This window comes from Pecten maximus, chromosome 15 (assembly GCF_902652985.1).
Source record: "Pecten maximus chromosome 15, xPecMax1.1, whole genome shotgun sequence".
NCBI classification, from domain to species: domain Eukaryota; kingdom Metazoa; phylum Mollusca; class Bivalvia; order Pectinida; family Pectinidae; genus Pecten; species Pecten maximus.
This window is the reverse complement of record NC_047029.1, coordinates 7953686-8025774: the sequence shown is the minus strand read 5'-3', so window position 1 is coordinate 8025774 and position 72089 is coordinate 7953686. Positions and strand designations below refer to the sequence as shown.

General features: G+C 35.3%; 4 protein-coding genes across 5 annotated transcripts in view; 2 read left to right on the top strand and 2 right to left on the bottom strand.

Annotated features, from left to right (window-relative positions):
• The window catches only part of LOC117343583, a 19105-nt gene extending 3281 nt beyond the window's left edge, over nucleotides 1-15824 (top strand). Inside the window, exons 2-7 of the mRNA XM_033906008.1 lie at nucleotides 3737-3824; nucleotides 4281-4414; nucleotides 11592-11682; nucleotides 11930-12093; nucleotides 13605-13731; nucleotides 14388-15824. Coding sequence (XP_033761899.1) covers nucleotides 3737-3824; nucleotides 4281-4414; nucleotides 11592-11682; nucleotides 11930-12093; nucleotides 13605-13731; nucleotides 14388-14444 — 661 coding nt within the window. The 3' untranslated portion in view covers nucleotides 14445-15824. The remainder of the gene's footprint in view (nucleotides 1-3736; nucleotides 3825-4280; nucleotides 4415-11591; nucleotides 11683-11929; nucleotides 12094-13604; nucleotides 13732-14387) is intronic.
• Nucleotides 15825-17913: 2089 nt separating this feature from the next.
• LOC117343582 (polypeptide N-acetylgalactosaminyltransferase 11-like) lies at nucleotides 17914-41413 on the bottom strand. Its single transcript, XM_033906007.1, has 13 exons — nucleotides 41356-41413; nucleotides 37736-38094; nucleotides 36760-36975; nucleotides 36000-36081; nucleotides 33562-33728; nucleotides 32906-33033; nucleotides 32265-32509; nucleotides 29200-29317; nucleotides 28533-28685; nucleotides 28021-28152; nucleotides 27366-27566; nucleotides 23437-23580; nucleotides 17914-21997 (listed from the first exon to the last, which is right to left on the bottom strand). Exons 2-13 carry the CDS (start codon nucleotides 37866-37868, stop codon nucleotides 21842-21844), a joined length of 1875 nt encoding a protein of 624 aa, XP_033761898.1. The 5' UTR covers nucleotides 37869-38094; nucleotides 41356-41413; the 3' UTR covers nucleotides 17914-21841.
• Nucleotides 41414-41503: 90 nt separating this feature from the next.
• On the top strand, nucleotides 41504-59200 carry LOC117343909 (secernin-3-like). Of its 2 annotated transcripts, XM_033906467.1 has the most exons (7): nucleotides 41504-41594; nucleotides 43085-43244; nucleotides 44374-44561; nucleotides 45230-45435; nucleotides 45963-46187; nucleotides 47411-47502; nucleotides 58158-59200. In XM_033906467.1, the coding sequence occupies exons 2-7, from the start codon at nucleotides 43098-43100 to the stop codon at nucleotides 58542-58544; spliced, it is 1245 nt and encodes a 414-aa protein (XP_033762358.1). In that variant the 5' UTR covers nucleotides 41504-41594; nucleotides 43085-43097; the 3' UTR covers nucleotides 58545-59200. The 2 variants fall into 2 exon arrangements, with proteins under 2 accessions (XP_033762358.1, XP_033762357.1); XM_033906466.1 differs by lacking the exon at nucleotides 58158-59200 and having other exon boundaries at nucleotides 47411-47942.
• LOC117343908 (sodium-dependent glucose transporter 1A-like) lies at nucleotides 51713-55589 on the bottom strand. Its single transcript, XM_033906464.1, has 3 exons — nucleotides 55352-55589; nucleotides 54329-54614; nucleotides 51713-53737 (listed from the first exon to the last, which is right to left on the bottom strand). The coding sequence occupies exons 1-3, from the start codon at nucleotides 55538-55540 to the stop codon at nucleotides 52659-52661; spliced, it is 1554 nt and encodes a 517-aa protein (XP_033762355.1). The 5' UTR covers nucleotides 55541-55589; the 3' UTR covers nucleotides 51713-52658.
• Nucleotides 59201-72089: the final 12889 nt, after the last annotated feature.

Here is a 72089-nt window from a genome sequence, read left to right as displayed (position 1 = left end):
CAGCTTTTTATTACGACCAATTAAGCGGTTGGATGGGTTGAATACCCGACATAGAATGGCCACTCGGGGCAAATTTTCATTTCAGTCAGCTTCAAGTTGAACGCTTGTAAGAACCCAATTTAGAAACTTCGGTGTGGCGATTGGACAATGTGTCAAAAGGGATTTGATTATATGTTACCTGTTATTTGGATTGTCTTGGACACGCATGGTTGATCAATGGTAGAAGGAACATTTGTTCTATTCCTACAGATTACGAGAGAACAGTTCTTCATGTCATCTGTTTCTATCCTCAACTGAAAGAGAGGGTCAGTCAGATGCACAAGAGAAACGCTTTCAATAATTTGAATATCTGTCAAGTTATAAGGGTTTCATGTACATACTACATAGTCCAAGTGTCGCCTCACTAATGTTGTGAACAGTTGTTTGAATATAGTTGGTGCTTTATGTTTTTTTCTTTTGTCTTTTTTCTTGCTTTCCTAATCCTCCATTTCATTTAGATTCTATGTCTAGAATATTCCTGGTACGTTTGCAATGAGTTTGTTTCCAAATATCGTGGCCATCCTCGGTTTCTAATTTATCTTCGTTATGACCTCTTTACTAAGTGATAATTTGCCATGGGAGTAGTTGCCTTTCTTTGGCATAAAATCTGCTGTTGCTTTGAAAATGTTCGCAAAAAAACCCAAACAAACAAACAAACTATATGCTTTCTCGATATTTTGATTTTGAAGAATGTTTCAATTTATTTTGCTTAAATCCTCTTTCATTTCTGATGCTTTCCCTTGTTATAGTTATAACCTTGGTTAGTTTTTATGTATTTCTTTCTCCGGAATGCGTATTTAAACGATATTGCATGGCCGCTGTTTCCAGTAGGACAGTTGTCCTCAGTATCAGTTATCATTTCCACTTCATTAGTAAGGACCAGGTCAAGGATATCCGCCTTATTTCCTTTTCTAAATTGTGTCCTTTCAATGACATATTGATAACGGTAGCTATCTCTGAAAAGTTCTATGAAACAATCACAATGAGTTTAGTCTTCAGATTAGTATTATACCGGGTAATGAAAGTCTCCTAATATAGGAAGACGTGGATATTGTTTGTTTGACGTGATACTGTTGATGAGTTGAAACATTTCTTCATTGTGTCCTTTCCATGACATGTTGATAACGGTAGCTATCTCTGAGAAGTTCAACAAAACAATCACACTGGGTTTTCGTCTTCAGATAAGTATTCCTCTTTATTTCCGGGTAATTAAAGTCTTCTAATGTAGGGAGATGTGAATATTGTTTGTTTGACGCGATACTGTTGATGAGTTGAAACATTTCTTCATTGTTCTCCTTATCAGAATTGGACTCCTGTATACAAATCCAATCAGACTTTTACAGCCAGGTGAATAAATGGTTGCCCAGATACTTTCCTTAAAATGATTTTCTATATTTACCTCAACAGGACGGACATCCTCCTAAGTATATACCTACACCACGATGGCGATTTGAATAATTCTTGTTCACAAACGGTTGATATCCCGGTTTGTAGAATTCAGCTTTAGTTGGTAAATATCGGGGAATCTTATGGTAGATTTCAGTGATTCCTGTTATATCGATATCTATGGGGTTTTTTGTTTTGTTTTTTTAAGGATCCTCGTTTTCAATTAGCCAAAGAAGACTGTTGGCGTTTGCACAAAAGCCGTTTAAATGTTCTTTGACTTGCTTTCTGCAGTTTTTGTTTGTTTTGATCCTGACAATTTCCCTATTCCATGGCGAGATTTTTATACGATGTACGAAACTCCAAGATTCTTCATCATTTCGTCTCTTAGCTTAGAGCGGCTTCTTCTAATCTCTCGGATTTTGTGGGATTATTGATCGACCTAGTTCTCTCATACACTTTTGTTATTGTTCTGAAGGCTTGAAATATGGTTTTCAAAAAAATAATGTTTCGAATGTTTCAGACATTCAAATGCAACTACTACTTTTGTTTTTCATTTTGTAGTTTTCTAAGCCTTACGATGATAGCTATGCTGGCTAATGCTTCATTGGTTGGCCTGCATGTTATTAGAGCTTCAGTTACTATCTTTTGATCCTTTTGCTGTCTCTCCTCTCTTTGACATTAATTTCTTATAACACAGCAGTTGTTGTTCCGTGGTTACGCTGAACGGGAGCTAATTGTACAGCTAGAGTAGAGTGTGTTACTTCCTCTTGGAAGACTTTAAGTTCCGCAAAACTGGTTTCCAAATTTTTTGTCCTTTCTTCATAGTTTGACTTGAGCTCTGCGTATTTCTTCTCGGCTATTTTTTTTCTGTTTGGAAGTGTTTTCCACTGAAACTTTACATAGAGCGCAGAACCACATTAAGTCACATTGTTTCAGAAACTCGTATTCTTTCTTCCCCTTTCCGAGACATGCGGTTCGAAGTGTTTCTGAAACCGGTCATACTCCATTATCTTAGCGTTTGGGTTGCTACCATCCTCGTCACACATCTCACAAGTCCGTGGTTCAGTCCAATAGGAGTTTGACTGCTTGGTTTAACTCACCATACGTCCTCGATAACGACTTGTGATTGGGTCGCTATTGGAAATTTTGATGGCTTTGTTTCATTGTTTCCTTGACCATTTCCGGCCGGCATGATTAGAAAATGATCGCAGCTCGCGTTGCAGCAGAAATACTACTTAAAATGAGCACAGAATTTTCTGGCTTCTAACCTAAACTTACTTACTGACATATATCACGTTTGTTTGTTATCGAAAACTATGATAAAATTACTAAAGGCGATCTGGTCTACCTGAGCTGTAAACAATAGCGACCGCTGCGATTGATGACGTCACAAGTTCTCACGCTCTCATCAGTTGCATTATTTGATTATATATGTTTTTTAAAACAAGCAGAAAGATATAACACCAAAGACAAAAATGTCCATAAAGTTGGCAACTAAAATAACTGAAAGAAAATTTGATGAAGCTCTAATTCACACGAGGTTCAAGCGAGGGTAAAACGTAAATCAATAAATAAATAAAAGATGGATTCAATTTCAAATGTGGTGAACAGAGAGAAGTGAAATTATATAATAGAAGATGTTTTACATTAAGAAGCGAAATTCTGAACCTTGAAATAGAGCAACGGGTCATACGCTTACACAGAACGCGAACAGGACTACGAACGATTATCACCATGGTCACTATTTTAAGGATAATTTCCAAAGTTCTAATAGTAGGGTTACTTCTTCTAGTATCAATTAAGTTATAATGGTGAGTGACTACTTGTAATATAAATTAAGTTCTAATAGTAGGGTCACTACTTGTAATATAAATTAAGTTCTAATAGTAGAGTCACTACTTGTAGTATAAATTAAGTTCTAATAGTAGGGTGACTTCTTGTAGTATTAATTAAATTCTAATAGAAGGGTCACTACTTGCAGTATAAATTAATCTCTAATAGTAGAGTCACTACTTGTAGTATAAATTAAGTTCTAATAGTAGGGTCATTACATGTACATTGTAGTATAAATCAAGTTCTTATAGTAGGGTGACTTCTTGTAGTATTAACTAAGTTATAATAGGAGGGTAACTACTTGTACTTTAAATTAAGTTCTAATAGCAGGGTGACTAGTTGTACTATTAACTAAGTTATAATAGCAGGGTGACTACGTGTAGTAATCAAATCATTATATGTTTATCATACTTCGGAAATAATTCAAATGCAGCACTGTATTCATGAGAAGTAAATGTTTTGCGTTTTCTGTTTCTAGGTTCCAAGATATGGCTAGCGTTGACGGCCAGATATATTCCCTCAACCTATGCTACCCATTTAATGAATTAACATGTGCAAATGCAGCAGTAAGTATGGACAATCTGATAAAGTTTTAATTCTGATTACAATAATGGAATGATCTTAGAAATATATTATATCCCAAAAAGGGATTGATATCAGAAATGTTGATATCAAATACATAATAGACTGATTTCAGAAATGTACATACAAAAATAATTGAATGATATCAGAAACATCTATACATCAATGTATATATTAAAACAATGGAATTATCTAAATATGTATATATATATATTTCATTACATATACAAATGTACATACTATATATGTTTGTGCACCTGGTTTAACCTTAATCAAATATAGGTAAAACATAACAGATTGGTCAATGTTAGATTTCCAAAGTTAATGAAAACAGAGCTGAGATAAATTAGAACGATTAACAAAACTAATGAATATGCCCTAAAAGTAAAAATCTGTGAATTGAATCATCTATATTATTTTAATTGTATTAATCATTTCAGGCGTGTCAGATACTGTCGGACGGCAGCGCCAGTTATCAGATCGGGGATGCTACTAATGTCGGTTTTGAGGTTGATACTTTAAACCAGGTCCACATTAAATACACAAATATCGACCAGGGATCTGGTCTTACGAGGTAAACATACACAAATATAGACCAGGGAACTGGTCTCACGAAGTAACGATACACAAATATAGACCAGGGAACTGGCCTCACGAGGTAACGATACCCAAATATAGACCAGAAAGCTGGTCTCACGAGGTAAGGATACACAAATATAGACCAGGGAACTGGTCTCACGAGGTAAGGATACACAAATATAGACCAGGGAACTGGTCTCACGAGGTAACGATACACAAATATAGACCAGGGAACTGGTCCTCACGAGGTAACGATACACAAATATAGACCAGGGAACTGGCCTCACGAGGTAAGGATACACAAATATAGACCAGGAAGCTGGTCTCACGAGGTAAGGATCAACAAATATACACCAGGGATCTGGTCTCACGAGGTAAACATACACAAATATAGACCAGGAAGCTGGTCTCACGAGGTAAGGATACACAAATATAGACCAGGGAACTGGTCTCACGAGGTAACGATACACAAATATAGACCAGGGAACTGGCCTCACGAGGTAAGGATACACAAATATAGACCAGGAAGCTGGTCTCACGAGGTAAGGATACACAAATATAGACCAGGGAACTGGCCTCACGAGGTAACGATACCCAAATATAGACCAGGAAGCTGGTCTCACGAGGTAAGGATACACAAATATAGACCAGGGAACTGGTCTCACGAGGTAACGATACACAAATATAGACCAGGGAACTGGTCTCACGAGGTAAACATACACAAATATAGACCAGGGAACTGGTCTCACGAGGTAAACATACACAAATATAGACCAAGGATCTGGTCTCACGAGGTAAGGATACACAAATATAGACCAGGGAACTGGTCTCACGAGGTAAGGATACACAAATATAGACCAGGGAACTGGTCTCACGAGGTAAGGATACACAAATATAGACCAGGGAACTGGTCTCACGAGGTAAGGATACACAAATATAGACCAGGGAACTGGTCTCACGAGGTAAGGACACACAAATATAGACCAGGGAACTGGCCTCACGAGGTAAGGATACACAAATATAGACCAGGAAGCTGGTCTCACGAGGTAAGGATACACAAATATAGACCAGGGAACTGGCCTCACGAGGTAACGATACCCAAATATAGACCAGGAAGCTGGTCTCACGAGGTAAGGATACACAAATATAGACCAGGAAGCTGGTCTCACGAGGTAAGGATACACAAATATAGACCAGGGAACTGGTCCCATGAGGTAAGGATGCACAAATATAGACCAGGAAGCTGGTCTCACGAGGTAAGGATACACAAATATAGACCAGGGAACTGGCCTCACGAGGTAACGATACACAAATATAGACCAGGAAGCTGGTCTCACGAGGTAAGGATACACAAATATAGACCAGGGAACTGGTCCCATGAGGTAAGGATACACAAATATAGACCAGGAAGCTGGTCTCACGAGGTAAGGATACACAAATATAGACCAGGAAACTGGCCTCACGAGGTAACGATACCCAAATATAGACCAGGGAACTGGTCTCACGAAGTAAAATACAACAAAGGTAAGCGAATGGGCAAATTTAGATCAGGAATCATGGAATCAGGAGTTTCATGAGCTAAAAAAAAGACTAGTGACATAGACCAGGAGTCGGGTCTAACGAGAGAGAAAATCTCCACAAATTTTATTTTAGAGTAGGGGTCGAGTCTAACGAAAGAAAAAAAAGCCCACATATACATAGCAGGAGTCGGGTTTAACGAGGTTAAAAATTTGTTTAAAAATTCACAAATATAGTTGATTATATAATATGTCATAAAACAATATAACGGACTTTTGACGTGATATATTACATGTACAATGGGCTATTGACGTGATATATTACATATACTATGGGCTATTGACGTGATATATTACATATACAATGGACTATTGACGTGATATATTACATGTACAATGGACTATTGACGTGATATATTACATGTAAATGGACTATTGACGTGATATATTACATGTACAATGGACTATTGACGTGATATATTACATATACAATGGACTATTGACGTGATATATTACATGTACAATGGACTATTGACGTGATATATTACATATACTATGGGCTATTGACGTGATATATTACATATACAATGGACTATTGACGTGATATATTACATGTACAATGGACTTTTGACGTGATATATTACATATACTATGGGCTATTGACGTGATATATTACGTGTACAATGGACTATTGACGTGATATATTACATATACAATGGACTATTGACGTGATACATTACATATACAATGGACTATTGACGTGATATATTACATATAAAATGGACTATTGACGTGATATATTACTAATACAATGGACTGTTGACGTGACATCTTACAGATACAATGGGCTATTGACGTGATATATTACATGTACAATGGACTATTGACGTGATATATTACTAATACAATGGACTGTTGACGTGATATATTACAGATACAATGGACTATTGACGTGATATATTACATATACAATGGACTATTGACGTGATATATTACATGTACAATGGACTATTGACATGATATATTACATATACAATGGACTATTGAAGTGATATATTACAGATACAATGGACTATTGACGTGATATATTACTAATACAATGGACTGTTGACGTGATATATTACTAATACAATGGACTGTTGACGTGATATATTACAGATACAATGGACTATTGACGTGATGTATTACAGATACAATGGACTATTGACGTGATATATTACATGTACAATGGACTATTGACGTGATATATTACATGTACAATTGACTGTTGACGTGATATATTATAGATACAATGGACTATTGACGTGATATATTACATGTACAATGGACTATTGACGTGATATATTACATGTACAATGGACTATTGACGTGATATATTACATGTACAATGGACTATTGACGTGATATATTACATGTACAATGGACTGTTGACGTGATATATTACAGATACAATGGACTATTGACGTGATATATTACATGTACAATGGACTGTTGACGTGATATATTACAGATACAATGGGCTATTGACGTGATATATTACATATACAATGGACAATTGACGTGATATATTACAAGTACAACGGACTATTGACGTGATATATTACATGTACAATGGACAATTGACGTGATATATTACAAGTACAATGGACTATTGACGTGATATATTACATGTACAATGGACTATTGACGTGATATATTACATGTACAATGGACGATTGACGTGATATATTACATATACAATGGACTATTGACGTGATATATTACATATACAATGGATTATTGACGTGATATATTACATATACAATGGACTATTGGCGTGATATATTACATATAAATTCATGACCCCATGAAATCGACCAAATCTAGATTCAATCCTTATATTTCAATTGTTTTTTTTTCGAATAAAAAAGTCGGTCTAGATATTAATATTTTGTAGCTTGTGCAAGTCTAAATGCGGAAAAGTCCGAGGAGTTCCGGATTGTACATGTCTTGTCGGTCGAGTAAAATAGTCCGCAATTTTAGGATTAAAGACAGCATTATTTTGTCAAAAAAAAGTATCTAGCATATCTGGTCTTTCATAAAATACAAGAATACATTATGAATTTGATAATTTTAATAATTAATCCATGTTTATAACAACAATGTAGAAAAAGTGAAATAGTTCCGTGGAAGGATTTTAACCATGTATTCATCCGCACTGATCAGTGTTAATCTGGTCAAATTCATGAGCAAATGAAACAGATTAAGTTTGGTAGTTTCATCGAGTCCAACTTGAGTAGAAATTGAAATATTACGTGAACAATGGACTATTGACGTGATATATTACATGTACAATGGACTATTGACGTGATATATTACATGTACAATGGACTATTGATGTGATATATTACATATACAATGGACTATTGACGTGATATAGTATATGTACAATGGACTATTGACGTGATATATTACATGTACAATGGACTATTGACGTGATATAGTACATATACAATGGACTATTGACGTGATATATTACATATACAATGGACTATTGACGTGATATATTACATATACAATGGACTATTGACGTGATATATTACATATACAATGGACTATTGACGTGATATATTACATGAACAATGGACTATTGACGTGATATATTTCATATACAATGGACTATTGACGTGATATATTACATGAACAATGGACTATTGACGTGATATATTACATATACAATGGACTATTGACGTGATATATTACATGAACAATGGACTATTGACGTGATATATTACATATACAATGGACTATTGACGTGATATATTACATGAACAATGGACTATTGACGTGATATATTACATGTACAATGGACTATTGACGTGATATATTACATATACAATGGACTATTGCCGTGATATATTACATATACAATGGACTATTGACGTGATATATTACAGATACAATGGACTGTTGACGTGATATATTACAGATACAATGGGCTATTGACGTGATATATTACATGTACAATGAACTATTGACGTGATATATTACATGTATAATTGACTATTGACTTGATATATTACATGTACAATGGACTATTGACGTGATATATTACATATACAATGGACTATTGACGTGATATATTACATGAACAATGGACTATTGACGTGATATATTACATGTACAACGGACTATTGAAGTGATATATTACATATACAATGGGCTATTGACGTGATATATTACATGTACAATGGACTATTGACGTGATATATTACATGTACAATGGACTATTGACGTGATATATTACGTGTACAATGGACTATTGACGTGATATATTACATGTACAATGGACTATTGACGTGATATATTACATGTACAATGGACTATTGACGTGATATATTACATATACAATGGACTATTGACGTGATATATTACATGTACGATGGACTATTGACGTGATATATTACATATACATTGGACTATTGACGTGATATATTACATATACAATGGACTATTGACGTGATATATTACAGATACAATGGACTATTGACGTGATATATTACATATACAATGGACTATTGACGTGATATATTACATGAACAATGGACTATTGACGTGATATATTACATATACAATGGACTATTGACGTGATATATTACATGAACAATGGACTATTGACGTGATATATTACATGTACAATAGACTATTGACGTGATATATTACATGTACAATGGACTATTGATGTGATATATTACATGTACAATAGACTATTGACGTGATATATTACATGTACAATGGACTATTTACGTGATATAGTATATGTACAATGGACTATTGACGTGATATATTACATGAACAATGGACTATTGACATGATATATTACATGAACAATGGACTATTGACGTGATATATTACATATACAATGGACTATTGACGTGATATATTACATATACAATGGACTATTGACGTGATATATTACATATACAATTGACTATTGGCGTGATATATTACTTGTACAATGGACTATTGACGTGATATATTACATGTACAATGGACTATTGACGTGATATATTACATATACAATTGACTATTGACGTGATATATTACATGTACAATGGACTATTGACGTGATATATTACATGCACAATGGATTATTGACGTGATATATTACATATACAATTGACTATTGACGTGACATTACTTGTACAATTGACTATTGACGTGACATTACTTGTACACATGGCTATTGACGTGATATATTACGTGTACAATGGACTATCCACGTGACATTACTTGTACAATTGACTATTGACGTGATATATTACATGTACAATGGACTATTGACGTGATATATTACGTGTACAATGGACTATCCACGTGACATTACTTGTACACATGGCTATTAACGTGATATATTACATATACAATAGACTATTGACGTGATATATTACATGTACAATGGACTATTGACGTGATATATTACATATACAATAGACTATTGACGTGATATATTACATATACAATAGACTATTGACGTGATATATTACATATACAATGGATTATTGACGTGATATATTACATATACAATGGACTATTGACGTGATATATTACATGTACAAAGGATTATTGACGTGATATATTACAGATACAATGGACTACTGACGTGATATATTACATGTACAATGGACTATTGACCTGATATATTACATGTACAAAGGATTATTGACGTGATATATTACATATACAATGGACTACTGACGTGATATATTACTTGTACAATTGACTATTGACGTGATACATTACGTGTACAATGGACAATTGACATGATATATTACATGTACAATGGACTATTGACGTGATATATTACATATACAATGGACTATTGACGTGATATATTACATGTACAATTGACTATTGACGTGATATATTACGTGTACAATGGACAATTGACGTGATATATTACATGAACAATGGACTATTGGCGTGATATATTACATGTACAATGGACTATTGACGTGATATATTACATGTACAATGGACTATTGACGTGATATATTACGTGTACAATGGACTATTGACGTGATATATTACGTGTACAATGGACTATCCACGTGACATTACTTGTACAATGGACTATTGACGTGATATATTACATGTACAATGGACTATTGACGTGATATATTACACGTACAATGGACTATTGACGTGATATATTACGTGTACACTGGACTATCTACGTGACATTACTTGTACAATAGACTGTTGACGTGATATATTACATGTACAATGGACTATTGACGTGATATATTACGTGTACAATGGACTATCCACGTGACATTACTTGTACACATGGCTATTGACGTGATATTACTTGTACATATGGCTATTGACGTGACATTACTTGTACATATGGCTATTGACGTGACATTACTTGTACACATGGCTATTGACGTGATATTACTTGTACACATGGCTATTGACGTGATATTACTTGTACACATGGCTATTGACGTGACATTACTTGTACACATGGCTATTGACGTGACATTACTTGTACACATGGCTATTGACGGGATATTACTTGTACACATGGCTATTGACGTGATATTACTTGTACACATGGCTATTGACGTGACATTACTTGTACACATGGCTATTGACGGGATATTTTTTCAGGACAACAGATGTGACATTGGTATGTAACCCCACGGCTGATCCCCCACTAGTATCCGCAGATGGTGAGACAGCTCCGGGATCCGTCACTTACGTAAGGCCATATTCTATAACTATACCTTACTAATTGGAACTCAATACGTAATTGAATTCCATGGTCTCGGAATAACAGTTTCTACTGAGAATATCGATCACGTGTAAAAGTGCATAAATGTTCACTTTATTCCAGTCACATCCAATTCAGTTTTTGTTTTTACAAATATGAAAAGTATAATTTTGTAAGCAGTTTATTTGTATGCTGCACTACATGTTATGATAAGTGTGACATTGTATTTACACAGTTATTTACCGCAAACTCGAAATGCGCATGTCCAGGCGGTTGTGGGGGCGGACCTCCGCCACCAGACCCTACAACCACCAAAGGCCCTGGTCCAAACCCCGGTCCACAGCCTAGCACTGGAGGATCCTCAGGTGGTATCAGTATTGGGACCATACTTGTCATTGTGTAAGTACATATATGGTAGGCTGCATGTAACTTCTAAAAGTTGGGGATTTAGCCTGCATCCGTTCGTCCGTCCAAAACCTTAGAGTGGTTTTTGTCTACGTCCATTCGTCCACACAACCTTGGGTTGTTTTGTCTGCTTGCGTGTCTGTCGACCAAACACCTTTGGTTGGATTTGGGTGCGTCCGTCAGTCCAAACCTTGGGTTGGTGTTGTGTGCGTCCGTCTGTCCTAACCTTGGGTTGGTTTTGTGTGCGTCCGTCTATCCAAACATTGGGTTAGTTTTGTGTGCGTCCGTCTATCCAAACCTTTGGTTTGTTTTGTGTGCGTCCGTCTGTCCAAACCTTTGGTTTGTTTTGTGTGCGTCCGTCTGTCCAAACCTTTGGTTTGTTTTGTGTGCGTCCGTCTGTCCAAAACCTTTGGTTGGTTTTGTGTGCGTCCGTCTATCCAAACCTTGGGTTAGTTTTGTGTGCGTCCGTCTGTCCAAACCTTTGGTTTGTTTTGTGTGCGTCCGTCTGTCCAAACCTTTGGTTTGTTTTGTGTGCGTCCGTCTGTCCAAACCTTGGATTGATTTTATGTGCGTCCGTCTGTCCAAACCTTTGGTTTGTTTTGTGTGCGTCCGTCTGTCCAAACCTTTGGTTTGTTTTGTGTGCGTCCGTCTGTCCAAAACCTTTGGTTGGTTTTGTTTGCGTCCGTCTATCCACACCTTGGGTTGGTTTTGTGTTCGTCCATCTGTCCTCACCTTGGGTTGGTGTTGTGTGCGTCTGTCTGTCAAAACCTTGGGTTGGTTTTATGAACATCCGTCTGTCCTAACATTTGGTTGGTTTTGTGTGCGTCTGTCTGTCCAAACAATGGGTTGGTTTTGTGTGCGTCCGTCTGACCGTCCCCCCTGTTGTTTAGAGGTTTTTATTTACTGATCGTTCACACGATCATCGATTAGGAAGCCACAATTTCGTAAGAATGTTTTGATATATACAAAAATTTAGATGGTCTTGTGGGTTCTAATCTATACAATGTTGCAGTGAACAACCGGAAATAGTATTCTCACTTTTAGTTAATTTAGAGCAGATTTTCAGTTTAAAATTTCGGTTAAAAGTTTGAAATGGTTCATCATCCCATAATAGTTGTTTTAGGAAGCTGATGTTTTACAAAGGTTCTTAAGGTGTTTTACATTAATGTTGCAGAGTGAAACTGGATTTTTTTCTAGATATCGTACATGTTTGGGACATATGTTTGCCAAAATTGTTAGTCAAAGTCGTCATGTTTATGTTTCGGTAAAGCTCTGAAATGACACGCCATGTATTCACTATATAATTGTGGGGTTTTTTTTTATTTGTTTTGTTTGTTTGTTTGTTCTTTTGTTTTGTTTTTTGTTTTTGTTTTTGTTTTTTTGATAATATTTTCATTTGGACTATCTCACTTTCTTTATATGTATAGGGACAGGTAGGGGATATGAACTGTTTAAGCACAAATCAGAAAGATCGTAAAAAATGCCTTTCATTATTATCATTACAGAGCTCTATCGCTAGGATTTTCGTACATGGTTGGAGGTATTTTATTTATGAAGATGGTTCGCCAAGCTCAAGGTACAGAGGTAGTACCTAATGTCTCGTTCTGGGGAAGTTTACCTGGCCTTGTCAAGGTAAGTACTAGCTGAAGCAGACAGACGTCATTCTGATCTGTCGAAAGATTGCTGTCAACAGGAAAGAATTTCTTAACCAGAAAAGGAATAACACCTAGAGAAAACAATCCTAATTATTTATTATGTGTAAGCATTTTGGAGCTGTATCTGTACTATCTACCTTACGTCGGTGTGAAGTGATGACAGTGTCTGGCCAGCCAAATTGTCCTTTACACGTGGAACAATGCTGATCCAGTAATCAACCAACTTATACAAGATATTTGTTACATAAGATGTCTTAGATATTTTGAGATATCTTATATACTTTTTTAATTTGGTCAAGTACTGAATCAACATTGCTCCATGAATGACAACTTGGCTTGCCATTAGTGTGAAAAGATGTTACATATAGTATCAAAGTATTGTTTTGTAACATTTCCTTCGGTAAGGAAAATAGAACAAGGAAATAAAAACCTAACAAAAAGAAAAAAAAATCAACATTATTTTTGCGCTAGCATGAATCTTTTTTCGAAAGCAAAAAAAATATTTTTTTCCAGATTCACCTTAAATATTTTGTCAGTCCTTCTAAAACATAATTGAACAAAACATTTTATTGAATTTATTTGCTTTTGTTCTGTAGTTTGAGGATAATTCTATTGTTTTCCGTGCTTTTTCAGGATGGTTTTGTGTTCACCATTGGGAAGTGTAAACGTGGAGGCTATAGTAAAGTGTGACGGAAATGTATCTGACTCTATCTACATGACCTCTATCTAATACCTCCATGTGTGATGTTATATACCTCAAAAACAAACAGACAAGGCTTTGTGTATAATGGGCTCATAGGTTGGTAAATAATACTCGTAGATATCATAACTGATAATATATATTTATAGATACTTGTGTATGCTTCAAATCACTACATCAATTTACAAGCACTGAAATTGTTACGGGATGCAAGTTAATTTGCTCGCAAAAAATGCACATCTCTGGAAAGATCTGAAGGAATAAAATTGTGTAATAAAGTATTGTTGTTAAGATATTTATAGAATGAGAGCATCAGCACTGACTTTAAATACGATTGAAGTTAAAATGATCACTACTTTCCGTCATTTTAGAAACATTGAAATGAAAAGGTCAAAGGTCCTACTTACACTTGTGAAATATTTAAAGTATTTACGGTATGTTTACATACAATATATATGATTCAGGAAATTGATACCAGAATATTTATCTGGACAGTGTTTTTTTGTGGACATGTGACTTTCGTAAGATATATATATGTTGTACATATTATAAATACAGTGTTTCCAGAATAGATTAATCAATGTTTGCGCCAATATGTTTAAAGTATCATACTTCTATCCTCTCGAGAAAAGAACTAATATCAATATCATTGTCAATATAAACCGCTATGCATGTGATTATTGTAAAGCTTTAAACTCGGAATGTCCATTGTTAATAAACGTTTTGTTTGTATATATAGGCAATTAATTAAAATTTTATTATAAGACCATGATTTATTATGTACATGCTATATAACAAAATAGGAAAAGGAGGTTTCCAAGCTTGACGTAACACAGGGACCTGAGGATTTGTTACAGTCTATGTCTATCTAACTAAATAGAAACAGGAGGTTTCCAGGCCTGACGTAACACAGGGACCTGAGGATTTGTTACAGTCTATGTCTATCTAACTAAATAGAAACAGGAGGTTTCCAGGCCTGACGTAACACAGGGATCTGAGGATTTGTTACAGTCTATGTCTATTTGGACTTATCATGATTACCACATTTTCAGATTCTTTTTTTTTTTATTTCATTTTTTTGTGGGGTGGGGGTTGAGAAGAGACAGAATTCGGTAAAAATGACACCCTCCGTATTAATGAACATTGAGTCGAGGGGTGTTATTATTACCAAATTTTAATCCAGAATTTTAATCATGTGCTAAACAGACTAGGGAAGATCAAAATACAAGCGGACTGTAAGAAATTCTCAGTTCCCTGTGGTAAATACAATAAAACAAATTTAGGAATGAAGAATGCACTTTTATTTTTATTTAACATTCAAAAATGTTATATATATCATGTCATAATAAAGAAGACAAATGACAATGGTACCTTTTGATAGTGTTTTTAATACTGGTGACTTCGCATGCAACAGATTTATATCTCCTAGAATATTTCGTATAATATACGGAAAGGCTACTAATTATATAGCTATCCGATTGTGACTCCCATTACAGGCATCTGCATCTGGTCAGCATTTATAGAAAAAATATATTAGCCCTTACTTTAACTACATCACCCTACAATTTGTATTTAGTAAAGTAGGGGTATGGGTTATTTTTCGGCATAGCCGTATAATATTCTTTTGGCCCCGGATATGACGCGACAGGTGGCGTTACTGGTCAAGATGAAGTATGTGATTGATCAATGTAGCGGTAAATGCAATATACAGATATGCAGTTAAAGACAAAACAAAATTAAGATTGAATGCAAGTTGAATAAGTGGATGTATCTTTTCAAATGACACATTAATAAAATCATATTCCTGATTCAAATGCAGTCTTATTATCGTCAAAAATGATTCAAACTGATGTAATTTTCTTAACCGTGCTGAAACGTATTATTACTTCGTTAATTTATTTCACCAGCATTTTTACGTTATAACCACCAGCATTAAAACTATGCCGTTTATCTTTCTTAAAAATATTTCTTGTTATTTCTATAAATACTAACAAGATGCAGACGCCTGTGCTCCCATATACAACCCCTTAGATTAGGAATGTTTTAAATGAATGTATAAAATGATTCCCAGTCAACATTTGCAGTACATGTAAATATCAACTGGTCTGTTATAGGGCAATGAATATAGGGAGCTCAGTCAACAGCAAAATATAGCTTTTATAAACATTGCACAAATTACGTTGTGAAATATAATGCTTCCTACAGGTAAAATTTGTCCCTGGCTTAATGACGCAGGGGGCTAAACAATATTAATAATGCTGGTTCAAATGGCTTTTGAAACTTATCAATAAAATATTCAAAAGTGAGACATTTTCATTGATATCATGAATTCTTCTGTGATTTTGATCCAAAATATTCAATTGGAGTTCTTATATTTGAAATATTCTGCAGATTAAACCCCACTTGCTAAAAACAGCTGTAATTGGCAAAGGAAAATTCTTTGATTGGGCTTTGTCACATTTATACATGATTTTAATGCAATGAAAAAGGAAAATGTGGCAAGCAAACTTAATATTGATTCAAGGAGCATTGTCGATCCTGTATTTACCATATTTAAGGAGCAATGTCGATCCTGTATTTCACCAAGTTAAGTAAAACATTCTATATACAATATTATATATGATATCTTATACATACATGTATATGTCATGCGAGATATCTTATATAGAATACAATCAAATTTCTTAATCAGATATCTTACATGTAGTATATAAGATATATCATAATGTTATATAAGATAACTTATAAAGCGTACACGATGTCTCGCGGTGACCGAGTGGTTAAGGTGTCCCGACACTTTAACACTAGCCCTCCACCTCTGGGTTGCGAGTTTGAAACCTAGGTGGCATGGGGCAGTTGCCAGATACTGACTGTAGGCCGGTGGTTTTTCTCTGAGTACTCCGGCTTTCCTCCACCTCCAAAACCTGGCACGTCCTTAAATTACCCTGGCTGTTAATAGGACGTTAAACAAAACAAACCAAACCAAATAGTATGCTATATATGTACATGTTAGATATTTTATATATCATTATGAAAATAAAGATCGGCATTGCTTCTCAAATAAACCTAAGTTGGCTTGCCATAAAACTCTGATATGTTATAAATAATTGATTTAAGAATCCTATCGGCACATATAATTAGATAAATACATGTACAATGTGTTCTGACAAAGAGAATTGACATCATTATCCTGGGTGCTTCGTTTCCCAAAAATTATGTATAAGGAGTATGATCTGAAAAATGAGTATGGTCTGAAAAATGAGTATGGTCTACAATTGAATCGTGAAAATGATAATTCTTGAAATGAATATATAATCATCTTAACCAGCCCTGTTGTATCAAACAAACATTTGACCAAGTTCAAATGAGTATTCACAAAACATGAAAGGCTGAACATCTAACCTCAGAACATATGGTCAGATCCTGGCTAACCATTCTAATTGAAGACTGTTACCAAAAGCCGATAACTTTAATTTACAGTCTATTGTGGACCTATCTGAGTGTACAGGGCATTTTAGTTGTTTTAGGGGGCTAAACTGACATCAGGTAAAATGACTAGAGCTTCATTGAAAGTTAATCTAACCCCATTAAACTCTAAAATGCCCTTAATCTCACAGACGATTTCAAATTCCCAAGTGCCTTAATGACCTTCTCTAGCACTTTACGGTTATAATCTACAAAGTTTCCCTACAAAAACATTGTGTTTTAATTGATACATAATGTCTAAGGAAAAAACATAACAGGTTTTTTTTTTAATTTTGAATATTATGCTTGATAAATGCAATTTTTTAATGTTGTAAATTGGTAGGTTATTATTGGTATGATATTAATGATTTGGCAGAAAACGATCGTCGATATATCCTTACAACAATATTCACCTTGAGAGCTGTTTCCCTGAAAACTGGACACATATTTTTCATGTGATATCGTAATCCCTATCACTTACATAATCACTACAGTGCATATATAGACATACTATAAACTTGAGAAAGCATTACATGCGATGATTTTGAGTTAATATCAAATGAACTGGAAGCCCTTGGATATAATAGTTTATCAATCCTAAAAAGTCTATTGTGACTGACCATGAGAACCCAAAGTAGTCCTAAAACTTTTCTCCATTTTCGTTCCATGTCTATCACGTAAAACACCTTATCACACTTTGTATAAGTACAAAATAAATTAAGATTTCAGTAAATATGAAATTATGACATTATGTTGTTTTGAATCTAGAAAATATCTGTAAGACATAAATGCCCCCGCTGCCACTTGGCACCCCGAAACCTCAGCAGTTCTAGAGATTAGCTAGTTACATTGCATTGGGACGGGGCGGGGCGGATAAAGTTAACACTTTATGCCCTCCATTTCATGGCAGGGGCATAATTAATAAATATTTTTATAATTCTTAATGACTGAAACCTTTCTGCCATCCTTACAATCCCTAGTGTAAAGTTCACAGCCAAGAGTAATATGACATTTAATGACAAGCTATCCTAACACTTATGCCAGGGGGTACCTGAACAAACATATACATCATTATGTATTTCCTTCATTAACAACAGAAAACATTGGTTAAACACCTTTAAACCCAGAATCACTGGGACAATGAGTTACCACACCACAAAGCACTTCTTATTAAAGTATACTTCTGCTTAGTTTTATTTGAGTCTGAATTGTAACCATTGAGAATGCCGATATAAAAATTCATGCCAGTTATTAACAGTCATTTTAAAATGGTAATAGAAATTCCATTCCATTTAACATTCAAACTTGATAGGGCCTATTCTGGTTTTGATTTCAAAACAGAATAACACTAAATAATCTAGTGACTCGGTGTCTATAACTGCCTAGTTTGATTAAATCAAAAGACAACATTCTCCTGTTTCAGGTAAAGATCTCCATAACCAGCTACTTCTAATCAAAGATACAATTGTAAAAATACCATGACGTCCTGTCATACACACCACAACTATCTGGTTCATGTCATAATAAAACAAAAATTGATCCTCCGTTATAAAAAGAGATGACCTCTACATAATAATGGTTTATATATAATTATTCCAATATCATTCTGATACCAGCTGTAGTCAATGAAAACAAAGAAGTACATACTAACATGTAAACAAAAAATGTAATTATAAAATGTAAACAAAAACATGAACAAATGAAAGACCTACAGAGAGATATTAGAAAAAGTACAATGAGAAAAATACAAAGTGTTTTACAAGGCTGAGCATCTCCTGTTTCACCAAAAACACTCAGCATGTAAATGTGAGTCAAATTTCAGAAATGTAGGGTTCTCAAAATGGGAACTAAGGTAGTGATAATGGTATTGATGTGCAATCCACAAATGTATTCTATATAACTCGTTTATAATGTAAATCACTTTAGTATTGTAGCACATTTATTTACATTTAATTAGAACTTGTTAATATTGATTCAAATGTATCGATATTAACAAGGGAAGGTCCTCCTGATTACATATTGTGCGAGCGAAAATATGAAAAAAGGCATATTTTTTGGAAAACCTTTTGATTTACAGTCTAGTATGAACAGGGATGTGCATACAGAGATTGGAAACTGTCTCTATCTGTTAGTAATGACGTAGCGAGATGACATCAAGTTAACTACACTACCTCATTGTGAACTACTTTTCTCCAAAATGCTCATCCAATATTTTTCATTTTTGGATTTGTAAAAAGCTGAATAAATCCCAAATTCACTGATGAAGTGCTTGAAACATATTTTGTTATAAAGCTATAAAAATTTTGCATCAAATATTGTTCATTTTTTAGCAAGTTTTCTCCAAAAGTACTCATTCGAATTTTTTCATTATTGAATCAATAAAAGCTTAATACATGTACATTGTTTGTGATCAAGTTTAATAGCAAACGATTTTGAAAAAGTTAGCTTTAATTCATTTTAATTTGACATCAATAAGCAGACCTTTGATAAAATTATCCAATTTAGCCTATATGTCTACTGGTATAGTAGTAGTGATATAGTGGTAGTCACGCCTTCACGGCTCAGTGCACAAATACAAAAGCTCACACTATGTCAGTCTCCTAACTAGGGGAGTCTCTAATCCCTCTATGTATATATGCACTGGTTTGAAAGAGTAATCGATCAACAAATCTCAAATTGTATAACAAAAAGCAAACTTAATATAAATACAACATTAAAGCAGATGTCTTTGGTCAAGGTCATTGATGCTAAGGAATACAAGTTAAATGTCATGGTGAGAAATTTTACCTTCGTAATAATATACATGTATCTAATGTACATTTACATGGCAGTGCCATGATGTAAAGAACTAGAAACATGTGTGATTTAAAGGACTGTAAATGCCATCCATAGCATGCCTGTTATGACATCATAACTGTAGCCATGGGTACGGCAACAGATCAAAGTAAAAACGGCTATATTCAATCTAAATCATCACAATGTTTGTGATATGTAACGTGAGTAATAACTAGCTTCAATATACTGCTCCACTTTAGCTGGATTGAGTGTTAAGACTTGTAAACAAGAATTACTGTGTTTCATCTGTAGTGGAGACATTGCACTCAATGTAATTTATCATGACCTGTTACAGGTGATGAATAACTTCTTTTAGAATTTGAATTAAGATCAAAATATTTCGCTCTAAAGCCAAATTCCAGAAATGAAATGCCCGGTAAGAATTTAGAATTAAATGTTAATGACTATATATGATGTGGACCTTTTTGTGGACCACACAAACAGTTTTAAAGTGATAATTGAATGTTCAAACCAGTGCTGTTCAAATCACTATTCAACCTAGTGTTCAAACCACTGTTCACATCACTGTTCAACCTATTGTTCAAACCACAAACCACTGTTAGAATCATTGCTCAAACCACTGTTGAAACAAATGTTTAAACCAATTCTAACCACTTAAAAAGTACTAATTTGCAATTCAAAACACAAAAAATTGTCAACTTTTTGCATATTTCTCCCAGTAGACTGAACATTGCAATAATACATGATATCAGTTAAGTTCCATTCTATGTCCTGAATTTTGAAAAACAAATGAGTGTTTTATAAACATGTATGAAGTCATCAAACAATGACGAGACTGAAGACATATGTAATTTCTGTGAGTCAGGAATAAAATTCACACATGTTCTGTCTAAAGATCCTTAATCTTAGAGATTCATAAATTATTACCAAATTCTAACATGCATAAGACATTCTACTTAGCAGGGTCCTATCACAGTCCACTTCTGATATCAATTTGGTAATTTTAGAAAATTGGGAAAAATAGACACCATCAGGTAGTTTGGTACCTGATCCTCTCATCAAGCCAACATACACTGAATTTAATATCTCTCTCACTTAGGAAGTTGCATACCATCCTGATAAAAATCTACTGTTTTGGCTTCATGACTGGCTTTTTGAACTGGAAGCTGAGGCTGGATGAATCATCACAGATGCTGAGGTCCAGGGCGGAACCTTTCTGGTCTGGGGAGGCTCCAAGACATTTACCAGAGGCAGGGTTATAAAACAACATCACAGACCCATTCTGAAATTTCATTGAAATACATGTAATTCTCTAACCAGACTTAACAACTACAGACATTAAGAGATTGTGTTGCTACACAAATCATATACAGTGCTAACTTGATCTATCACCATCCCATAATACCATCACCCTCGCCTACCGCCAACTAAACCCCCCCCAAAAATGGCGTTAAGAGGGTAGACTGTACATTCCCTTTCAAAAATTCTATTAAGAGGGAAAACATTATAATGGAAGAGCTTATTTATCACATGAGAAAAGGAATCAAAACAGTGCCCAAAGTCACACTGTAAACTAGGTTATTTTCGCGGGGGGTTAATTGCGCGATTTCGATATGTAAACTATATGCGTAATTTTCACAATCGATCCACCTTAGTTTGTAGTTTGAGATTATGCAAATTGATATCAAAATAATACGCGTGGGGGAAAATTTCGCGATCAAAAGGACTCCATGTAATTGGCGTAAATTTCCACGTTTACAGTATATAACTGCCCAATCCAATGTCTTAGTAATTCTGATGCACTGAACATATTACATCGCAAACATTATGGTGTGAACACAGGGCATGTCTAGTCCTATATTAAAACAAGAGCTGTTGGAGAACAGCATAGCTCTTCTCGCAAATGTTTGTCAATAAATAATTAAAATATATTTATTGGAATGGTTTCGCAAATTGCATTAATAATATTTATATTGTTTACTTGAACAGATTGTGTTTTGTGAATTCATGCAATTTTCAAAACCATACCAATTTATATATATATAAATTATTTATTGACAAACATTCGGGAGACAAGCTATAATGTTGTAGATTAAATGAATATATATTAAATACAAATGTAATTGCTTTTGGACATATTTCTCCAATTTTTTTATAAAATATTATCCTTATGAGAGTTGTCTCCCTTGAAAAATGTGGACCGGTATAAATTGTCTAATGTGAGCATTTTCACATTGTTTTATTTTCAGTTTCACCCCAAGAAGGGATAGTGTAACTCCATAGGGACTCTTTAACCAAATATCAGCACCCTAGTACAATCATAAAGTGATGTGTTATTATTAATTAATAGCTTTCAACATTTGCACAAAACTTTTAAAAATCTGTTTTTTCCCCAAAATAATCTTTCAGTTTAACTCTGGCAAGGGATAGTTTAACAACCCCCACAGGTTGTAGATCAAATGAATATATATTAAATACAAATGTAATTGCTTTTAATTACCATAAATTACTATGCCTTTCAACACTTGCACCAAAAATTTAACATTTGGAAAACCAACGCCGACGCTGGAGTGACGACATAAGCTCTCACTCTTCTTCGAAGAGACGAGCTAAAAAATAGTCAGAAATACCTATATATAATAACTTTACAAATAGTTGTTTCTGTTTATTTTTTAACATAAGATTAGACATGCCTCTGTGGTGTGAACATACAAAGCGTACCTTTTTGATGGTCCAGGATTGTGATCCTCTGTTTCCGTGACACTTCATGAGCCGAGCAAATGACCGGCCTTGAGGAACGTTCTGTACATCCAGACACAGAATATCACTCAACAACAGCTCATCATTTTGTGTTTTGTACCAGTTCTGTAACACAGCATGTACATGTCCCATCAGTATTTATATGAAAACCATCAGCTCTACACAGGGTAAGTGAATCTGAATCTTCAAGTTACAACCTGCTAACTAGGTTAATCTACTCTAATAATAGGAGTGGTATCAGAAATGGAATCTAACCTAAAGGTTTGGTTTGGTTTATTTTGTGTAACATCCTATTAACAGCCATGGTCACTTAAGGACGTGCCAGGTTTTAGAGGTGGAGGAAAGCTGGAGTACCGGGAGAAACAATAGCTGTTGGAGAACAGCATAGCTCGTCTCGCAAATGTTTGTCAATAAATAATTAAAATATATTAATTGGAATGCTTTTGCAAATTGCATTAATAATATTTATATTGTTTACATGATCAGATTATGTTTTGTGAATTTATGCAATTTTCAAAACCATACCAATTTATATATATATAAATTATTTATTGACAAACATTCGGGAGACAAGCTATGCTGTTGTAGATTAAATGAATACATTAAATACAAATGTAATTGCTTTTGGACATAGTTCTTCAATTTTTTGACAAAATATTATCCTAATGAGAGTTGTCTCCCTTGAAAAATGGGGACCGGTATAAATTGTCTAATGTGAGCATTTTCACATTGTTTTAATTTCAGTTTCACCCCAAGAAGGGATAGTGTAACTCCATATGGACTCTTTTACCAAATATCAGCACCCTAGTACAATCATAAAGTGATGTGTTAAATAGCTTTCAACATTTGCACAAATTTTTTTTAAAAATGTGTTTTTCCCCCAAAAAATTATGTCAGTTTAACTCCGGCAAGGGATAGTTTAACCCCCACAGGGAACCTAATACCATGTATTACTATGCCTTTCAACACTCACAATATAAACTTAAAACAAAGTCCAAAGATTTAAAAAAAAAAAAAACACAGATTTAAAAAGGAAAAAATCCAATTTTTTTTTAAAAGTTTTACTCCAGGAAGGGATTGTCTTACTCCATAGGGACTCTATTGCCAAATATCAGCACCCTAGTACAATTATAAAGTGATGTATTAAAACCTCTTAACACTTGCACCAAAAACTAACGCAGAAATATTCTAAGTCCAAAAATTTGAAAATTCTGGTTTTTTCACAAAAAAATCTTTTAGTTTAACTCCGGCAGGGGATAGTTTTACCCAAGAGGGAGTGTATTACCAACTATCAGCACCCTAGTACAATTATAAAGTGATGTATTTATATCTTTCAACACTTGCACCAAAAACTTAACGCAAAAAAATGCAAAAATGTTCAAAAATCAGTTTTTTTCCAAAAATCTTTTAGTTTAACTCCGGCAGGGGATAGTTTGACCCCCACAGGGACCATATTACCATTAATTACTATGCCTTTCAACACATGCACCAAATATTTAACATTTGGAAAACCAACGCCGAAGCCGACGCAGGAGTGACGACATAAGCTCTCACTCTTCTTCGAAGAGACGAGCTAAAAACCACCAACCTAAGGGCAGTACCGCAACCCAGAGGTGAAGGGCTAGTGATTAAGTGTCGAGGCACCTTAGCCTATAGTGAAAGTCTATTATGTCCTTGATAAAATTATTCTATGAAGCTGTTAAATTTCAAGAGGCTTACATTTGCAGTTGTCTCAGTCTGACCTAGTTCACAGCTATTAAATTTCACGCAATCACACCTTGTATGCATTTGTTTGTATATATATATATATATAAAGTTGTCTTCCTTCATCAATTGTGTTGCTAAGTTATATATATATATATATATATAACATAAAACAAATAAAACAAATCGCCTGAAGATGGCCAGCAAGGCCTGAAAACGTTAGCGAAAATGCTGTGTTGATTTCATTATTTCTACTATATATATATATATTTAGATAATAAATTGTTTTTATCCTTACGGACGAATTATAAAAGTAAAATAAAACAAGAGATCCCAGAGGGATCTTGGCGCCCACCATTGAATGATCTTTATAGGTTCCATGTCAGATTGATCTTTTCTCTAATTTTCCCTTCTTCTAAGTCTTACTAATCTGTGTAATTTCAGAAACAGCCCTCTAGATCTAGTACTTTTCAAACAAGGGGAACCTATATATAAAATTTAAGATTTAGCGATAATGGCTGTCTGTCGGCCATGTTGTTTTCCGATTGGTCCCAAAATGCAATACCAGGGACCAAGGGGAACCTACATATGAAATTTGAGAAAAATCCCTTCAGTACCTTCTGTACAATAGCGATAACAAACTTCAATTTTCAAAATACAAGATGGCTGCCTGTCAGCCAGGTTGTTTTCTGACTGGTCTCAAAATCCAATATGTATAACTAGACACAGAGGGCAACCTACAAATGAAATTCAGAAAGATCCTTTCAGCAATTTCTGATAAATAGCGATAACAATCTTCAATTGTCAAAATCAAAGATGGCTGCCTGTCGGCCATGTTGTTTTTCGATTGGTCTCAAAATGCAATATGCATAACAACGCACTGAGGGAAACCTACATATGAAATTTGAGAAAGATCCCTTCAGTACTTTCTGAGAAATAGCGATAACAAACTTCAATTGTCAAAATCCAAGATGACTGCCTGTCGGCCATGTTGTTTTCCGAATAGTCTCAAAATGCAATATGCATAACTAGGCACAGAGGGGAACCTACATAAGAAATTTCAGAAAGATCCCTTCAGTACTTTCTGAGAAATAGCGATAACAAACTTCAATTGTCAAAATCCAAGATGGCTGCCTGTCGGCCATGTTGTTTTCAGATTAGTCTCAAAATGCAATATGCATAACTAGGCACCGAGGGAAACCTACATATGAAATTTCAGAAAGATCCCTTCATAAGTATCTGAGAAATAGCGATAACAAACTTCAATTGTCAAAATCCAAGATGGCTGCCTGTCGGCCATGTTGTTTTCCAATTGGTCTCAAAATGCAATATGCATAACTAGGCACCAAGGGAAGCCTACATATGAAATTTGAGAAAGATCCCTTCAGTACTTTCTGAGAAATAGCGATAACAAACTTCAATTGTCAAAATCCAAGATGGCTGCCTGTCGGCCATGTTGTTTTCCGATTGGTCTCAAAATGCAATATGCATAACTAGGCACCAAGGGGAACCCACATATGAAATTTGGGAAAGATCCCTTCAGTACTTTCTGAGGATTAGCGATAACAAGAATTGTTTACGGACGGAGGGACGGACGGAGGGACGGACGGACGGAGGGACGGACGGACGACGGACCACGGACGCAGGGCGATTTGAATAGCCCACCATCTGATGATGGTGGGCTAAAAATAGAATAAAAAAACCAACTCTCGTTAAGTTTTAGAACGGAGAGTTGGTTTTTTTATTTTACTTATATATATATATATACATATCTTAACTGGGTATTTATTATTGCACTAACTTAATGACTGGAACTATAGCAGAATTAAATCCTCTGTGAATATCAACGAATATACAGTTGCAAATCATTATCATGCATGACATTTTTGTATGTGGAATTTGAAATGAAAGAAGGGAGAATTCATAGCGCTATATCAAGCTAATCAAGACACTGACCAAACTGTGACATCGAAATGGAAACAAGACAATATGAAGTAGCTATTGTCCATATTCGCATGCCTAACAGGAAAGACATTAAAAAATTATCATTAAATTCAATATCATCCACATTTTTGTTAGGAAGTCCCAATAGGTTTTTACATGTAAGACAGTTAATAACAATAGCCATCACTATGATGTGACCAACATTCACGAGATGGAGATTCCTACTGGATAACGGTCATTACCTGGTATTTGTATTGTTTACCGGAGTCCTGACAGGGGGCCAGTACAAGCATGGCTTTCTTGGTAAACACATCCGACTCGGACTGCACACACAAGCCGGAGTGAAGATGATACAGCTGCCCACGAAGTGTGGAGGATGCTTTCTCACGACGTTTGACCTTCCCCAGGGCAACGGGGGCATCTTTCTCCTCTGACGGTAATACCTTATGAAAAATGAAACACAGGAAATAACAAAATGTCTTTGGTTGAATGCTATAAATAAATGACATCACATAATTGTCTCGGTAGTGAAAATGTACAATTGAAATTCACCTCCGATATACCAAATTTAATCCAAGAGTTGATGATTTTCTTACAAGTAATATTGGCTCATAGACACATCAAATTATTGAAGTTATTTAATAAATTCTGTATCATATAATAATCAATACTCATATATGATTCTATTTATCACAAAACTCAAATATGTCTTCAAATACACAATCCAGTTACTCATTAATTAATGTAAAATGTAAAAATTATTGTACACACTTTTACTTAGTGCTTTTAGCTAACAATAACTTAAAGTATACAAACTATTGACACTCAGTCGAGGAAATTCCAACATAGCTGTAATGGATATCGGTAGGCAGAATTAATACTTGAAAGTCCACAAACCTGTTCTGGATAGATATTTTCGAGGTACCATTTAAATGATTTACATCCGAGACGTTTACGGAGTGCCAATCGGTCAGATATATCTCCATATGCCATGTTCTTGGCAGCCGGGTGGAGCTTAAAGAAGTGGTCCTGGAAAAAGTTATATTAAGTATGTAACGATATCCTCTCGGGGAATAGACATCATTTAATAATAGCATGAATGAAGTATGTATTTATTTGATCAATTTATCTATATAACTATACATTAAATTAAGATATCTGATCAAGAAAATATTGATGAAAAGGTAATTATAAAAGAAAACAATTCAAAGCTTTAAAAGCATAAATTGATTTTCAACTTTTAGCTGTGTATGGCCGCACACTTTTCATAAAACATTTCTAGCTGTCTATGTCCGGCTGTAGATGTTTTATCAAACATTTTTAGCTGTCTATGTAGGGCTGTGGATGTTTCATAAAACAATTCTAGTTGATGTTTCATGAAATCATTAAAAAAAAATTACAAGATTTACCTTGTATTCATCCATCCACACATGAGCAAGGCGTAGAGAATTTTTCATAGTTGTATCTAGACCTTTGGGTGATCCATATGGACGGCGTTTACGGAAGATATGACCCACACGGGAGCATGGTACGATTTCTAGTCTACCCCCACACTGCCAGATCTGTGCAACAGTCACCAAAAAACATATACAGGGTATACCATATTGACAGTGTTAAAAGATGATAGGGTATACCATATTGACAGTGTTAAAAGATGATATGTCCTACACGAGAGCACGGTACAATTTCTATAGCTAGTATATCCCAACACTGCCAGCTCTGTGTCTATGTGTGTATTTATACCAACAAACACTATACAGTGTATTTTTGAATTTCTAGTACATAAATTTTAATGTGACCAATTAAATGCAAAAAAATTCCTTTAGAAATGATGCATTACCCGTGCATGTATATGAATTTTGTAGTAAGTTAAACAAATATATGTCAACTTATCGACTTTTCATATAATTGCAACAAAAATTATTATAACAGTTTTATCTTGATATTGTCCATAGCTTAATGCCTATCTTACTAAATATGTTTTGTTGAAAAATAGCAGTTTACTCTGACAGTAGCAAAGTAAAGAGGATATCAGAAATGAAGGCCTAAGGTTGCGATGTAGGTAAATGGTCGTACCCTGAACGATATTTCTAGGTTTTCTCCTCCCCAAACATCCATGCCAGCATCATACTGGCCCATGTCATTGAAGTACTGCCTATCTATAGCAAACAGACCACCAGCCATAGTCGGAGACCTGAAATGTGATCAGACGTTATGTGTGGTGAAATACGTCAATTTGTTCCTTTTGTTGGACAAACCTACCACACAAAAATAATAATTTTAGGCCTATTGGCACTCCTATACATATATGAGGTCTTATTCCACATGACAGCCTGTCAAATTTTCCTGTCGTGTTAACCTCAAATATTATTGGAGTAGCCTATTGGTTGATAAGATGAGTGTTTTCACAAAGCTGACCCCTCTGCCCTAGAATAATGGGTCAAGGAAACTTTTTTTCACAAATCTGCCTGGTGTCATCCCTGAAATCTAACATCCAAATATCTTGTTTTAAGGCCTTTTGGTTATAATTGTAAGAAGACAGTGTTTTAACAAAATTGATCTCTGTGACCTTAAATATTGATCAAAGTAATTTCCTAATTCAAACTTTGTCAGGCTACATATCAGCCAAATATCTTGATTCTAGGCATTTTGTTTATTGCAATCTAGAAGAAGCTGTTTAAACTAGTAAAAAGTTGATGCTGGACAGATGACGGATGCACTGACAACTGACAGTCAACATACCAAGACATTCAGCTAGAAATTGACTTATAACTGTTCCAACATCAAATGCTTACTGTAAACATGGAAATTTACACGAGGGGTAATTTACCCTAATTATTAGTACATTTGATCGCAAAAATTCCCCCCACGCGTATTATTTTGATATAAATTTGTGTAATCTTGAACTACAAAATTAATGGTAATAGCGAAGGTGGATCGACAGCGAAAATTACCCTCACGCATATACAGTTTATATATTGAAATCGTGACATTAACTCCCCACGAAAAAAAACACATTTACAGTAATTCTTTAAATAATTCAACTTAATTTTATTTCTACATTGTACGTTTTTTCAACAGTTATATTCAAAATCTGCATTTCAATAATTTTATTCATATTGATTCGCAATATTTTATATATTGCAATTATTGTACAGTTGTACATGTCTTAGCATTTCCTGAAGTAATTCGATATTGATAAGAAAAATGAAACACAGACACATGGTTTGCGGAAAGAAGAAATACTATATACAGTGGACCCTCGATAATCCGAACACCTTCGTTCCCAGCCCAAACCGTCCGGATTACGAGTTTTCCGGACTACCGAATTTCGTCTACCAGGTCAAAAAATTGTTGTGTAAGAGTTATCTCCCTTGATTATATACAATCCGGGACGTTTTAATGACGTTTCATAAACACGTCTAATAGTCAGTCTTTTTAAAAAATAAATACACTTATGTTCTTGATATGATTCTTGTTTTCTTTTATTTTGTAGAAACTAAAAAATAAACAATGTTTTTAAAAGAACATGTGAAGTGAAAGTTGTTTTATTTATAGCGGGCATATGTGACCTACAAACAACACACATGGGTTTCGTCCCAGAGGTTCACAAACGAGTAGAAATTACATACGTTAAATACCTGAAATGAAAGACCCACTATGTACAATGTACGTTTTTTTACGTAAATTATGAACCTGAAATGAAAGACCCGGTTTTTACAACTTACCAACAGTCTGTGTTTTTGTGTTTTTTTTTACTGTAAGTTAAAAACCTGAAATAAACGAACTGCTATGTACAATGTACGTTTGTTACGTAAATCAGAAACGTGAAATGAAAGACCCACTATGTACAACTTACCATTAGTCCATGCTTTTTTATATGATTTTTACGTAAGTATGAAGATACAATGAATAAGTTGCAATGTGTAGTTTGGTATGTTCACAGTCTTTATATCAGAAGTTATCGCATCACGTTACGCCCATTTATTCTGATTGGATAATAATAATAAAAACTATTCACAATATTGTGTGTTTTTAATCGTGTAAATAAAATTCAGACATACGCCACGTAATAATTAACATTAATTAATGTAGTGAATCGTAACTCACTTTGCTGTACCAGAAACTCCAAGCTACCTATCTAAAAGTACGCGACACCAGCGAGAACTACCCAAGCTGTCCGATAATTATTAAACCCGTATTCACTTAACAATGTGACACTTACTGAAGTAAATCAGCGGTATCTGACGACTTATTAGTGTGTAATTAACCCGGTTCTTGTGATCACTGCTTAATACGTAAATGTACCATGTGTGTAATTAATAACATGCATCTTTCAATGAGTCGTCATTACACGTAACGATGTTACAAGCCGATATCCTTGTTTACCAAATACAATTGTTAGTGATGTTAATTACCGATAATAAATTTATTACATGCATTTGTGATTGATTAAGTATCGTATCACATACTGTATGTTAGTGAATTAATTATTGCTAACTACGAAATAGCACTATGTAAAATAACTATAATAGATATTGTACGTCAAGTTGATCAAAGCAAGACCAGTCTACACTATAAAACCCTTTAATACTGTAGCATTTAGGTCGATCGTAAAGAAAAGCAATGTACCGTTATAAAAACAGAGCTACATTGTAACACAGGTAAACACCCGGGGCTATGACCTGGCAGCGGTCGCTATGACTACGCACAGTGTCAAGCGATAGTCTGTACAGCTGTCGACACGGGTGACTTGCCCGACATTTTTCTCTCCTCGTGGTGAAAAAATCGTCCGGATTATCGGGGGAAATTTACTAATGAAAAGTACTTTCCGTTCCCAAAATGGGCTTCCGGAATCGGAAACCGAATTTCCGGACTGGTGAGTACAAATAACGTTACGGAAATCCGTTCCCGTGCTATTCCGTCCGGACTGCGAGTTTTCCGGACTATCGGCGTCCGGATTATCGCGGGTCCACTGTATTCATGCCTGGCAAACCGAGTCACGGTCTACATTCAAATTATTGAGAAATAAACAATGCTCAAACTTTTTGATTTAAAAACAGTGACAATTGTATTGACATATAGATGTATATAGCTTTCTAGAACAGAAAACTGCATACATTTCTGAATAATGGACTCACTCGACCGGTTTAGAGAGATAATTCTTCATTTGTTTGAGTCTGTCGGGAAGTTGGTCCCAGCGGTAGTGCAGTCCCCAGTTAAATCCTCCCTTGACGAAGGGAGAAGAGACGTACTCCATCGTGTCCGGATTGATGATGTCCATTACCGGCACTACCACATTAGACTTACTCGCCTTGATCCTCGACAGGAGAGGTTCTATCCAGTTAACATTTACCTCACAATGACTGTCTAGGAATACCAACACCTGAAATGTGTTACTTATGTTTATATACAAGGTCATCGTTTACTTTTGATATCTAAATTCAGGATCGTTTGAGATCATGAGTCAGTTATCATAAATTGTTTTCCAGACATCCTCTAAAAATGGAAGAAAATTATTTTTGTCTGTTCATATATAATAAAAGAAAAAGTAACAAAAATGAGGTCTTCTCCATTACAGACATAGAAGTTATATGGCTAGAAAGGTAGCTCATGTGCACTAATTGTAATGCACTTAGATTTAATTTGACATTGGAAATATCCAGATTGGTTAAGTCTAGTTTAAAAATTATGTCGAAAAACCTTGAAAGTACAATTTTACCTACCAGTATCTGTTTCCATGAATGAAACACTTAAACCTGCACATCATTTTAAGTCCTACCTCTCCAGAAGCCTGACTGGCTCCAAACATGCGTGCCCTGATAAGTCCAGCCCTCTCCGGAGTCTTGATGTACTTCACCTTGGAGAAGTTCTCCTTGACGTAACTATGGATAGGTTCTCGCCACTGAGCTGATATTCAAAGTAATCAAGTACTGTATATCAGATACATATAATGAGTTGATTTGTTCAAATTCATATTTTCTCTCTGAAATGCTGAATAATAATCTATTTGAGTAGCGTTTTCTGAAATTGACCAATGTTTGACATGTCTGTATTATCTTTTCAAGTAAAATAGATATGAGTGAGAAATTCCTGTTACAGCGACCTCTGAACTTTAGACGACCTCTGAACTCTAGACAGATGCTCTAACCATTTGAGCTACATGTACTTACATTGGCCACTGACATTAAGCCAGGTCCAGTTCCACTACAGCATTAATACTAGCTTTATCATTTTTCTTTATTTTTGGAAAATTGGAAAGTAGGTTGGATGACACAACTTAACTTTTTTCTGGAAGCAGAAACCAATAATGTTTTTGTAGGTGATCATGCGACTTGCTTTCAACCAATTGATAATCGTAGAATATCAAGAAAAATAATAATGAGTTATATTTTGTAAAGTGTAGCTGTACATGTTTACTTTATAGATTGATCATACTCATTTCACTGGAGTCGTCCACGATAATTATCTCTTTGATGTAACGTGGCGGTGACCGGTCAAGGACACTGACCACTGTCCGAAACAAGGTTGACCAGGCCTCATTGAAGTAACATATTATGACCGAGGCCTCAGGTAAGTCGGATGGATAAGACTCGTTAGCACACCTGTAAGAAAGTATAAATATTATGAGACTGTACTAAGTTTTATATACATTTGGATACATTGTTTGTATTTGAAAGATTGCAACATTGCACTGTGTAAATATATCACAACACAGAACAATGAATCTGACATAATTACAAGTATACTGTACAACATATTACAACAGGACCCCCGATTATATACTGTATATATGTATGGTACATTTCAGACAAGAATTCCTCAAGTCATTGGCCATATTGAATTTCACATTTAAATTACACTAATATAAATTCAGACTTGAAAGCAGATGATTAATTAATGCTAGAATTCTTTTTAAGAAATTTCCATGTAAATCAAAACACTTAATGTTAAAAAAAATCCTTTATGTAGGGAAACACTGTATGAATCTTGGTTGTGTATAGAGAGCTGATTACATGTAATATTCCTTTATGGAGGGAAACATTGTAGGAATCTTGGTTGTGCCTGGAGAGCTAATTAATATTCCTTTGGAGGGAAAGATTGTAAAAATCTTGGTTGTGTATAGAGAGCTAATTAATATTTCTTTATGGAGGGAAAGATTGTATAAATCTTGGTTGTGTCTAGAGAGCTAATTAATATTACATTGTAGGAATCTTGGTTGTGTCTAGAGAGCTAATTAATATTACATTGTAGGAATCTTGGTTGTGTCTAGAGAGCTAATTAATATTACATTGTAGGAATCTTGGTTGTGTCTAGAGAGCTAATTAATATTACATTGTAGGAATCTTGGTTGTGTCTAGAGAGCTAATTGATATTACATTGTAGGAATCTTGGTTGTGTATAGAGAGCTAATTAATATTACATTGTAGGAATCTTGGTTGTGTCTAGAGAGCTAATTGATATTACATTGTAGGAATCTTGGTTGTGTCTAGAGAGCTAATTAATATTACATTGTAGGAATATTGGTTGTGTCTAGAGAGCTAATTAATATTACATTGTAGGAATCTTGGTTGTGTATAGAGAGCTAATTAATATTACATTGTAGGAATCTTGGTTGTGTCTAGAGAGCTAATTAATATTCCTTTGGAGGGAAACATTGTTTACATCTTGGTTGTGCCTGGAGAGCTAATTGATATTACATTGTTTACATCTTGGTTGTGTCTAGAGAGCTAATTAATATTACATTGTAGGAATCTTGGTTGTGTATAGAGAGCTAATTAATATTACATTGTAGGAATCTTGGTTGTGTCTAGAGAGCTAATTAATATTACATTGTAGGAATCTTGGTTGTGTCTACAGAGCTAATTAATATTACATTGTAGGAATCTTGGTTGTGTCTAGAGAGCTAATTGATATTACATTGTAGGAATCTTGGTTGTGTCTAGAGAGCTAATTGATATTACATTGTAGGAATCTTGGTTGTGTCTAGAGAGCTAATTAATATTACATTGTAGGAATCTTGGTTGTGTATAGAGAGCTAATTAATATTACATTGTAGGAATCTTGGTTGTGTCTAGAGAGCTAATTGATATTACATTGTTTACATCTTGGTTGTGTCTAGAGAGCTAATTAATATTACATTGTAGGAATCTTGGTTGTGTCTAGAGAGCTAATTAATATTACATTGTAGGAATCTTGGTTGTGTCTAGAGAGCTAATTGATATTACATTGTAGGAATCTTGGTTGTGTCTAGAGAGCTAATTGATATTACATTGTAGGAATCTTGGTTGTGTCTAGAGAGCTAATTAATATTACATTGTAGGAATCTTGATTGTGTCTAGAGAGCTAATTAATATTTCTTTATGGAGGGAAACTCTATGAATCTTGGTTGTGTCTAGAGAGCTAATTGATATTACATTGTAGGAATCTTGGTTGTGTCTAGAGAGCTAATTAATATTACATTGTAGGAATCTTGGTTGTGTCTAGAGAGCTAATTAATATTACATTGTAGGAATCTTGGTTGTGTCTAGAGAGCTAATTAATATTACATTGTAGGAATCTTGGTTGTGTCTACAGAGCTAATTAATATTACATTGTAGGAATCTTGGTTGTGTCTAGAGAGCTAATTAATATTACATTGTAGGAATCTTGATTGTGTCTAGAGAGCTAATTAATATTTCTTTATGGAGGGAAACTCTATGAATCTTGGTTGTGTATAGAGAGCTAATTGATATTACATTGTAGGAATCTTGGTTGTGTCTAGAGAGCTAATTGATATTCCTTTGGAGGGAAACATTGTTTACATCTTGGTTGTGCCTGGAGAGCAGATTTTACCACGGTAAATCTTGTCCCCGACATTCTACAGTGTATGATACCTTTTGTTCCTGCTGTCAGGGATAGCTCGGTGGAATCCAAGTCTGTCACTGATTAACAAGTTGAAGGCATGCTGTCTGTGACCTGTTTAACACAACACAAAGAAACAAATTCAATACAAATTGCTGCAAAGCGTGCCCAGCTGTTGTTATGAAAACCCAAATATGACACATATATATCAACGTTATATTATATCTTGATGTAGTTCCTATACGTTTATTATTTGAAAAGGTACAACAAGAGCACTAACCCAATATATACAGAAAGTTTCGTGAATTAGAATGGAAAGGTTTTAAAGCTGTAGCCTGGAAAAGAGAGTAAACAACAATTTAGTTTTTTTGACGTTTCCATGGTTACAGAAAAAAAAAAGAAAAAAAAGAAAAAAAAAGAAATGTAGTCAATAGTGAAGGCACAACTAGGCCACTAATTTAAGAAGAATGCGTTTTGCATGGGATAATAAACATACATACATACATTGTAATGTAAATGTACATATTTTAGAGGCTATATATAATCTTACATAAAATCAAACATATCAACATCTGTTAAATGCTTTATTTGACCCTTGTGTTCAAGAATTAAAACATTGATTACAAAGACTTAAGAAGTGTAATATAAGTAAGCTTAGATGACATAAATTTTCTACAGAAGGTGCCAATTATGTATTAAATTTAGAAAACCGATTATAATCTACAATTGATTGATTTTGAGTTTTGATTATCAATTCTGAAAGTGAAACTGATTCCCATTACTCCTTTATACCTTCATCCCTTAAATGCTGGTCCTCTGGCGTCCTGATCACTCCCAGGTTGTGGAGTTTCTTTATATCATAATGCTCACGCAGGAAAGGGTCACTATTGTCTTTGATAACATAGTCAGTGTAGCCATCAAAACGCTGGTTTTTTTTCTTGACAATTTCATTTGGTTGTGTTGTCTTCATAAAACTCTGACGTCTGTCTGCTATTAAGTGGTTTTTAGCTGGAAACATTACAAGATATCTTTTACATGTATGAATTTAAATCAAAATGTGTGTTTATAAAATGCATATTTGCTTTAAATTCTGCATAATGTACAGTGAAGATTTTGTACTTTTTTTACCAATGTATTTAGTACATTTTTGTATGTGTACACAGTACAATATGTAATACATTGTATATATTTTTGTCAGCTGTTGCAGCCACTTTAAAACACAAACTTCGATACTGACATCATAAAGGCTGAATTGTGGCATTCCTGCGATAGTTTTTGGTCCAATAATGAACATTTAACTACAAGCAGTGATGATGCAGTTATTTTTAGTTGTTGGGGAATATCTACTTATTGAACAATGCCGGCGTTTCCAACAAATGCAGATCAACATGTGTATAGGTATTTGCCAGGTCGAGATGTAAACAACACAATTAATTCTAAATCACATTTCAATTAATTCATTTTCTAAATCATATTATAAAAACACTTTAATTCTTGCAAAATTATTCTTTAAATTTGTTTTGGACTTGCAAATGATCAATATGTGTACCATAGTTATCTAGTGCACATTTTCATGTCTACCGGCCGATACACATTTGTCTGGGAAGGAACCAAACCCAAACTTCGCTTATTTGCATATTTTCACCTGGAAAAAAGCATATGCAAATAAGTGGATTCCTCTTTATACACATCATGATAAATTTCCTTATGAATTACAGAGGGCGTTATTTACTGTATGTACTTCCTGCTCAGATGTTATATTAATTACCTGACAGGTGCTCGTCATGTGCCGCAGGAGAATTTAGCATGACCCAATTGTACATCTGCATCAGACTTAGCGTTACAGCACACACAAACGTCAACATCACACAAAATCTCAGACTGCTTCGACGCTTCATCATTAAACAATGTCTTAATTCTCGACCTTGATTTCAGTTCAGTTGAGCTATTCATCATCCATATCATCAAAATACACATCTGGATTGATCCCTAGTCTACAGATCTAAACGTAGGCTATAGTGATCCTGTCATATAAATAAGTGTGACCTAGCTCTAGAGAATTTGGAGGTCGTAATCAACGTCAAGGTATTCAGTGGGTTATTGTCATTGTCAGCACATCTTAATTACCTGTAATTAGAAAGAAAATACAATTTTTTTTAACCAAAAACATTTTTTTTGGCAGTGCTTTCATACATATGATCATTTAAGGTTTTCATGATTATTTAAGGATTTCAGAAATCACAAAGAAAGTCAAATACCACATACATGTCATTGTAAACACAAAAGTCAAAACTAATTCTCATGGAAAGTCAAAAACATGCTCTCCCGGCCAAAAGTTTCCCCATTGCCACTACCATAGCTAATAGGGGGGAAAGAATATGGGCTAGCCAAAAGTTTCCCCACTACCATAGCTGATAGGTGGGGAAAGAATGGGCTAGTCAAAAGTTTCCCCGCTACCATAGCTGATAGGGGGGGAAAGAATGGGCTAGCCAAAAGTTTCCCCGCTACCATAGCTGATAGGGGGGGAAAGAATGGGCTAGCCAAAAGTTTCCCCGCTACCATAGCTGATAGGGGGGGAAAGAATGGGCTAGCCAAAAGTTTCCCCACTACCATAGCTGATAGGGGGGAAAAGAATGGGCTAGTCAAAAGTTTCCCCGCTACCATAGCTGATAGGGGGGGAAAGAATGGGCTAGCCAAACGTTTCCCCGCTACCATAGCTGATAGGGGGGAAAGAATATGGGCTAGCCAAAAGTTTCCCCGCTACCATAGCTGATAGGAGGGAAAGCTTTGTTCAATATCAAGAAATGATGACTTGACAGATGTTACACAACATATATAAACATACACCATTTAATGATGACAATATTATTGACTCAAATGCTTCAGCTGGTAGCTTATATATATATGGCTACTTCTCTTGAACATGTGACTTTATACATGTAGATGGCCACTCTAACACCTAACTACTGCCGAGCAGCCCAGTTAATTTCTACTCTGGTACGTACTACTACACTTCTCATAGCTTTCCATCCTTAAATTATTGTGCATATTCAAATTTTCAGAAAAGAACAAACATCTTAAATCAACTAATTAAGCCTGGATCCCTATCTGATGAAATCATTGGATTAAAAAGTTACCAATATTGTTACAGTGAGAGGCTGGAAAAAACTCAAACTACCAACATTGGCATTCAGAAGAATTAGAGGAGATATGATAGAACTGTACAAAATAATGATAAAGAAATATGTTTTAATGGTATCATTTTATGGAAGGATGCTGCTGAACGCAACAGTACCAGAGGACATACCAAAAAAATATTCCCTAGACTATCCACAAATACGCTAAGAAAAAAGTACTTTTCAAACAGAACAGTGTCAATCTGGAATGAATTGCCAGAACAGGTTATATCAGCATTAAATGTAAACTCCTTCAAAAACAAGCTAGACGATCACTGGAAAAACCAAGAACTTTTCTTTAATTACAAAGCATCAATTAAATCATAAAAACAATGTACAGTAGACCGGACAGAAGTACTATATCAATCTCATGTATTATTTTGAGTCTGGTATAGAGGACTTTAAAAGTCCTGAACCAGAAATAAACTTATCTTATCTTAATATGAAAACAAAATGATTGACAATTAGATTATTAAATTCAGGTCTAAATTCAGAGGTCTCCCTTGATCCTAAATAATAGAGGGGTTAGCAAGTATATACAATGTACACCTTCCTAGTCCTTTAACAAAGTCTTTAACACACACAACATCCTATAAAATCATCCACGAGTAGATTTATATTACGCTACAAAACCTTATAGTAACAGGAAAACTATAATGACCGGCTGGTCAAGACTCGAACCATGCAGGGACCTTCAAACTCCAAAATATACTCTGCTTGCAATTGTGTGACACTCAAACTAGCAACCTCTCACTCTTAAGCATCGTACCAAAAGGAAATTCCTATTACCCTGAGCCAGTAAGGTGATCCACCTTATACACTCCATTTTAATGCTACATTATTCCCTCCTTTACAAAGTCTTTGCCCCCAAAGACAACACTGACCCAGGTTCTTTAGCTCGAAGAAAGGCTCTCAATCCCAGATACATTGTAGCTTTAACATTGAGCACGCATGAACAAAGACACCAGATCTGTAATAGGAAAGAGTAATGAAAAATATCCTGACTGCATGCGATGGTACTTGAACTCTTTTTTTTTATACATCGATAACGCCGATGTTTTATAAGGTTTTAGAATGTATATGAATTCTTAATTTATAGTGTTGTGGTTGTTTACTGATGTCATGCATATGTGTTACTCAGAAACCTGAAACCGAGCCCCTGTGGTTATAACTGTCTCACCTAAATTATTAATGATGCGTCAACGCAATCATAATAGGACGCTCTTGTTTTTTAGAGTTTAAAGTCATAGACGTATAGCTACGGCAGAACGATTTACCCAAAAACTACCCCAAAACACCCAAAAACTACCCAAAAACATCTCACAACATCAACACATTATATGAAAACATCATTAGAAATTGATATGTATATGTTAACATATCAAATACAGCTATTGATACCTTCTTTTGTTGACTTATCGGCGAGTAGGGTTTTGACGGCGAGGGAGATAACTCTTACAAACAGTCATACAATAAAACCGGCAAGACAATTATCTACTCCTATACGTATATGAGGTCTTATTCCACCTGATTACATTGGTGGATATTACATGACAGCCTGTCAAAAGTTTCCTGTCGTGTAAACCTCTAATATTATTGGAGTAGACAATTATCTAGACTAGCGTAGTTTGTCGATTCACGCACATTTATCTTCCAGACATTTTTTTTTCATTTACCTTATTAACGATTGAATTATTACTATTGCTTGAATTTGATGTGTTTTTGGGTAGTTTTTGGGTGTTTTGGGTGTTTTTGGGTAAATAGTTCGACCCTATAGCTATAGGTCTATAGGCTATATGCAGATATAAAGTGTAGAGTAGATTCTATATACGTGTACAAATCAAACCTATAAGAATGTATCTTAATTGAGGTGCGACGCTCATCACAAATAGTCTATAGGCCTATGTTGATTGTCACGTGACTTTTGTCTGGCAGCGTGCATCTCGCACCTGGCCACGTATGATTTTAATTTCATATGCAACCTCTAACAGCTTACAACTAGATCTACAAGTGTCCGATTCTGTAACCGCTGAAATCTGGTTGGGATGTCAATGGAACTCGACACCAATACAACCCCGTGGAATATAGAACGATATGTTATTAAAAAAAAGCAGTCCGTCTACAAAAGAACAGACCCTAAATTATTTGAGTTGTTGTTAATAAACCTAGACCTATACAATCTACATGTTACATTTAGTCTATAGCTACTTACCCAAGTTTCAACTTTCAGGTGGGCTCTGCGTGTTTTTAACCTGACTGATTAAGTCGTTGTCTTTTGGGGCGATAAAGGCGTATCCAGAATGAAATTGAAGCCGCGTGAACTTTTCAGGTTAGTAGACGTAATTTCCGGAAGTTTTGGCTGCTGAGTCTGGAAGAGAATAACCTTCATCATATATACATCTTGCCGGCTTGGACAATAGAACACAGGAGTGCACACAAAGGATTAAAAACGTACAATTTACGTTAAATACCAGTAAATCTAAGACAAACAGAGCACTAAATAATGTAGTTATCCTGCATAATAATGTAACAAAGCATGTACAATGTAGATATTAATTTATTATATGTAGTCTACTACATGTATAGAAGTAGCAAGATGCTTATACAAATATTGTATGTATACATTTTCAATGACAGCATATATATATATATATATATAAGAACTTGCCGTTTCGAATCATAACAATGTAAGCATGACTTATGTAAATAAGGTCTCTTTAATAGAAAGACATTGATTAATTGTGTAATTATTTAACAATTAAAAATGGCTTAAAATATTAAAAAAATAAAATAACAAAAATACCAATTATTTCATGAAAATGGAAATTTCAACAAGTGATTTAAACATACTGTTATAGCTAATTGTATAACATTTTCTTGCAAAAATATTGCATTTCATTTTGATTTGTTTTGTGACAAATAATCAAAACAGGTGTAAATCCATTTTACTGTACATAATAAAATTGATTTGATATCAGATACTTTGCAACTCATTCATTATTATATAATATGAAATGATAGAGATAATATTTGATTATACGACTGTATATATGGCAAAATATACAGTTAATTTGTAACAAATTAAAACAAAAAATCACACATTGTCAAACCGCAGTCTTTATAGATTACAACCTGTCTTTTTGTAATCTAACTTAGAGTATCAATATGGAGGGGGGTAACTCAAGTTACACAAGACTGAAACTATACTCTTCCATTTTGATGTTTTTTGTAACATTTTCATGTTTCATCTGCTCATGTTGTAAAAGACCGAGGGTACTCATCTTTTGCCAGAAAGTACATGTACCTGCTAACATTGAGTGTTAATAAGTTTCCTCATACCATGCAATGACTTGTCCCATTTTCAAGGTCACAGGGGTCAATTTTCAGGTTCCAACCCAGAGGTTTCATATGTGGCCAATGGGCCTCAAGGACCTAACGCATTAAAGTTTCCGCATAAAATTGACCTTGACCTATTTTAGAGGTCACAGGGGTCAGTTGCATTTTGTATGATAAGAACTTCCAATAATCTTCTTCTGAAGTTCCTCAAGATCTAGAGACCTTACATGTATATGTTGCTAGTGGTTCTCAATGACTGAATGATATAAAGTTTACCTATTTAAGTGACCTTTACATATTTTCAAGGTCACTTTTATGAAATAATGAGCATATACAATATGTATACTACATTGCTACACTGGATCAACAGCACGCTTCACATCACAGTTCATTGACCTATCCATATTCCTAATTATTACAAAATCATTTGTAGAAAATGTTCATTTTCAGAAAGTTAATCAGAAAAGCAGTTTCCTATAACTAAGACGAAAAAAATGTACCTCCCCTTTTTCTAACACCTAACACCCCCCCCCCCCCCCCCCCCCCCCCCCCCAAATCCCTTCTGTTAACACTATAATGACTGTACTTTCCTATTTTTTTTATAGATCTGTCAGGGAAATGCCTTGTGATATGTTTGTGGCATTGCCACCAGCAACCAGTGATGGATGTGTCATTTTTGGAAAAAACACTGATAGACCAACTGGAGAAGTTCAAGAGGTCATTCATGTGCCTAAACAAGACCATGAGGAGGGATCAAAGGTCATGGTACGACAAAATGAATACGATACACAATAGTTATGTTATTGGGGTTACTGTGGGGGCAAAAGGTCACAGTTGGAATGCCAGTCTGTAACCATGGTAGTACCTTTATTGAGTCCTTAATTCATATAGTATCAACCTCGTTTTGAACTTCAAAATAATGTTTTGGAAGACAAGGAGGGAGTTTTGAACTGTAAACTTTAAAAAAATTTGATTTTCATACGCTTGCCACTGTTTGTCTGTCGGTCTGTTCATTCGTCCGTCTGTCCGTCCATCTGTTAGACGTCTGTCCATTGGGAGGGATAAACAGATGTTGATTTCCTGACGATGACTTGAGAAAAGATAGATGGATTTGAGTGAAACTTTATGTAATATTAGGTTATGAGGTAGAATGGGCTTGATTTTGGGGTCAAAAGGTCAACTATGAAGGCCACATTTTTTAAAAATAGATATTTTTCATCAAAATTTGGTTTCCAGATGATAACTTCAGAAAAGATTTATGGATTCGATTGAAACTTCATAAAATGTTAGGTGATGAGGTAATACAGAGTGGGTTTGTGTTTTGTTATATTTTCAGATACAATTACGAGCTTGAAAAGTCCTTTAATTTTGCTATGTGGCCTTGAAAAGCTTTGAATTTACTTTTGGCCATGAAAAGCCTTGAATACTGGTATACAATTAAATAATCATAAATACATTTGCACAGGTACATCTACTTTCATTTCAAATTGAAAAATTTAAAGTTCAAAAATGACTTTTTGAATGTAGATTTCATTTTGTGTCTCAAGCTAAAAGACCTTAAGAAAATTTGTGATCAATGCTGAAATCAAACATAAAATGTTTTAACCATTATGCATTCACCAAAATCATGAATGTCTTTAAGAATGTGTTTTAGACTGTAATGTTCTTTGAAAAAAAATAATTATGACCTTGACATGGTCCTGAATTTGGCTTTGTATATATATATATATATATATATAAATATACAACAAAAAAAAAGACAAATTTCACAACACATCTTTAAAGATGTCAAGTTTGTTATTTTTCTGTATGTATTATTTCGTCTGTAGGGATCATGCTTAGTGATTTATATATATATATATATATACATGTAAATGATTTGATATGATTGTAGTGTACTTACATAGAGGTGGACCAGATACCACACACACATGCAGTGATCCTAACCAAGCCGGCCTGGATGTGGGGTGCCGAGATGGGAGCTAATGAGCACGGCCTATGTATCGGTAATGTGGCTGTGTGGTCCAAACTCAATGGTCCTGACGACCTCAAGGAGAAATTACTGGGCATGGATCTCATCAGGTATCTACACAAGGTGGATTGGGCAGAATAGGTTGATGAAGGGAAAATGAGTGTAGAAGTCAGTGAAATGAAATTTTCTTTTTTCGAGATATGTGTTGGTGTGTTTAGATTCATGGGGTTTATCGTCTCGTCAGTTCTGTACATCATTAGTATAAAAACACTACTATTATTTTCTTTTGTATTATACATGTACATTTAGCATTTATTGCATATCAGGTTGAGTTATATAAAGTTTTAACCTAATGATTGGATGTTAGGTTGAAAAGGTATCCCGTCATATTTAACTTAAAAATAAGCCCAAATATAAAAGTTTAATACCGTACTCATACTCAAATAAGACTTATCTCCAAGTGTAAAAGTTTAGTATTAAAGTTTGAAAAGGACTTATTTGTGAACAAATTTTAGCTTACTGTTTTAAAAGTGATGATGCTGCAAAAATGACGGCAGGGACTTGTTATTTGTGGGCAGGGACTTATTTGTGCATGGGCAGGGACTTATTTGTGGACAGGGACTTATTTGTGGACAGGGGTTTATTTGTGGGTAGGGGCTTATTTGTGGGCAGGGACTTATTTGTGGGCAGGGACTTATTTGTGGACAAGGACTTATTTGCTGATAAATATGGTAGTTATATTGTCCAAAATTTAACAACTAAATATGTTTTTGTTAAGGTTAGGCCTTGAAAGATCAAAGACTGCCAGGGAGAGTTTGGATGTTATAACTGGCCTACTGGGACAGTACGGACAGGGAGGTCCGTGTGCCGAGGAACCAGGATTAACAAAATGGGCGTACCACAACAGTTTTTTACTGGTTGACTCGTCAGAGGCATGGCTTCTGGAAACTGTGGCCTCTCACTGGGCAGCAGAAAAACTCACAGGTTCATAACATTGCTTCTCACTTTGTAGGAACTATGTACAACAACAGGTTGTTTTTCATTGTACTCTAATATCACAATTTCATATTAAATAGTTTAGGAGTAGACCATATGTAGACTGGACAGGACTTGACTTGGAGCCGGTGGTCTGGTAACATTAATGGTTAGAGCATCTGTCTAGAGTTCGGAGGGCACGGGTTCGAGTCCTGGTCTGGTTTTGCATTTTCCTTCTCCCATTACACATGCATATGTATATATATTATCTGTGTCTTGATAAAGGGGTGGATTGCCTCGAAAACTTGACATTTTTCATGTCCACACTGTTAGAATTACTTCTTTGCCTCATATATACATATATATATATATATATATGTGTACATAATCAGAGAATTTGAAATAATATCCAAGAAAAAATGATTCCTTTTTCGATAATTTTGGACTCGTCAGTTTTTGTATGGTATAATAAAAAGTCAGGAGTCATTATTTAATTGATAATTAAAATGACAAAAAATTTCATCTGTCACTTTCAGGTATCCACAATGTATCAAATGAGCTAACAATCACGACCAAGTTTGACCTGTCTTCCCCTGGCCTAGAGGAGGCAGCAGAGGAAGCCGGGCTCTACAGAAAGGAAGACGGAGACTTCAACTTTTATCGTGTGTTTTCTGAGGAGTCATCCGGAGGTTCCTCTATCTCACCAGGATCAACAAGATATCTCCATGGAAAACGGCTCCTAAAGGAATTCGCTTCCAAGGGTAAAATTTTCCAGAATTTAGTTAGTTCTGATGTTTTACTGTGCAAGGATAAAAATCTGTCTGGAACATAAATCAAACATGGGTCGGTTCCGCGAACAAGGATATCTCAACCCTCGTGTAAGAGTTTGGCTGGCTAGCACTCAGCAAGCCTAGAGCTTACTGGCCAAACTCTTACACGAGGGTTGAAATATCCCTGTCCATGAGACTCATGTAAGATTCTATTTATCGTAAAGATGGTTTTTTTTAGATTCGTGCATGTTCCTTATGACTATATGTTTCCTCTCCATCCATTTTGTACGTATTTACATGTTTGCATAGGTAAATAACACCAAAGTTTGTCAGCGCTCTACAGATTTTGAAGGATATCGATCAAACTTGACACAATGATGAAGGACCATAATATCGGAGACAAGTTCAAATTTCGGAGTTTTTGAGAAAAGGTCAAGGTCACTGTTACCATTTTGTAACAGGGGCCGGTAGGGGACATGTATTGCTTTAACAATACCCAGTACGTTTGTTATTTAGATTTTCCTGCTCCAGCAACTTCTGCCTCTTTGATTTCAACATTTTTATATTGTCATCGTGCTTCGTCCGTCGTCACCCGCCATGCGCTGTGCGTAAACTTTTCACATTTCAAACAACTTCTCAAGTTCCACTGGTGGGATTGAGCTGACACTTGCCTGGAATGATCCTGGGATAGTCCTGACCTAGTGTTGTTATTTTTTGGATTGGTCCAAAATCCAGGATGGCCACCATGGCAACCATCTAGAAAAACACACTTTAAAGTTCTTCTCCAGTTCCACTGGTGCCATTGAGCTGAAGATTGGTGAGGAAGTTAAGGAAGGAGGGCCAACAAAGTGTTGTTAATTTTTCAGCTTTGTAAAAACTTTGACATTGCAGTCACGACAGCCATTTTGTAACATGATTGCAGAATCATGGTTTTCCTAAACAACACCTAGTTCAAACTTCCTCTCAAGTTTCAACAATGAGATTCAGCTCTAGTTTACCTGAAATGAACCTGAGATTGTCCTGACCAATTGTTGTTATTCTTTGGCTCATTCTGAAATCCAAGATGGCTGCCACCATACTTGCTACTAAGTATGTATATACAATAGTTCATGGGTCTTTAGAGTCAGATGACCGTTAAGGCCCATGGGCCTCTTGTATGCTATAGAAATACATTTCATGCTGTGTTGTTACCTATTCTCATCTTTTGTTGACAGGACAGATAGGAGTGGAGGAGATGTGTAAGATTCTCCGCGATGAGTCCAGTGGTATCAACATGAGTGGAACCTTCACTACCATGGCCAGCCATGTGTCTGTGCTGCCTCCCCCGGGGTCTGCCACGCCTCCTTGTCATTGGTTCACAGCCACACCAAATCCCAGTACAAGTGTCTTCAAACCGTTCATCTTCTGCCCACAGGCCAACATTGGAGATCTGACTACCTCCCCTGCCTACGGAGCTGAGGACCCAGTCAGGAAATCTCCTCGCTTCCAGGAACAAGTTGACCGGAAACACCCTCTGTATCTTGGACACGAAAATCTACAAACACTGGTCGATAAGGATGACCCAAAAGGTCAAATGATTGTCGAAAATCTGCAAGAACTTGAGGTTAAGTGTATGGAAGACATGAGAGAAATGATGAAAGAGTTTGATGAGAAAATGTTTATGAAAGTTTCCCAGATATTCCTCCAGATATGTAATTTTGAACTCAATTTCTATAAGTGTTGATTGAAATAAGAAAAAAAAAAAAAGCCTAATAAGAAAAAAAAAAGCCAAAGTTCCTCAATTTATGATTTGATTTTAGTGAAATATATTTACAATTGAATTTGATTATTTAATTTTTGAAATATATTTATTATTGCTTTAGATATTGTTAAGGGGAGATAACTAGCTACCCTAATTATTGTGAAAGAATTCAATCAAAGAATTCCTCTTGTATTTCATTGTAAGATATTTGACAGGACATACTTTTGTATGTGATAAAGTTTGTTTATTTTATGTTTATATATATTATCTAATTTATTTCAACACTGCCTGGCTTGATAGATTATCTCGTGTTTATCAGATTGCCACACCCGGATAATGTAAAGTCTGTAGTTAACAAATCTGTATTCCATATTTGAGTAAGAAAAGTAAAGAAAAATGTTGTTATGCACACGACCTGTGAACTTACCCTTTGACCTTTGTTTCCAATGGTCAGGGCCTGATATTTCCTGCCGAGATATGGACAGCATGGTATATACAGCTTTGTGATATACATTAACACAAAGTGATTAATCAAATCAGATGTTGTGTGTTATGTCTTGCTTCCACGAGAATATCAATTACTGTTAATGGTGGTTTAATGACATGACAAAATTCCCTGTGATGTAATACAAAATGGCCACCTCTCAACCAAAATACCCACCTGTTGATGATGTAGATCAAAATCACTGGTATAAATACATGTTTTATACACTAATGTATATTGTGGAGTCCTGACATAACTGTATCATTGTGTATTGCCTGAATAAGTCATTCCAAAAGAGTTATTGTTACCTGTGTTATTTACAAGTGCAAACAAAGGTGTCCCTAGTCATATCTGTTAGTTAATGTTAGCTATATGATGTATGTTTATACATACGAAAATGTAATAACGGTTGACTGTCAACGCATATTTGTCTCATTCTTAATTATTTATTATCGGTTAACTGTCAACACGTATTGTCTCGTACTTAATTATTTATTATCGGTTAACTGTCGACACATATTGTCTCGTACTCAATTATTTATTATCAGTGGACTGTTGACACGTATTGTCTCATACTCAATTATTTATTATCGGTTGACTGTCAACACGTATTGTCTTGTACTTATTTATCAAAATGTTGACTATTGACACATTTTGTCTAGTATTCAATTATTTATTATCAGTTGACTGTCGCCACGAATTGTCTCGTACTTAATTATTTATCAAAATGTTGACTATTGACACATTTTGTCTAGTATTCAATTATTTATTTAACTGTTGACTGTCGACACGTATTGTCTTTAAAAAGTCAACGTGGTAGAATTTTACTTGGTGATTGATTTTCCTAGAATTAATGTGATTTTGTTTGTTGGTTGTTTTCTGCAAGGCTTCAAAAGTGATCTTGCACATATTTTATCTGTGATAATTTGCTTTAGATTTATCTTTTCATTAATGAGAACTTGTATTTATGTGTTTACAATCATATTCTTTTTGTTGACTTTGTTTTCATTTACTCCAAAATGTGAATTAATTTTATTCACAATAATGAATACATCTATATAATCCTGAATATGTATATGTACAGTGTGTAGACTTGTACAAGTTAATATATATATATATCTAGTCAAATCTAAATCGGTGACTTTAACACTGTAGTATTGATGAGAATGATGTATTGATCTCCATTTATTTACAGTCTTGACAGTTTTTATACCCCACCGTTTCTTTGTCAACGATATATTGTGTTACTCTTGGCCGTCATTCCATCATAATCTTGTTTTTGGTTATCAAATCTTTAATTAATAATATATAGAACTGTAATTTGGTATGTAGTTGTGTATGATGATATACAGATAAAGTTCTGTCTTGGTTATGGTCAGTTAGTTTTTTCCAGAGTTAAAGAATTTTGATAGAAAAAAAATTAAAAAAAACAATATTGGCAAAAGAAGAGAGCCTTGCCTACCTCCAAAGGGGAAAAACCCCGAACATAAGTACAACAGAGGTTAGAATCTCCTATTTACAAAATATTGATCTAGTCCTTCTTTAAACCAGTAACACCAAATATGTTCAAATTTTCATATTGTTTGAATATCAAAAGTGATGACAAATCAGTTGTTGTAGCCAGTGATGTATACAAGGTTGTACCTGATTGTTATTTGTAAGATACGATTTAACCACAGGCGCTTGCATAGAAAATGAGAATTAAAAAATATATATATATCAATGGTATGTGTACTGTGTAATAGGGAAGGCCGGAAACTCCGCCACGAGCGAAACAGCACCCCATCTCACTTCAATCGACTAAAAAACACATTTATTCAATCTGACACGGTGCACACTATATGCAACCGTCATCACATACCACTGTCATATCAAAAAAAAATTAATGAAAATCACATTTTCTGTGCAAGCGCCTGTTGATTTAATTTAAGTCTCCTTTTCCACCGAGTTGTTTTTCATTTTAACATGCCTCTTTCTAGGAAGAATAAACTATATGACATGTTTGATAAATTTCCTTTAAAATTTAAATGAATAAACAATTCTATTTATCACATAAATAAGATGAATTTTGTAAACATTCGTTAAAATCTTACTTTATCAGACTGGTATTAGGTCTAAAATTCTGATATTCTCACTCCAAGTTGCAGTGAAAGTGATGTCTTCACAATGAAACACAGAAATTGAAACAATGAGAAATAACGGCTAATTCGAATTCCAATAGAGGCTACGGGAAGAATTGTAATAGGAATACTAAGAAACGGATGCTATGACACTAATAACAGGGTATTTATGTGATAAATGTTTTGTTGTGTTGTAATTTGTAGATTTATTCAATGTTGTAGGATGTAGTTAGAAATATTCATATGTTTTGTTGTGTTGTAGTTTGTCGATATATATACAATGTTGTGCCAAGTTGTGAGTTGTAGTTTGTAGATATATATACAATGTTGTCTCAAGTTGTAAGAAATCTTTATACATTTTTTTTTGTGTTGTACCCAGATCTCTTTAAGAATCTGTATTCTATAAAAATATTACTCTCACCTCAAATGATATACATATGATGTATAAGATGCTTTTGTGTGTACCTGTTCTGTTTTTCAATAAAGCTTGAACTGCATTGAAGGATGCCATCGTTATTCAAAGGTCTACTAATCAGTGTCCAAAAGAGATTATGGCAGGCACTGGTATGTCATCTACTTTTCGTCACTCTTACTTCTCAAGAGTCTTCTCAATGAGAAACTTTGACTTTCTGTTCTATACATTACCATACTTCTCAAAGGAGTTTCCTATTTGAGAACATTGATTTTTTTGTTCTGTACATTATCATACATGTATTTCTCAAAGGAGTCTTCTCAATGGGAAACCTTGATATTCTTCTCTATACATTACCATACTTTTCAAAGGAGTCTTCTTTGTGAGAAACTTTGATTTTCTGCTCTGTTCATTACCATATTTCTCAAATGAGCCTTCTCTATGGGAAACCTTGATTTTCTTCTCCATTCATTACCATACTTCTCAAAGGAGCATTTTCTATGAGAAACTTTGATTTTCTGCTGTGTACATTACCATTCTTCTGAAAGGAGTTTTCTTTGTCAGAAACTTTGTTTTTCTGCTCTGTATGTTACCATACTTCTCAAAGGAGTCTTCTCTTTGAAACACTTTGATTTTCTTCTTTGTACATTTAATACCATACGTGAGAATTATCAAGACTTATCCGTTGAGATACCCCTGTCCACTGAACATTCTCATGATGAACACGAAAATAATAAAAAGAACGAGTTTCCAGGATTATATTTTTTTATTTGTCACATGATGTCAATAAGTAATCAACAAATAAATAGGTTTCCTTCAAACTACTTCCTGTCGATAACTGGAGAGCCCAGGCTACTGATATATATAGGGTATGCTGGGATGAAGGGCTACCAAGTTTGTTCAAATAAATGACCGTGACCTCCCTTTAAGGTCAATGGAGTCAAATATGCTAAACGTCTTTAAACAGCTTTTTTTTATTGATAAACAAAAGCCCCCACATACCTAATATTTGGTCAGTAGCGTGTTGGGATGAAGGGCTACCAAGTCTGTTCAAATAGATGACATTGACTTTCATTCAAGGTTACAGGGGTCAAATGTGCTTAAATCTTTAAACGACTTCTTCTTGATAACCAAAAAGCTCAGAGACCCAATATTAGGTCTGTAGCATGCTAGGATGAAGGGCTAACAAGAAACTTCAAATGGATAACCTTGGCATTCATTCAAGATCACAGGGGTTTAATATGCCAAAATGTTTAAATAATATCTTCTTGATAACCAAGAGGCCCAGATACCTGATATTGCGTTTGTAGCATTCTGAGGTAAAGTGCTATAAAAATTGTTCAAATAGATGACACTGGCCTTCATTCAAGGTCACAGGGGTCAATTATGCTGAAATCTTTAAACAACTTCTTCTTTATAACTAAGTGCCCAAAGACTTGATATTTGGTTTGTAGCATGCTGGGATGAAGGGGTACCAAGTTTGATAAAAGGGATGACCTTGACCTTCATTCAAGGTCACATGGGTCAAATATGTTTAAATATAACCAATCTGAGGCGACCGTTAAGGCCTATGGTCCTCTTGTTTGTATAGCTATAAGCAGTAACGTCTTTGAATATATCCCTGCAATAATGTAGATGATAATAATCAAGAAAAAACCTGCGTTTTACTACTACGTCTCGAATACAATTTTACACAGACTGCAGACTAAGTCTCAAGGAGAACTTGCGTTACTCTGGTTTCTGCTCTTCGAGATTCGTAGTTGGTGCCGTAAGTTGCCTTAACTCGCCTCGTCAATAATAACGCCGACCCTACCACAAGTACTAACAGTATACTCTCAGCAAGAAAGAGGTAGCAAAACCACATGTTGGAGTAGTTGTCCATCAGGACACCTAGAATTAACGGATTGCTGGCCGAGCTTGCTGTGCAAAACACTAGAAATATAGAGGCAATTCGACCAGTCACAGGTAAGAAAACTTCGTCTGTCCAAGAGAATACACAAGCGAGAATGGGAGCTTTGGCATATCCAAAACCCAAAGACACAATCCACATGCCCATGCTCGAGTTGTGTAGAACACTTATATAAAGTCCAATGAACACTGCCAGTGTTAATATGCTGTGAAAACCCACGAGTTTTATTGGAGATATAAGCTGAACTAGAAAAATGGCAATGAATCTGCCAGCAACGGCCACGAAACTGCTGACTGATGTTAACAGTGCGCCCTGAGCTTTTGTCCAATCAAACATTTTAACACAAAATACTGTAAGAAATGCGATCCAAGTATCGTCTATACCAGTAAGCAAAGCCTGTATTCCCGCCATATGTAATATGGCCTGAACCTGCAGAGACAAAGGCAGCCTCGATTTGGCTGGAGTTGTAGTTAAGGTTTCTCTCTGGGTTGTTTTATGGCGTCTGTCGAATACGAAGTAAAACGTTAGCTGCATTGCGCAGACAAATAGACTTACTGCACCTCCAATAATAAATGCTTTGTACAAATCCGGACTCCGAACAAATGTAGTTTCTTCAGAACTTAGACTGTCATTCCTGGCTTGAGACGATCGATTTTGTAATGATACAGTTTCATTTCGAATGAACGAGTTACTTTCCAGAGTTGTTTCATTTAGTTGCTCAAGAGCATTTTCCATTTCGACGTTTGGTGGAGTGTTCATAAATACGATTGCTACAAGTGGCGCCACGGAGATTCCAAATGAGTACATAAACTGTAGGCCTTGCATAAACGGTTTACCATTTTTACCCCAAATACGCTGAACTTCGACATTTGCGACTGAAAAAATAGGAGTGAGAACATTTTTATTAAAACATTGTATCAACGCATATTTGTAAGTCCCCCACTGGTGTCAGGGATTATCTCCTACACTTTATAACACTGCCACTTCATGTTTGGGACAAGAGTTAACCTAAATGATTCGGTTTGTCGCGTACCAAAAGTAGGTCACTCTGACCTACATGCTGATTTTTGACCTACATCAAAGGAATGGTTACCCGGACCATATCTTCTACACTTTATAACACCAAAAGTCTTATCTACCTTGTGACCTTTGACCTACATTAAAGACAGACTTCAGAACTACTGCAATGGAGCCCATGGACACGAAAAACATCCAGATTATTTCATCCATCTAGATATTCAGTTTTCATACAGTGTGATCAAATTAGTAACATTGCCTATTTGGATTTATCTTTATTCCTGATTTACGAAGATTAAAATGAAAAAGCAAATTGAATGATCGTGACAGAACGATAGGTGAAAGCACCAAACTTATTTATTTTCTCTTCAGTTGTAACTTCTATAATTATTCATAAGTTTATCTTTAACCCCGCATCTACAGATTTTAAAGATATATGTTATACTTACTTGCGTCGGTAGCGCCTACCATCGCCCCAAGGAAGAAGAACGCCATGATCATCAGCCAATATAATGAACACCAAGGTATGGCAATGGTTGTGCATGCCAGTATAAACTTGACGACGGACAGCAGAAGCGATCGTTTGAATTTATCAAACAAATACCCACTGACAATGGCGCTCAACATATAACCTATATATAGGGTGGTGAAAAAACTCGAGCCGCCCTCAAGTCCTACTCCACTGATAGCCTGTAGATCGAGGAACGACGGGCCAACAGGACCTTTTGCAAAACTCTGGAATATAAACAAACAAAATTCAATTTCGCAAAAATTATAGTATTAATTCGAACTAATGATTTAAAATTATTTCGCCGTTTATGTTGGATGTGGTGTTTGATTCGTGCCATTTCGTTGTTTCGCTCCCAAAAAAGCGACAATTATCGTCTTTTCGCCGCGCTGAAACGAAATAACGAAACATGTAACGTCAAATTACGAAATTAATGAAGTCGCTTTTTGTTTCGATGTTGATCGTGTTTCGCCACGGTAATCATCGTTATTTCAATCCATGTGCGAAAAGACGATAATATTTGTTCTTTTCGCGCGGCGGGTTGCCTGTAAATATAGCATAGTGTAAGTGATGCACGGGAGACAAAAAGAAGGAAAACCCAGACAAGCCATCATTTAGTATTAATCATGATGTCAATTCTTATATTTAGACGAACCAGTAACTACCAGAGAGACACGTAACCTATTCTAGTTTTTAAGCGCATTTTTTTTAGTTATTGTTTTGTCAATTGTTATCCCAGCTCTTCAAAACCTCTGAAAATGTGCCATACACATTAGGATAGGTCTAAATACATACAGATTCAACACATTATCATGTCCCTGCTCTATACACACGAAGATAGCTACATCTACACATAAATTGTAACGAATTATCAGGACCCTACATGTGCTATACACACTAGGGTGGGTCCAAATACACATACACTGTGACAAATGCCCAGGTCCCTGTGATACGTTATACCTACCATAGCAACAAAGGACGAGTAAAGACATATTGTGTTGATTATATTTTTCCTGTACACTGCGTCATGGCGTATTTGGTCAAATATTCCTGTCGATAATTCAGCGTTTTCCTCATTTCTGTTCTCCTCAGTGATGGCTTCGTTGCTGTTGACAGCTGTGTTGTTGCGGGATTTAGGGGCCGTTCCAGACATTGCTTAACGACACCCTGCAAATAAATGAGAATGTTTGAGGATGTATATCACAATCCCACGTTTTGTACTCGGGGTCTACCTAACAATACTGAGACTAACTTTAGTAAGTATCAAAGGACATATGTATATTTATTCATATCTATATTAAATCATATATTTATCTACAAGGACGCTACAGCTACTAAAGGCATATTAAAAAAAACATAAACTGTTACCATTATCAAGGCTTGAACTGTCGTTGCGAGTAAATATGTACCATATGTTACCGTGCAAAATATAACGTTTTGAATCAGATTGATAGTGATGACTACAGTTTTGTGTTTAATATCATGACGGCTGTCTGCCTTCCTCTCGCTTCTTTACGACATATTGCAATTATAATCTGGGGCAGAGGTTTGCTTTGTAGAGGAGGGGGTCAACAATAACTAGAATCATTTGAGGACGGGTTCCAAGCTGTACACAGCCAGAGACATATGAGGGCGGCTGTCTAGGTGGATACTATTAATAAGGAGACACCAATAGCAAGGAGCATATGAGTGGGGTCTCAAGAAGACAACGATAGCCAAGGTTAATGGGCGACTGCCTAGGTGGACACCAACAGCCATGGTTATATGTGGAAGGGTTCTAAGGAGACATCAACAACCAGGGTCATATGCGGGCGTCTGTCCAGGTGGACACCAACAGCCAGGGTTATATGTGGACGTCTGTCTAGATAGACACCAACAGCCAGGGTTATATGTGGAAGGGTATCAAGGAGAGGCCAGCAGGCAGGGTCATATGAGAACGGTTGTCTAGGTGGACACCAACAACCAGGGTTATTTCACCTAGGCCTTCGAGTTTCCCTGGTCAGACGTGCAAAGGTATGGGGTCATCTGCCCTACATTGTGGGGTTTATCCGTCCACTCTGGTTTTCTCTAACAGTTCGACCCAACCCGCACTTCCATCCAGGCTAACATGAGTGTTTAATATATGTTGATATTGTTATACATGTATTTGTTTTTGTAAAATACATAAAATTTACATTTTCAACGCATGGAGGGATTTTACAGCAGTTCGCCGACGTAATTCTAAGGGAATCTGTGTATATAACACAAACGGGTGATTTAGAAATATACACGTGTGATTATGTAAACATGGAGTTATGTAGAAGCGTACGGAATGTTCGATTGAACTTTGATCTTTTCTTAGGACAGCTGACCACGGTCAGTCCATAAACTGATAAAATGTTGTCCTCGACATCAATGTTATAGTGGACAGACTGTGCTCGATATAAAATATCACAGTGGACAAACGGAATAATCCACAATAAGGCATGCTTCTTGACAGTTGATTATAACATTTTAACATTCACGAACGAAACAATATCAGCAATCAAATTAATGGTATATTTTTTTTGGGGGGGGGGGGGGGGGGGGGGGGGGGGGGGGATTAGTAAATTATTGTCTTACTATGTTGTTGTCTGACAACAAATACTACATGCTTACATGCTCTGGTATATTATTGTCAGTCATCGAATACCACTGAATTAGACCTGTATTGATTCCTTAGAAAACAAAACTTATTTCTTACCTTTAAGGCTTCTAGGTCCAAATGGACGATATCAAAATAAGCTCACGGTACTGACTATCACGTGTAACGGCCTGATTTAAATATCTACAGTCTAAATATAAATCAGGACTCCAGCTTTTGTGTTTGTGTTTACACTCCAATCCACCCAATACACATCGCATATATAAATCATCCACGCGTTTCCATTCAATGCGGGACATAAACTTGGTATGGAATGGGAGTTTTGTGTTGTTTATATCGCATCATCGGAATTTGTTTGTGACACTTTCGCCAGAAAGAGTTTCCCTGACAGATATAAATATAAAATGGCGACGGGTACTCCGCGTCGCTTACTTATAAAGCGTCACAATTCATTTAACACAAGTTGTATGACGTCGCATTTGGAACAACAACCTACACCCAATCACTGTGCCGCATTCTGTCTTTAAACGTGTTCTCACTTGAAAAGTTAACGTAAAAATGGAAAAGTTGGTAATGGATACAATGACACTAATGGCAAAGAGGTTCTATGATTTATTTTTCGTTTCTAATAGTGTTTTTTTATGCTAGGAAGATGGAGACTTAAACTTGTATCATGTGTTTTCTGAGGAGTCATCCGGAGGTTCCTCTGTCCCTCCAGGATCAACAAGATACAATTGTACCTCCATGGAAAACGGTTCCTTAAGGAATTCGCTTCCACGGGTAAATTTTCCAGAATTTAGTTGTTTCTGATATTTTACTGCACAGTGATTGAAATCTGTCTTGAATATAAAAACTGTTAACTAAACTTGTCTGGGGGGGGGGGGGGGGGGGGGGGGCTAAAGTTTCCTCTTCATATATACTTTTGTAATTTTCTGCAACAAGTTCAACAGGGGCCGGTAGGGGACATGTATTACTTTAGCAGTAACCCCGTTTTCTTGTTGTTTTACAGAATTTCCTGCTCCAACGACGTCTGCCTCTTTGATTTCTTAATTTTATGTTATAGAAATACATTTCATTGCTGTGTTGTTACCTATTCTCATCTTTTGTAATCAACATGGGTGGAACCTTCACTGCCATGGCCAGCCAGGTGTCTGTGCTGCCTCCCCCGGGGTCTGCCACGCCTCCTTGTCATTGGTTCACAGCCACACCAAATCCAAGTACAGGTGTCTTCAAACCGTTCATCTTCTGCCCACAGGCCAACATTGGAGATCTGACTACCTCCCCTGCCTACGGAGCTGAGGACCCAGTCAGGAAATCTCCTCGCTTCCAGGAACAAGTTGACCGGAAACACCCTCTGTATCTTGGACACGAAAATCTACAAACACTGGTCGATAAGGATGACCCAAAAGGTCAAATGATTGTCCAAAATCTGCAAGAACTTGAGGTTAAGTGTATGGAAGACATATTTGGAACATGGGTTCACCTAAACGAGTCAACTCTGGCACTTCATATTTGGGGCATGGGTTCATGGTAACTCTTGTCTACCTTGTGACCTTTGACTTACATCCTAGACATACTTCAGAACTATTTTAAATGAGCCCATGCACGAAAAACAACTAAATGCTTTCTTCCCTGTATGTTTAAAATACTTTATTCAGTTTTCATAAAGTATGATCCTGATTCATCTGACAAGATAAGCCACATTACCTCTTCGCACTTATCTGACTCTCGTTGTTACCGTTTTATGAAAAACAAAATGAATAATCGATAGGATAATATATAATTTTATCTTTGATGCCGCATCAAAGGAATTTATTGTCATGTGCCACACTTGCTTGCGTCGGTAGCGCCAACCATCGCTCCAAGGACCAGAGCGCACTGCTATATGAAAACGTGGAATTATCCGACACCGTTTCGTATCGCTAAGAATTTGGAGCCAATACAATAAAATTGGGTGTGACATAACACCTACCTTACAACTCCGCCGTAGCCCGCGTTGAGAAAGGAGGAGGGGAGCACCAACTGACAACACCTAACAGTCACCTCGAACTAATGTTCTAACCTAGAATCGCGAGTAGAGGTTGTAACCTAAAACGAGACTTTAAGCCTGCAACATCAACATCACCTACCTTACATATATGGATAAATGAGATATTTATTTACCCCAGAACACCCATTTAGTCCCATCTAGGTGTTTTATTCTGTCCGTATAGACCCTCTAAAGCTCGTGTCTTTTGTAACTTTAAAATAATAACTTACTCGTGTGAAATAAATTCCATATCCAACAACCACTCGTTGTGTAACCTCTGTATCAGTTACTTACAGCATTCCGTCTTGTAGGTAAGTATGATTTATAATTCAGCCTGTATCTCAGGATAAAAATAGCACTTTAAAGTCACATACTCACGGAGAAACATATATCTATGTTTACATTTTGAGCTTTTTACAGTTTTCGGACTTGATACATATCTACCAGATTATCGTGAATCAGAAACTGAAAGAAAATGTGTATTTATGAAAGTATACGGGGAATTCACAAAAATATTAACTGTGGCTGCCGGACTAAATTTCTCTGAAAATTAGTCCCACAATGCAACGGTGGGTTTTACAGTCCATACAAAATGGCGGAACGCCGCAAGCGTGGAACTGCGAAAACGCAGACAGATTCTGCCAAAAAAAGGACATAAAAGTGTGTGGAATCGACAAAACCCGAGTATTTCAACTTAACGAGAGAAGAAAAAGGAATAGCCTCGAATTCCGATTTTTCCGGACGTCTGTTGGATTGCTGGTTAGCTTTTGAACATTGTCAACTTCGCCGATCTAAGATTTTATCGATGTTTTGTTGTATGCATATTGCTAATTTTAAAACTAAGTATTTTAATGTAAACTATGTTTATTTTGTAAAGTTACCTGGATATTACGCGATTATTCTGTTAATATGTTTAAATGAAAGCATTATTAGGCAAAGTTCACGTATACTCGATATGTGTGCAGTGCAAGTTGTTATAGCCTCGTTTTCGGCTCCGTGACAAATCTCGCTATAAATATAAATGCGTCGAGTTAATTTTATACACTGATGTCTCAAGGACTCCCCCGGTCAAGCGTCCAGATCAGTAGTCATTTTAATGTTGGGAGAGCGTTAATGAGCATCTTGGATTGCCATTAATACACGTGTGCAACTAGAATATTAGGTTAGCCAAAGTCTATAGTGATCTCGACTCTTTACAATTCTTACAATTTATACAATACACAACATTTTTCATGCTTCATTGCTTACTTTCATTACTATTTAATTTTCGTACTCGCTTACATGCTCCTACCTTCAAACATGCATGCATACATACGTACATACAAACATACACAGATGCTCATTCGATCCGTTTGACGCCTATACAGTCGCAAAAAAAAAAAGACTCGATGACATACGATAAACAGACACTATGGCAGGCCCTGGCCGTCTTAAATCCTGTCACTGTTAGATATAAAGACAAGCATACAATTCACTGATAGCCTAACAAAAAAACAAAAAAAACAAAAAAAAACAACACACCATCAGTCATATACACATGTAAAAACGTTTATGCTTAGATCCACTCAATTACCGACAAGATATACAATGCAAATTTAATTCAGTCAATCATACACATAGAATTGTATACATGTACATCTCAATTAAGGGTCAGCTACATACACACACAATCATACATATACTCATAGAAAGACAGTTACACTTTAGATCCACACAATTACAGACAAGATTGCAAACTCGTTCAAACATACACATAGAACCGACAGACTCATAAAGACATATTCAGTTCCACACTTAAACTCATGTATACGTGTACGATAATATGTTTTGTAATTGCTGATGTCATTTTGCTCTCTTTTTTGTCATCATAGTGCTTAAACAGTTCCAAATTCTCGAAATATCTCTAATGCTAGGTCCCATATCTCATTAAAATAATTGCATTCTATGAAGTAATGTGTATAATCTTCGGTAACATTACAAACATTACACAAGTTACGTTCTTCAATTCTCCACCTTTTTAGTATAACTTTACACGGTATTATATAATGAAACAGCTTCCATTTAAACACTTTATATCGACTATCAATAAATTTATTGTGGATGAAATTAAACGTATGTTTTAACGTATCAAAGTCCGGCTTAAATTTTTCTTGCCACATGCGTTCGCAGTAGCTCTTTTCGAATTTTTTGTTTACAGCAATGTTATAGAAATCCTTATTTGTACAATCGACTAGGCATTTACTACTAATAGTTTTATCTACATACACCATAATACGTTTATCTTTTCTAATTTTTTGTTTTTCGTGATTCTTCCGATCGTAATATGTTTAGCCACTGTTTAGATATTGCTTTCTTTACTTTTAATGTCTCGGTTATCCAATTTCTTTTGTCGTTTAAATTATTACAAATAACCTCTTCATCAATGCGTTCGTATTCATTCAATATATCATCTACATAACGAATATCACTCTCTGTCAATAGTTTATTAATTAAAGATTTTCTACAACGAATATCTGTGTTCACCCATATTATTGATCTTCTTATATCTAAAAAAAACCATTTATTTTAGTTGTAGCTCTGACTTTAATCCATGACTCTAATATATCATAATAAAAATCCGTTATACTAGTCTTGACATTTTCAATATCGGACAAATTTCCGATATTCATTTCAAAAATTAATAGATCATTTCCATATTTTTCGTACATTAATCTTGGTATAATTTTCCAATAGGCTGTATTTCCGTCAGTAAGTCTTTTTATCCAACTTAACCTTAACATATCAATATGAGACTAAATCTCTAATCTGTATTTCCAATCATTGTATTTCTCTTAACCTTTTCTCTCTTATCATCCCATATGAAAGCATAGATTATTTGCTGAAGTTTTTTTTAACTGTTCCTTTGTAAGTGTTTGTGTACTAGCGAGGTACGTACTTTTTGATATGACGAGTGATTTTATTATTAGGTTTCTTCCAAAAACAGTTAATTTTCTTTTTTTCAATTTTAATAATGCATCTATAGATGATGTCATTCCTTCCCAATTTAAGTTATTGCATACTTTTTTGTTAGTTCCAAAATAGACTCCTAACGATTTAACTTCATCACGTGTCCATTTAATTCCCTCTTGTGTTTTACTTTTGTTTCTGTTTTTCCCTTATTCAACTTCAGACCAGATACATTTCCAAAATCTTCTATAGTCTTTAAAGCTTTAGATATGTCCAAACATTTCAAAAACAAAGTAGTATCGTCTGCCAACTACGCAATTTTTATTTGTTTTCTGTTTATTTTAAACCCCAATATATTTATATCATTTCTGATTCTACAGGCCATCATTTCTATTGTTATGACAAAAATAAGACATGAGAGTGGACAGCCCTGCCGAATACCTCTTGTTATTTCATAATCTTCCGTTATCCAGTTATTATTTTTAACGCGACTCTTTATTTTTGAATAAAAGAATTTCCAATCCCCAATTTTGATAGACAAGAAAACATGAAATCCCATTCTATTGTGTCAAACGCCTTTGAATCAATAAAGAGTTTACACGCTTCTATATTAAACTTTTCCGAATAATCTATAATATCCTGAACTTGTCTTATGTTATATCGAAAAAATCTATTTTTTATGTAACCATTTTGGTTTGTGTGAATAATTTTTGGCATTACTTCTTTTAATCTTGTACATGTAGCTAAAACAAATGCAGCGATTTTATAATATATGTTTAGTAAAGAGATTGGTCTCCAATTTTCAAGACTCAATACATCATTTTTCTTGTAAATTAAGGAAACTTAACCTACTTTTTGTGTTTCACTTAGTTCTTGATGTTCGTGCGCTTCATTCAATGATTCTGCAACTAGTTTCCCTATCTTGTCGCAAAAACATCGATAACATTCTACAGAAAGTCCATCGGTGCCAGGACTTTTATTTAATTTAATTTTAAAAATAGCCTTAGTGCTTAGAGCCTTAGTTATATAGCCATCACAAGATTTACTTTTATTATCTGTTAATTTATAATCTAATTCTGTATTATGGATATATTCATCAATTTTATTTTTACTTATTTTTAAAGAATTGTTTAATTTTTTTAGAAATTGTGTATAGTTCTTAGAACGTCGCTAGGTTCCGATACTACATTTCCTGTTTCATCTCAAATGCTTCAAATCACACTTTTGGGTTGTCTTTGTTTTTCAAAGCCTAAAAAATATCTAGTGTTTTTTTCGCCCTGCTCTAACCATTTTTCTCGCGCCCTTATTTGTGCCCCTCGTGCCCTTACTTCATACAATAGTTCTAGCTCTTTTTTCCAAAGTGTCAACTTCAATTTCTCCCTCTGCAGAAACATTATTTTTATTCTTCAAGAATTTTAACTTATCTTCTAACTTATTTGTTTTTGACTTTTTTCCTTAGCCTTTTTTATACGAAATGTTATAGTTTCGCTTTTTATTTTAGCTTTACAGTAGTCCCATGTTTGCATTTTGTTCAGTCCTCCCTCTCTACTCTCTTGCAAAGTTTGTTCTATACATTGGTGTATGTGGTTTATGTATTCGTTGTTATCTAAAATGCTATTATTAATTTTACAAATTCCTTGACCGACTAAAGTATCCTTTTTTTTTAAAGTAATTTCAATGCTATTGCTTGGTGATCAGTAAATTTTATTTGGGCTTGTCGAATATCCGCAGATTTCACAAAATTTGAAAATTCTTCTTCTATCAAAAAATAATCTATCCTGCTTGCTAAATATCTGTTTCTTCTCCATGTGTATTGATAATTTTGCTTATTTCTGTCTCTCCATTTGTCTAACAACTTGTACGCCTGTTTTACCTGTTTTAAACCGTATGTATTTCTTGCTTTATAATTCCTTGTTCTACTTTTCCTGTCTTTCTCGTTAAGTACTTCATTGAAATCTCCGCCTATCACTACGAATCCTAATTTGAAGCTTTCTATTTCCGTTTTCAATTTTTGAAGTAAGGATTCCGATTTTTTTTCATCGTTTGGTGCATAACGTTTACTAACGTAATGTTAGTTTTGTCTATTTCCAGATAAATCATTACATACCTTCCATCGTTTGACACTTTAAAGTTCACCGCATTATTATATAAAGATTATGTTACTATAATCGAAACTCCACAAGTTTTACTACTACCATAACTGTTATAAATACATCCGTAATTTTGAGTTTCCCAGTTTATTGTGTTAGTTAAATTATCTGTAAAATGTGTTTCTTGCAGAAAAGCAATATCAAATTTTTGATTTTTTAACCACTCGTAAAGCCTCTATCTTTTATTTTTATCTCTCAATCCATGTGTATTCAAGGATATTATATTCATTGTCTCCATTGTTTTAATTGTTTACATTTGCTTCTTGTTTCTTTATTTTTTTCGCTTTTTTACCTTCACCCTGCTTTTGAGGCGAGGGTGGAGATCGCTGCTTCGATTTGCTGCGACCCCTCGATTGTACTGGGGTCTTAAGATCCCTTTCTCCCATGAAGCCAAAATTCTTCAGGGAGTTTTGTCCCTGTTTCCCTTTTTTTCACGTTACGTTCTTTTCTTTGTGTCTGGTCTGGTTCTATCTTTTGTTCTTCATCTGTACTGTTGTCTGTAGTGTTACCCTCCTCTTTTTCATCTCCCTTATTTGTTTCGATAACGCTTTCCTGGACTGTTTGGTTCAAATGTGCCTTGCAATCAATTTGCTTATGCCCAGACTCTTTACATATGTTACACACCCAATCATTTTCACACTCAGATATTCTGTGTCCGCCTTGTTTACATTTTGTGCATGTTTTTGTTACCGTCTTATTTTTGTTGATTGCATTTCTCGGCTGACCGTAGTACCATATGCTATCATAATACCTTGTACCGACCCTGAGTGCATGATCTCGGTAGATCCGTTGTCAGCTTCTGTGACAATCCGATCGCCCGTATCACAGTTTGTAAGTTTGTTATTGATTCGTAGTTTTCTCTGTACATTTCTATGATGTTACATCCTTTATTTTCCAATATTCGTTTAATTACCAATCAGTTAATTAATCAACCGAGAGGGGTATGTTAGAAACTTTGATTTTTGTTTTAGTAAGCGGGTCATGCTTAGGACGATAGGGGTTGTCTGGTAACATTTTTCCTCTAATAGCTTCTCCTTTCGATAAAAGGGTTACGCGATCGGATTTTTTTTTTTTTTTCTTTCTTAGGTACAAGAAATTTTAATGCCCCAGAACATTTAACAATTTGGACTGCTGCCAGGGTTGAGGCCCTGGATTCAGTATCCTGACAAATATGTCCTCATGCAAGAGGGCTCTCATTCATCACCTTACATTCATTTACACATTTCATTCCTTTATTTTCATTCAATGTATTACACACATTCATACACACATATATGCACACCGTCGTTACATAATACATTACACATGTACCCACTGCCAGGATTAATGTCCTGGATTCATTACTTCCTAAATAATTTCACGCACCATATATACATATTTAATTATTACGTCACTCACTTGATTGCATCTCGCATATTGATTTCGCACATACATACGCACGCACACACGCACACACACACACACACACACACACACCGTATGATATTTCGATACTTCATCACCAGCTGTGAGTCAGTCTTGTTATGGTCTAGCGTGGAAATCCACACTTACCATTACTGACCCACAACCTGTAATCGCACTTGATTGACACATACATACATGTAATTACATACATACCACACATACATACCATACATGTACATACATACATACATACCACACATATATACATATATACATACACTTCATGATAGTTGGATACTTCAATCATGATCACCAGTTGTGAGTCAGTCGTGTTATGGTCTAGCGTGGAAATCTTGTAATCGCACTTGATTGACCCATATCACACATACATACACAATACATGCATACATACATACATCATACAAATGTACCTACACAAGTATACAATAAACATACGTGTTGAGTATATTCACCAAATATATCACAACTTTCAATCTCCTTTACTTTCGACACCGCTCTAATTTTCACACCAATTATCATCACTTGTGAATCCACACTTACCACTACTTGGAGGTATTCACAACGATCGAAAATATTGTCAACATAAATGCGCCAGACATTGCCAATCCACTGAATACCGCTCAGATGGTCAGGGGAGATAACGCGAGCGAGACTCGGGTATACCTCTATATTGTTCAACCATTGTTTATTGTCTGAAGCCTGCTGTATACCAAATACATCAGTTTCCTTGATACAAACTGGTTTGGCTGTACCATAGCCATCCGGAGGTGGATACATGTCACTCGGATCCGAAATAGTACTGCCATTCTGACAGTTTCTTGTACAGAATCGGTGACAGGACTGAGCGGCGTTCGAGTAACTTCACGCGCGTGCTGACCTATATCTACCTGTACAGCGTTACCTGTTTGAACTAGGATACGGTTGAGTGCCTCCACGGCATTCGCTATGTCTGTATAGCCCAATGTTTGTGCCTGTAAATGACTCATATTTGATTTTTCTCGCCAAAATTCACTCAAACCTTTTACCGATTTCAACATTCAGATCCTTATACACAATACTACCTGGATCCTGGAAACATACGCTTCGTATTACTGCTGTAAATCGACTTATTCATCAGAGCTAAAATCCACCGACCTTCCCATAGCAAGGGGCAAATCACTCCTACATTTTACATCTATACAATGATCAATCCACAATCATTCACTTAAACAATCACTTCCATTACACAATACACAAAGAAAAAACCCCAATATATTGGTTTACTTATATTATAAATTATCTCATAAATTATCTCATTACATAGTGGATCTGCAACACACAGTCTCTCCTAGTTACCTCCCCGGATTGACAGATATGTGCCGTAATTAAATTAAGTTTTATTTGTTTTAGGATGGTATTTTCGTCATGATTGGTTTTCTGAAATTTAATATTTTGTTTTGTTTTCCATATCCACAATTTTATTGTTAGTACAATGAAATAAACATTGTTTTTTTTTTATTGTTGTTGATGTTTTTTCACTATAAACACGCATATGTTGTATATCACATTCGATAACCTCAACTGAGTTTCAAACCAATTTTTAATTCAGTTACCACATAATCATACACAAAATAAGTTCTTTTAAATAATTCATTGCTTAGGCCAAAAAAAAAAAAAGAATAAAAAAGTGGTCTTTCAAGTAACAACTATTTCTTCCAGTACATACTTCAGGGAAAATGTCGGCTGCCCATTCGGATGGCACAGGTTTGAAACATCATGCTTCCTTATTGCCGACGTATCTATTAACTGGAAAGCATTTGTGGTAGGAATACTCTTCCAAGACCTGATCATAAAAAAGTTTAAATATGATTGTCATATAGTTTGTTATTGGTATCGAATAGTAGGACAGTATTATGGTTACAATGTAGGACAACTTCATCGGTATCATTGTCTGTATTTTCCTCTTGTTTATTAAGAATGATTAATGGTACAACATATTCTGTTTCAATATAATATAAAACGCTAAAACAAAGTAGTGCTGTTTACATAAAATAGACAAACAACACTTTTCTTTAGTTATTACACAACAACGCACGGTATAATACTGAATTGATTATTGTGATATATTGTCTATTTTACCTGATATATATTGTCTATACTTTACCTGTGATATATTGTATATACCTTACCCGTGATATATTGTCTATACTTTACCTGTGATACATTGTCTATACTTTACCTGTGATATATTGTCTATACTTTACCTGTGATATTTTGTCTATACTTTACCTGTGGTATATTGTCTATACTTTACCTGTGATATATTGTCTATACTTTACCTGTGATATATTGTCTATACTTTACCTGTGATATATTGTCTATACTTTACTTGTGATATATTGTCTATACTTTACCTGTGATATATTGTCTATACTTTACCTGTGATATATTGTCTATAATTTACCTGTGCTATATTGTCTATACTTTACCTGTGATATATTGTCTATACTTTACCTGTGGTATATTGTCTATACTTTACCTGTGATATATTGTCTATACTTTACCTGTGATATATATTGTCTATACTTTACCTGTGATATATTGTTTATACTTTACCTGTGATATATTGTCTATACTTTACCTGTGATATATTGTCTATACTTTACCTGTGGTATATTGTCTATACTTTACCTGTGATATATTGTCTATACTTTACCTGTGATATATTATCTATACTTTACCCGATATATTGTCTATACTTTACCTGTGATATATTGTCTTTACTTTACCTGTGGTATATTGTCTATACTTTACCTGTGATATATTGTCTATACTTTACCCGTGATATATTGTCTATACCTTACCTGTGATATATTGTCTATACCTTACCTGTGATATATTGTCTATACTTTACCTGTGATATACTGTCTATACTTTACCTGTGGTATATTGTCTATACTTTACCCGTGATACCTGTGATATATTGTCTATACTTTACCTGTGATATATTGTCTATACCTTACCTGTGATATATTGTCTATATTTACCTGTGATATATTGTCTATACTTTACCTGTGATATATTGTCTATACTTTACCTGTGATATATTGTCTATACTTTACCTGTGATATATTGTCTATACTTTACCTGTGATATATTGTCTATACTTTACCTGTGATATACTGTCTATACTTTACCTGTGGTATATTGTCTATACTTTACCTGTGATATATTGTCTATACTTTACCTGTGATATACTGTCTATACTTTACCTGTGGTATATTGTCTATACTTTACCTGTGATATATTGTCTATACTTTACCTGTGATATATTGTCTATACTTTACCTGTGATATATATTGTCTATACTTTACCTGTGATATATTGTCTATACTTTACCTGTGATATATTGTCTATACTTTACCTGTGATATATTGTCTATACTTTACCTGTGGTATATTGTCTATACTTTACCTGTGATATATTGTCTATACTTTACCTGTGATATATTGTCTATACTTTACCCGATATATTGTCTATACTTTACCTGTGATATATTGTCTATACTTTACCTGTGATATATTGTCTATACTTTACCTGTGATATATTGTCTATACTTTACCTGTGATATATTGTCCATACTTTACCTGTGATATATTGTGTATACTTTACCTGCGATGTATTGTCTATACTTTACCTGCAATATATTGTCTATACCTTACCTGTGATATATTGTCTATACCTTACCTGTGATATATTGTCTATACTTAACCTGCGATATATTGTCTATACTTTACCTGTGATATTTTGTCTATACTTTACCTGCGGTATATTGTCTATACTTTACTTGCGATATATTGTGTATACTTTACCTGCGATATATTATCTATACTTTACTTGCGACATATTGTTTATAATTTAATTTAACTGCGATATATATTACCTTTACTTTACCAGTGATATATTGTCGATAATTTACCTGTGATATATTGTCCACACTTTACCTACACATACTGTCAGAACTGGGACGCCAGGCTGGCCGAGGTGGAAAATGAACAGAAGGCAACATTTCTTCGGGAAACCGCAGTCTCTAGATCAGGTATGGAATAAGATACAGATCTTTCGGCAATGTTACTTCGTTTAGACTACAATAGCTGTCATACCATGTCGACTTCATCACGCGATCTTGCAGCCTTTTTGACACATGAACAAAGAAATTGTTTCGTGCTCTGCTTCTATATTTTGTAAGGAAATGATCAATTTTAGGGAGCTGTTATTATGCTAATTTTTCTCCATCTGTTGGTGTTAACTGGATACATTTTTATACCATGGGTGTAACTGATGCGGTTTTGAGAGAAGCCGTGTACATGGCCGGCGGTGATGTAGCATCTTTTTCCTGTATACACCTTGATGGTGCTGATGCATCATGGTCCCACCATCAAGTTTATCCCCTTCCTCGATTGTTTCGAGCGCTGTCCACTGCAATCTCCAGAGATGGCGCCAACTGGGGTGATCAAGACCCAGCCCGAAATTACGTAACTGTCCGCTAGTCACCCTTTATGACTGCAACACACTTGGTATGTCATCATAGCGTGTTACACTTTCTACTGTCCATCTCCCTTCCTCCACAGCCAGATTGTGATGCCCTATCTGATTCTCTGGACAGGCGTCCTATGAGCTTTCGCCACTCTGACCAATGATACCAACGACACGCAGAACCTTCCGTATAGACTAACCAACAAATCCCCAGCATCCCGCCTCCACCTGAATGTCCACTTTCAATATTCGCTACTGAATGTCTGCCACCAGATTGTTGTACTTGGCCCGCTTCTCAAATAATCCATCTAGCCTCGATGACTTTCTTCGTACTGATCGTCATGTCAGCCATAAAAAACACCTATTCGAGGCTGTCGTATTCCAATCTTCATCCATGGTCATTTACTCATCTTCTTCACAGACGTCACCATTATATTCGTGGCCGCAAGGAAATGAATCGCTGACACTGTACAGCCCGTGACTATTCCATTTTCAAGGTGCTGTCACAAGGTTGTGATGTCCCGAACTGTGAACCACGGCCACTGTCGGCCGAATCTTTCTATCAGATGTCATATCTTCTCTGGCACATGATTGTTGTGCTGTTTTAATTGGGACTCCAGAGAAGTTGGGGACCAGCTTGTGCGGAATAGATCCATACGTGGTTGCTAGGTTCAACCATATGACAACCAGCGCTTCTTTCCCTCCTTCGCTTCTCTGAATATCTTAGTTAGGACATTTGTATATTTAAGATACATTTCAATAGACTCCATTTATTTCCGTTTTATCAAGTTAAGTCAATGAGTTAGAAACTAAGACAATTAATCATGAAACATAATTTATTCATTGTTATATGATATATGATGTTGATATTGTCTTTGCAACACATGCCTGTTAATTTTCTGTATATTCCGTAGGATTAATCGGTGTGTGGTTGGGTGGATCCGACAGCGTTGAGGGAGGTATTTGGGTATGGACGACTTCCGGTTCTTCGATGTCGACATAAAATGGCTGGAAAGCAGTAGAGCCGAGCAATTTTGGCGGACCGGGACCAAACGCTGACTGCGTAAACATGCCCAAGTACTATGATTTTCTTTGGGATGACTTTAACTGCGGGGGAGCAATGTCCCCTCTATGCGAGAAACTAGATAAATGACCTGGTTAAAATTGCACTATGAATTAATATAACGTCTAATCTTGTTTTTTTCAGTTCAAAGGAAAATATTGATAATCATAGACAATGCTTGTTGTAAACTTTTGAATAACATGCAGATTCAGCTATAATTGTTATTCACTGAAGACATTTTTTTCTGCAATACCTATTTGACCTTAGATGATGAATTGACTTCATCTTTATATGACCTTAGCTGCTTTGTTGACACAATCATAATATGCCCTTAGCTATCGTGTTGACACACTCATTATATGACCTTGGCTGTCGTGTTGACACAATCATTGTACGACCTTAGCTGTTGTGTTGTTCTTAGGGGTTTAACGTCATATGAGGACGGGTGTCGAAGGGGCAGAATTACGAAAACAGGATAAGATTGAAGAGCCCAAGTATTGCAATGGAACAAGAAAATCTCTGCAATGTTCCATCACTAGAAGACGTGGCGGAAAATATCCGATTATTGAGGGTTTGCATTAAGAGTGAGTCATATGAGGCTGATTTGGATACCTGAAGTATGTCCTAGGGGACAGTTTTTCTGGTGGTAAATAATATCTATATTGAATTTTTCGTCGATAAACCACAAAAGCAGTATAACATATTATGTAAGCCAACACGAAATAGAATTGTTTAATAACAAATTCAGTATAGGACAAACTTTTAACGACCCAAAAAACTATAGAGATATCGCACTCACCCATATTATATAAAAAAAATATTCGAAAAATCGATACACGATAGACTTTTTAAAGAAATGTACTGAATTGGACTTTCCGCATCCGCTGCAGCAGGGCTTCCGTAGTCGTCTTGGTAGTATAAATGCAGCATGTGTGGCAAAGGAATACATAT

What these genes read in the sequence shown, in the direction of transcription:
- LOC117343582 (XM_033906007.1), bottom strand. Translation starts at nt 37,868, where the DNA reads ATGATGAAGCGTCGAAGCAGTCTGAGATTTTGTGTGATGTTGACGTTT. An exon ending in AAAATATCTATCCAGAACAG is followed by an intron (nt 27,567 to 28,020) that starts GTTTGTGGACTT and finishes ATTTTTCATAAG; the next exon opens with GTATTACCGTCAGAGGAGAA. An exon ending in AATCCTGGACCATCAAAAAG is followed by an intron (nt 21,998 to 23,436) that starts GTACGCTTTGTA and finishes ATGAAATTTCAG; the next exon opens with AATGGGTCTGTGATGTTGTT.
- LOC117343909 (XM_033906466.1), top strand. Translation starts at nt 43,098, where the DNA reads ATGCCTTGTGATATGTTTGTGGCATTGCCACCAGCAACCAGTGATGGA. An exon ending in AGGAGGGATCAAAGGTCATG is followed by an intron (nt 43,245 to 44,373) that starts GTACGACAAAAT and finishes ATATGATTGTAG; the next exon opens with TGTACTTACATAGAGGTGGA. An exon ending in AAAGGAATTCGCTTCCAAGG is followed by an intron (nt 46,188 to 47,410) that starts GTAAAATTTTCC and finishes TTTTGTTGACAG; the next exon opens with GACAGATAGGAGTGGAGGAG.
- LOC117343908 (XM_033906464.1), bottom strand. Translation starts at nt 55,540, where the DNA reads ATGTCTGGAACGGCCCCTAAATCCCGCAACAACACAGCTGTCAACAGC. An exon ending in ACTCGTCCTTTGTTGCTATG is followed by an intron (nt 54,615 to 55,351) that starts GTAGGTATAACG and finishes TTTATATTCCAG; the next exon opens with AGTTTTGCAAAAGGTCCTGT. An exon ending in GGTAGGCGCTACCGACGCAA is followed by an intron (nt 53,738 to 54,328) that starts GTAAGTATAACA and finishes CTATTTTTTCAG; the next exon opens with TCGCAAATGTCGAAGTTCAG.